Source organism: Nicotiana tabacum, chromosome 3 (assembly GCF_000715075.1).
Source record: "Nicotiana tabacum cultivar K326 chromosome 3, ASM71507v2, whole genome shotgun sequence".
Lineage (NCBI taxonomy): Eukaryota > Viridiplantae > Streptophyta > Magnoliopsida > Solanales > Solanaceae > Nicotiana > Nicotiana tabacum.
Window position 1 is genome coordinate 10800441 of NC_134082.1, and position 72089 is coordinate 10872529.

At 39.9% G+C, this 72089-nt stretch overlaps 2 protein-coding genes across 4 annotated transcripts; both read left to right on the top strand.

Annotated features, from left to right (window-relative positions):
* Positions 1 to 17645: 17645 nt before the first annotated feature.
* Positions 17646 to 23244, top strand: LOC107823993 (uncharacterized). Of its 2 annotated transcripts, XM_075249214.1 has the most exons (5): positions 17805 to 20549; positions 20648 to 20738; positions 20841 to 20945; positions 22278 to 22655; positions 22990 to 23244. In XM_075249214.1, exons 2-4 carry the CDS (start codon positions 20700 to 20702, stop codon positions 22485 to 22487), a joined length of 354 nt encoding a protein of 117 aa, XP_075105315.1. In that variant the 5' UTR covers positions 17805 to 20549; positions 20648 to 20699; the 3' UTR covers positions 22488 to 22655; positions 22990 to 23244. The 2 variants fall into 2 exon arrangements, with proteins under 2 accessions (XP_075105314.1, XP_075105315.1); XM_075249213.1 differs by having other exon boundaries at positions 17646 to 20738.
* A 24310-nt stretch (positions 23245 to 47554) lies between these two features.
* On the top strand, positions 47555 to 52731 carry LOC107823992 (vacuolar cation/proton exchanger 3-like). 2 transcript variants are annotated; one of them, XM_016650707.2, is made up of 11 exons: positions 47555 to 47873; positions 48429 to 48496; positions 48607 to 48635; positions 48746 to 48942; positions 49579 to 49803; positions 50022 to 50144; positions 50296 to 50412; positions 50521 to 50574; positions 51131 to 51247; positions 52023 to 52113; positions 52254 to 52731. In XM_016650707.2, exons 1-11 carry the CDS (start codon positions 47619 to 47621, stop codon positions 52283 to 52285), a joined length of 1308 nt encoding a protein of 435 aa, XP_016506193.1. In that variant the 5' UTR covers positions 47555 to 47618; the 3' UTR covers positions 52286 to 52731. The 2 variants fall into 2 exon arrangements, with proteins under 2 accessions (XP_016506193.1, XP_016506192.1); XM_016650706.2 differs by having other exon boundaries at positions 47556 to 47873; positions 52242 to 52731.
* The last annotated feature ends 19358 nt before the right edge of the window (positions 52732 to 72089 follow it).

Genomic DNA, 72089 nt, shown 5'->3' on the forward strand with positions numbered 1-72089 from the left:
CATACATAGAGTAGAATGGAAATGGGCTGAGTGCCAGATAACAAATCAATACCAATATGGATATCCCTGTCGGGCGACATGCTTGGAAGATCTACTGGAAATATATTGGGATAATCCCTTACTACCGAAACTGACTCAATGGCAGGAGTATCAACACTGGCATCTCTCTCGAAGGCTAGATAAGCATTACATCCCTTCTTAACCATCCTTTGAGCCTTAAGAAATGAGATAACCCTGCTAGGAACGTAATCTAATGCACCACTCCACTCTATCTGTAGTAAACCTGGTATAGCCAGCGTCACAGCCTTGGCATGACAATTGAGAATAGCATGATTGGGTGACAACCAATCCATGCCCAAAATAATATCAAAATATACCATACTGACCAATAGTAGATTGGCTCTAGTCTCAAAACCACCAAGAACAACTTAACACGACCGATACACATGGTCAACAACAATAGAATCTCCCACAGGTGTGGACACATAGATAGGAGAACTCAAAGAACCACGGGATATACCCAAGTATGGATCAAAGTAAGATGATACATAGGAATAAGTGGAGCCTAGATCAAATAAGACTGATGCATCTTGTATGCGGTAAAATCAGGGGGGCCTATTTCTCGTCGTTAAGGTATATTCGGGAAGTCATGTCAGTATCTCGAGGCCGCATGATTACGATCGAGATCCCTCCCTAGAGGTTCGTCCGTGACCCAAAAAAGATTCCGAGGATAGGGAATTTTTCCGCGACCCAACGAAGGTTCCGAGGACGGGGGATTCCCTAGGTGAGCAGCTAGAATCAGTAAATGCTAGTACCATGCCTAGCCATCCCATCCCTGTATTTTTACATACAATGCACTCTATACTATGTGGTATTCCCTCTCCTATATAAGGGGAATCCATGCCACTTTGTAAAAAGATAATGTTGCTCCATTTCTCCATAAGTGCGATAATATCGCTCTTTCTCTCTCTCTCTCTCTCCCTCTCTCTTTCTCTCTCTTTTCTTTCTAACTTGCTCGTTCTCACTGGCCCAAGGCCACTTTAACATTTATCGCTTTCTTGCTTTTTCTTCATTATATTGCTTGGTATTGGCCATAAAGAGCCTTGTTTAATCATATCCTTAACTGTTGTCCTATTCCCGACTTCCCCCGATAGCTCGAGCTCGACCATGGAATCGACCGCGAGGTCCCCCATCGACCAATCCTATATTCGGGTAGCAGACCCCTCAGTTTGATTACTGCCTCGTTTTAGCTTGCATTTAATCATTAAACTCCACATTCTTAGCATCATCTTCTCTAACAAGTAGCATAAAAATAGATCACGTATTTTTAGAATCCCATTTACAAATTTAATTGTTGTTACCATTTTCACGATAAACAGTTTGGCCCCCACCGTGGGGCTAAAAATAATAGTGATTATTTTCTTGCTGGTGTCATTGCACAAACGCGAGTTATCTTTCACACTTTTTCTTGTCCAAAGATCTCTTGATTTCAGGTCAAAATGTCTAGCTCGGTAAACATAGTTGAGAACAACTACCTCAAAAATCACGGTGAAAACGGTGTGGTTGTTCCAGTGGTTGGCGCGATGCCGTAGAACCCTGATAATGCATCTGGGCTGATTCCAACGCACGCGGGTTCGCAAGGCGCGTAGAAGGTCAACGAAGCCCCGCACACCGATTGGAGCATATAGCACATCGATCGATAGGAAGCCTAACAAACCCCGACTTGAGAAACATAGGAAGTTAGTCTTATGATATTTTTAAAATGTTGTCGGCATAACAGTTGGCCACCACTCAGTTGCAAAGCCATCCTAAGACTCCCATCACAGTAACGCCGGAAATAGCCCCCATGCCGAACGAACATCCGAGGGATCAAGCAATAACGGATCAGTAATAGACCCTGCCATAGCAAAGATACTTGGGTATCTCTCCAAGAGGATCGAGTCAGGTTTGTGGAAGTTCATTCAACAGTCATCCCCCGAGGAAGCGGTCCCGGAACCCGTTTCATGGAAGTCCGAAATGCTAGAACTCTCCAAGTACGACAGGACCTCGGATCCTAACGAGCGCACCACCGCTTATACATGCACGGGAAAAGGTAGCAACCTTCAAGATGACGAGTTCGAGCCCGTCTCGTTGAAGAAGTTCGAGGAAACACTCTCAAAAGGAACCATGATGTGGCGCCATAGCCCAGTGCCTAACCTCACAAACTCGCTTACCGTACCAGCAGATTCATCTACAGAGTCACACGTCAATGCCATCGAGGAAGCAACGGGAGAGCCAGACACATCTGAGGCTGAACAAAGGGAGAATGAAATGCCACAAGAAGTCGTGCCTCATTCCCTGACAGAACGAATGAGATCGCCCCCGGTTTCGGATGACTGAGCAACACAGGCCTTCGCCCGAAGCCTAAACAAACCATGCCCAATGACTTCAGGGCAATTCAAATGAAGCTTGATTAGATACCCAGCCGAGATCTAGTCGGATGCTTGTACCTGGCACCAGCCACGAATCAGGGCCGTGGAGGACCATCCGGGAGCCTCCTCGGGTTCGGTATACCCAAGCAGGCTCCCAGAAAAGAAACTAATGTCAAACAGATGGATGTATTATCCATGCACCGCGGATAGGAGGAACACCCCAAGATGCAATCTGCCTTGCAACGATCGGGAAATGGCTCGAGGGCAACATATCAAGGAATCTTCAGCAAAGTTAATTTGATGAGGCATGGCCGGCAGGGGCACCCCACCCAGCAGATTACAATTTCAGCATTGCTATACCAAACATCATGATCACCATAAGCGAAACCATGGACACCAAACGACTCAGACTTATTTGACCAAGTCCCCTTCAAAGGAACCACAACCTGGCGCGGGAACCGCAGGGCGCGAGCGGCCATGGGGTCAAAAATGGCCACCAGCTCAGGAGGACAACAGTCATGCTACTCAATAAAAATTGCCACCAAGTACTGTCGAGCGACCAGGCACGAATCCAGCCCCAAGGGAGGAAGGCAACCAAGAAGAATGAAGCAAACAAGCCGCGAAGAGGACACCGAGACTTTGCCTCGGCCTCACACTGACGCATTGGTAACCCTCTCCCTCATTTGATCTATTTCAAATAAAACATGTGTTCATGAATTCAGGTGGTTTGATCAAGCATACCGACGATGTCGGACCAAAGTCAATGGGGCAGTTCGGGCTAACGAACCAACTCGCTCCTGCACCTCAAATCTTTGACGGATTCCAAACGACGATCACCACAACAAGCAGGAAGACCATTCTCTCGATACAACCTGTCTAAGCTCGAGCTAGGACGCCGAGCTCTATACCATTGAAGAACGTGCAAGGCACGGACGTCATATTCAGACGACCACGAGCACACCGACCGGAGATAGCGTCGGCCCTGTTTCGCCAAAAGAATGAAATCCCACGATAGGGGCGGAATTAAAATAGTCGACAAGGAGGAATACGCGACGAGGGGAAATTCCTCACCATATAGCGCATCGCCGGCAGAAATGCCACCACCCTCGGAAGGATCAAAGGGTAAGCAAACCACATCTTCGGCTAAGAGTGATTGAACACAACGGAGGGCTGTATTAGGGCTCACACCTCGAAAGGGAAGGAACATACCAAAACTCGAAACGTCGCCTACACATCCCGTGGTGAGGAAGAACTGTTCCAATCCTTTGTTATTTTTTCACTAACCTGTATGCAGACAACCGCCAGGGACATTCGGAAATTCTAACTCCACCCAGAAATCCCAAGGCCTTGACAGGGCCCGCCACGCTCTTTTCCCTCGATCGGACTTCCGCCCCAAAAGGGGTCTCGTTGGAAAGATTATTAGCGGAGCAACATACCCCTAGAGGAAGATTTGATAAGATCACAGACCTTCTTCTACAATCAAACAACGAACGATGATCTTCCATTGAGGGCGCCATCCCCTCGGGAGGATCGGGGAATGGTGATCAAGTTTCAATAGGGAATCATGTACCGGACCAAATGGTCTGAGGAGCCGCGCCCACGCTGGCTGAGCTCACAACAATGTAACAATATGTGTTTACACCAAGCAATAAAAGAATATCCTTCAGCATCTCATTCTCCAAACAAGGAAATCGCAATGTACTCTCGGCAGGAACCCTTCCACCGAATGCATCCCGAAATACTCAGAGACTTAGCGTCAACAATTTGGCACCCGCACGACCCAAAGGTTGGAACTCTAGGCTCATGAAGCCCTAGCAAGGCAACTCTGAGCTCACAAATAGCGGCCTTCGAGCCCAAGTAGACTCAATAACTCGGAGACTGTTGCCAATCACCATGCACACGAAAACCTGAAACTGTAAGACCCCGAGCGGGCAATCTCGGTGTAACCAGATCTATTCTACAAAGCAACACAAATTGTAAGACCTCAACAGGCATGAAAATCCCGAAGTTTAGGCTGTGCGTCGCATTTGTAAGAATCCCGAAAAGGCATACCCTCGATGTAGACGCCTAAACTATCACTCGGGATCCAAAAAATGGCTCCGGCCAAACACATATGACTATGGTCAAAATGGCTGATACAGCCAAATTAACACGACTCGGGGACGCTCGACCATCGCTAAACAAAATGGCAAGCCACTACTTCGAATATACTTTGGAAAGAACCAGTCAAAACAGGCTTCCCTCAACAGGCAAAAACGAGCTTTGACCATGTTGTCTCCAAATCACAAGGCTTCGACCTACTCAGCCTACGATCTATGAACCTTCTGAGGTGCTCGAACAACGCCAATAATGACTTGAAATCGAGGTTCTTCCAGAACCGACGGGTCGGGCAAAATTATTTCAAAAGATCTTAACGAGCAAAAAACAAAATTTACAAAAAGCCCACGGGTAAAAGCGTAAAAGCCATTCTCGCCAGCCAAAACGAGCCTCCGGGCCACACACTAAAAGGTCTCAACGACCAAAAAACGTAAGAGCCACTGTCTCCAGCTTGAAAATTGACAACCTGAGGATTAAAATGAGCTCGAATCATAACCCGATTCGAAGACCGAATCTAAAATAGTTAACTACACATGCTTAAGGGCCACATATATAGGTCTCTCCGACACGAGGCGTAAAAGCCACTATCGCCAACCCATATAAATGCAAAACTCGAGGGTAATTAAGCTCGAGTCGGATCCTGACTCGGAGACTGAACCCGAAGACTGTTAAAGCACGCAAGCCTAAGGGCAAGTCTAAGGTCGAATCGACCCAATTGAAACTCCAACAAACAGAAATACAGAAGATACAAATTTCGGGGTTCCCCCCTCTTATTTCTACATATTGACGATGGAGCGCAATCTCAGCGTCCATTATATAATGAAAGCTATATACACAACAAAGAAGGCAGGGAATAGACATTCCTCCTTTTTCCGGTAATTATGGCCCGGCGGTCACCTCCTCATCGTCCTCAGCACTGGATAGTAGGAACTTGGTATTGTACTCCTCTCCTTTGGCTTGCTTGATCTCCCCCGAGAGATCAAAGACCCTAGAGGGAATCTCCTCAAAGATTTCCCTCCAGGATCTGCACCTTACATACTCCTTGCTATTGTTTCCACGATCAAGGGTCTTCTCCAGCTCAGCTTTAGCAGCGGCAGCACTTCTTGAATAAGCCACCATTTTCTGTCCCGCCCTAGTATTATTCATCACAACCTCGGCCTGGACATTCACCACGGGTTTTCGCTCTCGAAAGCTCGGATGTGAGTCTTACGATCTTCTTCGCCCGAGCAGAATCATTCGCACAGGCGGCCTGAATTTGCACCTCATGAGTGGAAACCCCGGCCTGAGCCTTCTCTTTGGCCACAGAATGGGCATTCACATGCGCCTGCAGCTCAGTGAATTCACGTTTGGCTTTGCCAACCTCGCCCCAGAGTTGTTCCAGCTCATTCGCTTTATCCTTTAACTGAAATAGCAAAACATCAAGACGGTGAGATAAAAAGGGAATGCAGGCTAGCGCGAAATGCAGGGTACATGTTTCTCCAAGAGGGCCTCCCGGCCCCAGCCCCAGTCCACCTCACACCGTAAAGAGACGAGCTCGCTTTCCTTTGCCGTACAAAGAAGTTTGAGGGATTTCTCCCTATCTCGAGCCTCCTGCAATGGGTCTCGCAGCGAAGCAGTTCGGCTTTAATCCTATCAAAAACCTGAGAAAGAAAGCCAGATAAATAAAAAAAAGAGGAGCACAAGGCCAGAACATCCTTACAACGGCCAAAACTCACCATAAGGCCAAAACGCTGAGCCTCGCTGAGGGCTGAAGCAACGCATGACGGTACACCAATCCTAGAAGGTTTCCGGTCGGCCGAATTGCTTCCCCTTAATCGCTGCGAAGAAGTCGCCTCACTGCAAACCTTCTCACACCCCGGAGCATCTTTCCTTTTACCGGAGCTCCTTGACCCTAGGGCCAGCAATCTCTCCTCCTCCCTCGTGGAACTCGGCCTCGCTTCGAGAAGATTCTCGGCACCTGCAACAGTTAAATCAGATGAGCCGGCAAGGAGGAATCCATCTCTTCAGAGGAGGAAGAACGCCAGAAACCTACCATGATGCTTCGCCTCCCAGCTCCCTTTTGATAAATCTCGCCATCGGCGCCTATCGTAAATCGAGCAAGCTTCTACCTTACGAGACCATTCGGCTAAATCGGGGACCTCGCCGAGCAACCAATGAGTTGTTGTAAACAAAGAACAGAAAGATGTCATTACAGGGCCAGCCTCATGTTGAGATAAAGGCAATTTAAATAGGGCACTTACGTGTGAAGTTCCATTGCTCAGGAAACGACAAAACTCTCTAGGGAAAACGTCGGTCATCCGGATTCGGACGAACCGATTCATCCATCCACGGTCCTTATCCTTCTCGCTGCTGATTACAGGAGCTCGTGTGGATCTACGATGAAGAGCAATCAGGCCTCGATAACGCAATGGTCGGTATAATCTCATGAGGTGGCTAAGGGTAAATTCTATCTCGGCCTTGTTAGCAAAATGTCTCATCGACTGCACTATTCTCCAAAGAAAGGGATGAACCTGCACCAACGTTACTTGATATCTTCTATAGAAATCAAGCACAACCCGGTTCGGGGAACCCGGCGCAAGAACATGAATACACACTCAAGAATCCCTCACCATATGTCATGACATTCTACTCGGGGGAAGGTGCTTGCAAAATTGCGCCTTCCCCCCATCTGCATTATATTCTGATCATCTCGAGGTTTTCCTCCCTCACCGATGAAATAATCCTTGACACATGCTCTCGATGGCCCGGAACATTGGGAGGCCTCCCTCGTGTAACAACCCTCCTCAAGATAGGGCACCCCGAGCCTTGCTCTCCCACATCGAAGGTGAGCTGCTGGTACTGAGCAAAGGTGGAGCATAAGCGGGACTCCCCTTCATTCGAGGATCAGGTGTCGAAGCTCGGCCATGGCTACGGCAGAATAGGGGAAGAAGATGAGGACCCAAGCAAAAAAAATTCTGAAACAAGAAAGCGAAAGGACTAGCATAAGCGTCAGGCTTTATAGAGGAGATAGGCTTATCAAGAACTGCAAAATTGCCGCTTAAGAGGCAGATAAGCAAATATATAGAGGTAGAGCGACAACTACTCGCTTTCCCAAGAGGTCCAATTAATTTTGATCGTGTTAACGTCACCCTCTCCTAGGGGAGTGTACTGGAAGAATCACTCCGGCTCCCACATGACTCGTAAAACTACGGGACCTTGGGAGATCTCCAATGTCATAAATATCAGTTCGGGAGGAGCCTGTTGATTCAACCTCGGGACGTGGCCAGTCTCGGGGCCCCGGTTTATCCAAAGAAAAGGCCCCAAAGGGCCGATGCTGAGAGGTAAAAGCAAAAAAGCAAGGAGAAGGGCTGACAGAATGAAAGCTACTTTTATACATTGACAAAAGGGAAAAAACATCTTTACACTATTCGTTTCCCTGGGGTGGGAAGCATACGAAGCAAAAAGGGAGGCATACAAAAAGGACTCGGAGACTACTCATCATCACTATCGTCTTCGCCCTTATTAGAGGCAATCAAGAGCGTCAATCTTCCCTCCACTACACGGGCTTCCTTGAGATCAGCTGACAGGTCGATGCCTCTGGCCCCGAGTTCTTCCAGGGTCTCCCTTTTCACCTCCGCTTTGGTATGCTCGATAGCTTGGATTAGTTTCTGCTCAGCTGCCATGGATATGTCACAAACCATTGTATGCGATGTGGCTGCATCCTATTGATAAGTGGAAACATCTCGTTCGGCCTCAGACTTAGCCGTGGCTAAAGCAACAATCTCCCTACGAGTGTCCGTGAGAAGATCCCGGGATGTCACCAATTGCCCGACCACTATCTCATTTCGCTCTCTCATCCCGGAGATCTCCGCTTTCAATGACTAATCTGCGAGCCACTCTGCTCGACCTACGGGAGAAGGGCAAGTAAATGAATATATGAATCCAAAACGTATGTGAATACGGGGTAAAAGGTCGGGTATGAGTAAGGCTAAATACCTGAGCCGCAAGATTGGCCTTCTCCCGGAGTTCCATCTCCAAAGCGACCCGAAGCTCTCCCAGCTCTTTATGTCCCCGGGCAGAGCAAGCCTCCGAATCCTGTAGCTTCAAAGCAATTCTCTTACGCTCCTTTTCGTGGCAAGAAAGTTCCCCACGGAACCGAAGGATGGCATGGTCATACATTTCCTTACACTGCGGCACAACGGAAAGGTTAGAAAGACGATGAATGATGCATGAGAACGAAAGAAATACGCGAGGAATGACTATCTACTACTGCATGGACTTCTCTGCCGCTTTAACGGCGCCAGAAATAGCGAGATCAGCTCTATCGAAAACGCCATCGAAAATGTTGGCAATAAAGTCTCCCCCTTTGGGAGGAGTCCTAGCTGTGGCACCGATCATCCCTTAGACATCCCTCAGTTCCCCTGATAAAATCGGAAAGTTTGAAATAAAGTCATTTAGTTCGCCAATTTCTCCAAGTGGCAACCCATGTTCCTACAAGGCCCCGAGCTCCGATCCCTCAGGATCAATGCCAACGATCCTCTTAGCAGAAGCTATACTGAATCCGGTTGTGCGATTCGAAGCTACATCAACATCCTCTTGAAGGAACCCGGCCTACACGCCCGGCCGGAGCCAGCCGTTCCGGACTCAGCAGCCTCCGATGGGGGCGCCTGCAAGTCTCTTGCACTGGACCTTGTTCTCCTCCTTAATGGACTTCCATTATCTTCTTCCCCTTCGACATCGGGATTCGACCCTGAAGTTAGAGCAGCAGTCCCACCAGTGGCTTGGCACTCGGGCGACCTGGTTTTCTTTGCTGCATGACGGGAAATGGCTGCCCTGCTTTTCCTCTTCTTGTTCGTACCAGGCTCCAAGGACCTTGTTTCACCATCAGGGGGCGGGCTCATCTACATATTCTCGCCAAGACCTGCACTAGCACAATAATCGCGATACACTTTCACTAAGGGCTCAGAAGGAAACACAAAATACGAATCATAGGCGGTAAAGGAACTCACCGTGATTCCTGGCCACCCAATTCTTCTTAGCCAGGACGGTCCAAGACCAAACACGGTACGAGAATTTCTCACTCAACCGCCTGATCCATCCCGACAAATCTAGGACCACCTCTGGATGCCAAGCAGCGGCTACAAAAAGCACAAAGAGATTATTATGACAAACAAAAGAGTAGTCGAAAAGCGGCTAAAGGGAAAATCTCTTACCTCGGGCGTTCCATCGCTCCGAAAAGGGCATTCTCCAGTTCGGGATGATATCCAAGGTCCTCACTCGGATGAACCTGCTCATCCATCCTCGGTCATTCCCCTCGTCAACCCTCGTGAAAAAAGATTTTTTGGACCGATGGTGGAGCTTGATTAAGCCTCAATATAGTCGAGGGCTGTACATTCTGATTAGGTGACTAAGGGTAAAAACCTCGCCTTCAACCCCTTCAGTGAAATGTCGAAGCATCAACACTATCCTCCAAAAAGAAGGTTAGATCTTACCAAGTGTCACCTGGTATCGGTCGCAGAAGTCAAGAATAACTGGGTCGATTTCTAGGGGAGGAGACTCGACGGATTTATTAGGACCCAGGGTGAATGGGTAAGTGTATACATAAAGGAATCCAGCCTTGAAGTCAGTAATATTATCGTTGGGACCAGGAATATCCACCTCCACTGCCTTGCTCCATCGGCAGTCCTCTCTTACCTTGCAAATATCGGTCACAACGCTAACATACCGGGACACGTGCTCACACCTGCCCGGCGTAGATGAGGTAGTCTTAGTATCAAAATCCGTTGACGTATCGAGATCGGGTGGGGTACATTGTTCCAAAGTGGGAATCAGTCTGGCTTCTTCCTTAAGTAATCGGGACGACAATGCAGTGTCGTTCCGTGGGAGAACCATCCTAGAAGTCCTAGCCATGTAAAATGGTAAAATCCCTTCTATGAAAAGAAGAAAGAGTGTCAAATACAAAATTCTGACTCGCAGGCTTATAAGTAGGGTGAAAATGGGAAGTATCTAGCAACCGATACATTTATAGAATCACTGGGGAAGCAGAAGGGACGAGCCGATAGTAGTTCGTGGGTTTCTTGATTACCGCATCTGACGACAGCCTTTCACGGTTCTCTAGGGCATGGAATTTAATGCTCTTATACGGTTGATGTCACGGCAATAACGACCTCAAGACGACAGTTCAATATCATTTCCTATTACTTCATTCTAGGAAACGCGAAGACTATTTGTATGCGGTGAAATCAGGGGGGCCTATTTCTCGCCGTTTAGGTACATTCAGGAAGTTATGTCAGCATCTAAAGGCCACAATATTACGATCGAGCTCCCTCCCTCAAGGTTCGTCTGTGACCCAGTAAAGATTCTGAGGATAGGAAATTTGTCCCCGACTTAGTGAAGGTTCCGAGGATGGGGGATTCCCGAGGCGAGCAGCTAGAATCAGTAAATGCTAGTACCATGCCTAGCCATCCCATCCCCGTATTTTTACATACAATGCACTCTGTACTATGTGTTATTCCCTCTCCTATATAAGGGGAATCCATGCCATTTTGTAAAAGGCTGATTTTGCTCCATTTCTCCACAAGTGCGATAATATCGCTCTCTCTTTCTCTCTTCTTTCTAACTTGCTCGTTCTCACTGGCCCGATGCCACTTTAACATTTATCACTTTCTTGTTTTTTCTTCATTACATTTCTTGGTATTGGCCATAAAGAGCCTTGTTTAATCATATCCTTAACTGTTGTCCCATTCCCGACTGCCCCCGATAGCCCGAGCTCGACCCTGGCATCGACCCTGAGGTCCCTCATCGACCAGTCCTATATCCGGGTAGCAGGCCCCTCGGTTTGATTACTGCCTCATTTTATCTTGCATTTCATCATTAAACTCCACATTCTTAGCATCATCTGCTCTACAACTAGTATAAAAATAGTGCACGTATTTTTAAAATCACATTTATAAATTTAATTGTTGTTACCATTTTCACGGTAAGCACATCTCTATGACAAACTGGAAAAATACTTGTGATAACTAAGTCAGATGCAACTACCTTCGTCCTAGAAGGAAGACCATCATATCTAGCCTGACATTCCCCTCTAGGGCGACCTTTACATGCCCGACCTCCACCTCGAGCTGGCTATACAGATGGAGTGGAAACTGGTGCGGTAACCATGGCCTGAGAAGCCTAAGGACCATGTGGAATACATGAGGCCTGAGTAGTATGTGAAGGTGCACCCCTCCTAAGTCTAAGGCAATCCCTAACCATATGACGAGTGTGACCATACTCAAAACAATCACTCGGAGGACATGTCTACTGGGACTGGCTTGGGCCTGATCGGCTGGACTGACTATTGAAAGTGCCTCATGCAGGAGGTGCTCTAGACAATAGAGGTTCATAATGGGGAACCTATGGCTTGGGAGTAGTCAGATCATCCCTAAAAGTTGAAAGTGTTGAATGAACAGGGTGGCTCATGTAGCCTCTACCATACTGGGCAGCAACTAGGGTGCGGGCACCACTATATGTGCCAGAATATCAAGGCCTCTTGGCCTCCCTTTCTCTCTCTCCTGGGCCCACATACCTTCCAATCTCCTAGCGATCTCCACTACCTACTGGTATACAATGTCCATTTCCAGCTCTCGGGCCATGTTGAATCTAATACATGGGTTAAGCTCCTCGATAAATGGATGAACTCTCTCTCTAACAGTAGAACATAAGGCTGGTGCATGCCTGGAGAAATCACTAAACCAGACTGCATACTCTGATACGGTCATAGAACCCTGGTGCAATTTCTCAAACTCTATGCGCTATGCATCCCTAAGACTCTGGGGTCCCTCAAGAACATATCTAATAACTGAGACCAGGTGAGGGAAGCTGCCTCAGCCGAGATACCCAACTTATACGCCCGCCACCACTGCTAAAAGGTCGTTTTCTTAAGCTGGAACATAGTCAAAGCAACCCCACTCAACTTCACAATTCCCATAGTACGGAGGATATAGTGGCACTTCTCAAGAAAACCCTAGGCATCCTCTGATGCCAAACCGTTAAAAATGAGAGGGTGGTACTTCTTGTACCTCTCGAGCCTGAGCTACTCCCTCTCAGAAGCTGCTTCCCTAACCTCGAGCAGAATTGGGGCGACCCGTTGCACTGGTATGACCTCTGGAACTGGTCAACCTGGACCCGCTGCTTTAGGGTGTAGTCGGTGGGAGTATGTTCTTCTCCCCCGGCCTGATATGTGGCGGGAGCAAGTGGGATCAACCCTGCCTGAGCGAGAGTGCCAAACATGCTCAAAAGTTGGGCGAGGTTATCCTGAAGTGCTGGGGCAATAACAGGCACATCATATGCTTGTCCTCCAACTGGAGTTACTGGTGGCTCCTCTATAGCAGCTCAGGCTGGTGTTTTGGCTGCACCACGTGCCCGTCCTCGCCTCTACCTCGGCCCCGACCTCTTACAGATCTAGTAGGGGGCGCGGGTTTCTGGTCATCCGATCCAGTTGTGCGTGTCCTCACTATGTGTGAGCGAATAGAAAGATAGAAATTTAGAATCCCGAAGACAACAATTTCTTACGATAAGGGATCGAAGAAGTGAAACTTTTCCTAACAGTTCTATAGCCTCTCGAAGATAAGTAAAGACGTCTTCGTACAGATCCACGAGACTCTATTAAACCTGCTTATGACTCGTAAACCTATTAAACTAAAGCTCTGCTACCAACTTGTCACAATCTCAATTTTCCTCCGTAGGATGTCGTGATGGCACCTAGTCTCTAAGACTAGATATGCCTAATAAACTTGTGAAAGTAACTGAAATAATAATTTCAAATTCTCAAAACCCAACAACATATATAAGGAAAAATCTCCATATCTTAGTGTATATACAATAGCCCAAAACCCGGCGAAATACCAGTAACAAGCTCAATGACAATATCGAAGTCATTCCTATACAACTATTTCTAGTAAAGAAGGAAAAATATAAAAATGGATAGAAGGGGATTCTGAGGCCTGCGGATGCGAGCAGGTGTACCTTGAAGTCTCCAAATGCGAACTCAGCTCACTAGTGTTGGGACTGATTGGAGGTTATCTGCACAAAAAGATGTGTAGAAGCATACCACGAGTACACCACAATGGTACCCAATATGTGCCAAGCTGTCCTAACATCGATAAAGTAGTGACGAGGTCAGGTCAAGGCCCTACTAGAAATAATTAAAAACATGTCAAAATATTTAACAATATAATAATAATGACAATGGAAATGAAACAAGTAAGGAGTATACCAAAAGTTAACTACAAAGAATCACGCAAATAATATATCTCAGAAGGAAACAAGGATTTGACATGTTAAGGAAAAAAAATAGCCAAAGACAAGTACAACAAATAGAGAAAGATAAACAAGGGTCACTACCGAGGTACCGCCTCATAGTCTCAAATCACAGGAATAACTCACAATCTTTCTTTATATCATCGCGAGAGCCTTTATATTTAGTTTTGAAAATTATTTTTCCCGAAATAGCATCCTGTGTTTTAGCCCACCTTATCACACTGCATGGAGTCTAGTAGTTCCCTTACTAGCCACGCATATCAAGCCCACCTTATCTCACCGCATGTGTTTCAACCCCCGAACCCTATACCACTGTATGTGTATCAATATCACATCATATCACAAATCGCACCTCAAGTGCCCAATATCACAACTTGCTAGAGAAACCAAATAATAAAAACAAAATCACAATAAAGAGCCCACAGCTCAACCACAATGCACACAAAATCTCAACATTAACAACCGGAAGTGAATAACTCAATAGAATGATATTTCACAACTTAACACCTTGCCTCATTAGGAATCGCAGTCTTTATAAATCAATACCAATTGCAACAACCAAATATTTCCAAGAATGACACTTCAAGTAAAGAGTTCAACAATTAAATAATGAATACGGAATAAAGGAAACAAGAGCTTCAACTAAACATGTAGAGAAAACAACACCTAAGAGATAAGACAAATAAAGCATGTGAAATTATACTAATGATGATGAAGATCACATGTTACGAGCAACTCAATTAAGGCATAAAAGTAATCTACATAATTAAAATCGGCAATTTCAATATATATCACGTGTACACACTCGTCACCTTGAGTACATGAATTTCACACATCACAGTTATCAGAAACAACAACAATCCTAAGGGGTAATTCCCCCATACAAGGTTAGTGTTAGTTTATATGAGTCCACCAAAGAGTAGAGTATCTGGTCCTCTGTGAGGTTATTCTGAGAATGCTAGTAAAACTGTAAGTAAATGAGACACAAGATTTTTGCGTGGAAAATCCCAACTCAAGGGGACAAAACCACGACCTACACCTGTAGGCTTTCAACTTCACTAACTTATAAACACCTATTACAAGCCACTTTGTAATAATTCTATTACAAAGGATTTAACTCAACTAACTTGTGGTACTCTCACCACAAGCCACTTTGTCACTCTCTAGTTATAAAGACTTTAACTAACTTGTGATACTCTCACCATAAGCCATTTTATCACTCTCTAGTAATAAAGACTTTAACTTATGACTAAACCTAGTCACAACATAAACTCAGAGAGTTTACGAATTTTACAAGAGGGTTCCTAATCAACGTTTCTGGCTAAGCAGTTTAGGAGATACAATAAGAACAATCACAAAGTTACAACTCAACTAAGAACAACAAAATACTAACTTTAGGAACTGGTCCGTAGTAGCGTTTAACTTTGTTTTGCAAGCTCGTGAGAATTGATTTCTCTATTTTGCAAAAGGCTTGAATGAGGATCAGAAATGTTCAAGTTCTGTTTTGATATAAACTCATTGTTGATACACCTTGATGACATCACTTGAAATGATATAAGCATTTTAGTTGGTCAAGGAATAAGTGGGCACTGAAAATAGTGCAGTGCAGGCAGAAACGGTGCAGGCGATCACGTCGCTTCTAGCTGTGTCCAATTGACTTTGTACTGCTATGAGGGAACCACAAGGGTATCAGGTCCTTGTTTGGTTTCCTATCTCCTGAAGCTATAGCAGTTCACATTAGCTGGAATCCGTTAAATAGTCCATGTGTTTCAGGTTCCCTATCTAGTTCTTGACAGTAAGTTTGTTAGATCATCAAAACATAAGGCAAAGACATTGAAAACCTATCAATTTCCCCCTTTTTGACGATGATAAAGTTAACATTGATAATCGTGGATTTAGAGCAAGGAGAACTAGATTAAGTAACAGGAGAACACAAGTTTTCACAAGTTCTCCCTGACTTTATGCCTTCCTTATTTCTCATTATCTACACTAATTATTTATTCCCCCTTTTGGCATTATTAAAAAGACACAAACAGATAAACGGTATAAAGAAGTCTAGCCAAACTAACTAATGCCACATATGTGCACAAAACATGATAGAGAAGAGAAACATAGATTTAAGCAATGAGATAATAAAAGAGGATAGCTTTTATATTAATAAAATTTAATATGCCTTTGCTTAAAAAGCAAAGGCAACATTGGATTGTTAAGACGGGAGTAGTACTATTTCATCCCAACCACATCAAAAAAAAAAGAAAACAAAACATTTGCCAAACAAAACAAAAAAATCTTAAAAGAACATTTCCAGAAACCGGTCACTGAAGGGGTACTTAGGGGGCACTAGGAGTAGAGGGCTTGGAAGCTGCAGCAAGTGTTTGGAGAACAAAATCTATTCGAGCATTGGCCAAATTTTGCTCATTGAGCAGTTCTGCTTTCAGGTTCTCTACTTGCGCCCTGAGATCAGCATTCTCTTTTGTCAAACAAGCCACTTCATCATTTGACGACGGAACCCCTTGGGCTTGCTGACCATCCAGGATAGCATTCCTAGCCTTCAATCGATGAATTTCCTCAGTTGCACTATTCTGAGCATTAATGAGCTGTGAGACGATTGATGTACTCCCTACCCCTACCCCCCTCATTCTTTTCTATGCACTCGCATTCTTCCAATGTTGTCTGTGAGAAAGTCTGCTTCTTAGTCCCCAACATGGCTTGCCCCAGTGGCACCTCAAAGAACTTAAACACTCGTGTAAGCAAAAACCCGTAGGGAAGGCCATGATTACCATCTTTGAAGGTGGTTGCCTTTTGCATGTGTTAAATCATAATAGTAGGCAGGCTCACAGGAGTAAATCTATCCAGTTGCTCCATCAAGAACATGTCAGACTTGGAACTCACTAACCTCCTCTCAGCTCGAGGCAATAGAACTTTGTTTACCAATTCAAAAAAAAGCTGATAGACAGGGAGCGATGCCTTCTTATGAATCTGGTCCCCCTTTTGGTTTGCATTGTCTTTTACCATGGCATTTCTGAAGTTAAACTGACACACATCCTTTACACTGGATATACCAACTGAAGGAATTTTAAGAATTTTTCCAAGCAACTTAACATCGAACACGATATCTACTCCATTCACCGAAGCACAGATATGATCGGTCTCAATGGGAAAGAGGCCAGCAAAGAAGCTTTGTACCTTATCCTCATAGTCTTAGGTGCATCTATTTGGAATAGGTGTCCCCATCGTTGAAACTCAACCATTTCAAGAATTTGTCGCATACCAGCCATCTCAGAGATTGATGGGTCAAACGTACGACCCAGCAGAACCTTTTGGTGCCTCGGGCTCTCTGAACCAAGGCTGACTTCACTTCTCATCCTCTTCATAGAACCAGGTTCCTGAACAATTTTAGACTTTTGTTTGCTGGACTTCCCACCACTTGATTTCTCTTATCCCTTGTATTTGATTAACACATCCTCATCAGACATCGACAACTCACTCATAATATCCTTCAACTTGGAACTAGGGGTTGAAACTCACTACAATATTTTATGCCTACAACCACACTAATTTAGGCAACACTTAAAAAGTGTTGTCAAAAGTATTTGTAGGAATACTTTTTAGGCGTGGCCTTTGAGTATAGTCTTCGGCCACGGATTTTAAGTTAATACTTATAAAGTGTTCTTTTTAAATATAAAGACAACATTTTTTAAGTGTTGCCTAAATATAAAACTTTTGGCGACGCTTCTTAGGTCTATTGATATGATTTTGAAGAGTTGTTATATGGTCATATTAAATGCAACTCTTTACAAGCGTACCCTAAAAATTCCTTATAAAATATTTCCCCAAAAGTTTCCCACCAAAATTGCACTTAATAAAATATTTCCCCCAATTCTTATAAGGCAACCGTTCAGTTACGGAAAAAGTCAAAAAATTTCTTATATAAAATTTCACTCTAAATTTCCCCCCAAATATTAGAATTAATGAAAATATTTCCCCCCAATACAATAAGACAATGAAATTATCGTCCTTTCCCCAATTCTTTTCTCTCACTGCAACTTCACCTTAATTGCCTCCTTAACCTAATTCATTCCTTTCAACTCTCTGCTACATGTGTTTTCAGATTACGCTCACCCATATATTGCAAATCTCCATCCCTTTCTCTATTGATAAGTATTTCTTTGCTCAAAACTTTTCTGTTTTTTTCAACTTTTTGTTTTGTTCTTATAATTTAAGATTCAATTTTTCTAGTTTCTTATTAATGGGGATGAAAAATAATCTTTTATTGTGTACAATATCTGGGTATCTCGGTACAATCTTTGTTTTATACTCAAATTTTGAACTCTTTATAATTTTAGATTCTTGGGCTAAAAAGAAGTAATTTTGTTTTGTTTAATTTTTGGATATGCTTCGTTAATTAGGGGTTTCGTTTACATTAATTTGGCTTCTGCGTAACTAAAGATTTATTGATATGTACTGTTTTGGACCTTTATTTGTTTGCTTACATTGTGTTATTTTTCTTGGGTTAAATAGACTAATTTGGGTTCTGGGTAAGTGTATTTCATTGGTTTTCTTGTGATTAACTGTTTGTGGGTTCTTTAGGATAGACTTTTTATTGATGGCATATTTTTTTCTTTAGATTTGTAGACATTTAAGTACTCTTTTGGACCTCTATTTTGTCTGGTTCATTTGTATTTTTCTGTTAATTATTTGTGGGGTTTTAGTTTAGGCTTGGAATCCCAACTAAATTGTTCTATGAAGCATTATGTCGAACACTCAATTCCTTAGAAGAAAACATACCGCCTTGCTTGTTGTTGTCTGTAGTAGCTGGAATTATTTGTTGCAACAGTTTAGGATCATTTAGAGTTGATGAGTTCATATCAACACTCTCATCATCTGCTAGGATTTCAAATCCGTTTGGACTGACGATAGTTTAGCATAATAGTGCAACTAAGAGTGTGGGGCTTGGGGTACAAATAGGGTGTGGAAGCTAAATACAAGATGAAAGGGATTACCAGTTACAGCATATAGTGCACATAATGTATGAAAGTCAAAAGATCGATCCTGCATTGAAAAAACAGTATAACCATATTTCAGACTTGGTATAAAATTCAGGAACAATGAATTTAGGGAAAAAAGACTAACCAGATGATGAATATGCACTGCAGTCAAAGATTCAATCGGCCATTGTTGGTCTTTAAATATCTGCATTTGTCTGGAAGAAACTGCGACTAGTTGTGGATTCTGTTGCTTGACCAAAAGTCCTTCGAATCAAGGGAAGTGTTAGTGATACTCTTTTCTGGGTTGACTGTGATGTCCCCTCCGGGGTTGCACTTAAGCAATTAGCCTTTGTTTTTAAATGTTTTGAATATTTTTGTTTCTTAACTTCTTTACCCTTCTGAAACTTTTTTAAGTTTTTAGAATGTTGAAATAAAATGCTACCTAAACCACCCAACTGAGATTTAAAGGACTAACTGTGTGCATTCCTTTTCAAGCAGTTTGAGAGTTTTTTTTGTTGACAAAAGTTTAGAGAAATATGGTGTTAGATAAGTGCTCATTGTTGTTTCTCAATTGAAGATGTATTACTTCATAAGAGATGCTTCACGATATTAAATTAGGGACAACTGAATGTATTATCTATGTGATTAATCATAATTCGAAGAGTTTTCTATTACAAACAAATTTAAGTTTGATTAGAACTTTCAACTGATGATTCTTTTGACTGTGTGGAAATTGGGCGGAGGGGGTTGAGTTGGAGCATCACAATGTAACTCATGCTATTGTGTTACTCCTTAAAATTCTATATATTATGATTTTTTTCTCTTTTAATACCTATTTTTCCCTGTTGTGTCCAATAATACATGAGTTTTATTTGTATTTTTATACATGGTTTGAGAATATCTTTGTGCAGACTAATTGTTGAGATTCTGTATATTGAAGGCATATATGACTCTTAAACTTAAAGAATGTGCTTGTGCAAAAACCTTATGGGTTTAAGCTTAGATAAGACAGCAAATTGGCTATTCAAGATCAATAGTTACCTTTAAAGTTTTTTTTCAATTTATATTGGGGTAAAAAATATCTCAGGTTTTTTCCCTTGTACATAGATGCAAGCTTTTCCTATTTTTTCCTACTTCATGTAGCTTTGTTTGACTAATTTGAATTAAACATGGGAAGTTAAAACTGAGGTCTTCTACTCTTCCTTTTCGTTTCAAGTCTGTTGAAGCATCTAATAAACTGGAACAACTGTGAGTATTTATTAAGTGTTAATTCTTCCAATATTGAACCTTACTCTGTCACACAACTTTGTTATAATGGAACTTCTTTCAGGCTACTTACTACAAACTGAATTATCTATAAAAATTATGAAGTTCCATACTTGCAGTTAGAAGATTGGGTCATGTACTTAATAAAATATTTTAATAACAATACCTACACACACACACATATATATATATATAGTCCATCTTTAGTGGCTTTTGCTTTTCTTTTACTTTGTTCTTCCAGTTATATATCCTTTCATTCTTTAGTCTTTACTTAAAATAAGTAAATGTGTTTGGAAAAGTAAAAAATCTGCTATATTTGTACCCAACCTATCTGGGAGGAAGCAATGATAATAGAAGTATTTCAAAATTCTAATTTCAATGTCAAAGTAGAATCCTAATACTTAATGGAACGAGACTTAAGGAAAAAAGTGTATATCGTCCCAATGAGATACCTGAAGTTCAATTCTATCAATTGATTGAGTATTGGGATGACGAAGATGTCCAAGTAAGATTAAACCGTGCATTTTTGCATTTTCTACCTATTGTTGCAATATATGTTTTTTCCTTTTGATTTATTAATTAATATGCTTCTTTTGTTGTTAGTATATGTGCCAATTAAATTCTGAAAACAGGAAAAAAAAAGTGGAGGCATCAAATGGGACCTATTAATTTTGCAAGAGTGCGTGTGGCATTGGTAATATTTAGTTGACACTTTGTAATCTGACTTTCATTTCTTTTTATACTTTGTCGAAACATAATGATATTTTTTTTATATCTTCTTTGATGTAATTTGTAGGGCGTAACCAAAGAGAACAACGAGGAATCATCAAAGTCTGAAATGTTTATTACAACTCGTACAAAAAAAAGGAAGGAAGTTCATACGGATACTCAAGTTGCTATAGTAAGTCATGCTGCAAGTTAAGTCTTGTGTGTATTTCTCTCTTTAACTGAATTCGTTTAAGAGAAGTTTAACAAGAAGTTTAGCCAAAACCCATTTCTACACGTAATCTCTGCTTAGAATGTAAGAACTTTCTGTTTTTTAGCAAGTTTTTAGGGCATTATGAAAGGAAGAACCCTTATTCTTTTTATATCAATTTGACCTGAGTATGTCAAGAAGATTTCATGTGATATAGTTGGAAATTTATTTCCCTAATGGTATTCTTTTGTATCTTTCACCTTTTCTTTTTTGGAGTTTGAATCACGTCTAGGTATCTCTTAAGAATAGACATTTGGATTTGGACATTCACGTGATTACCAGAATACTATTGCAGCATTTCATAAAAAGATGTAATATGACTGTAGAAGTTACTATAAATGGTATATATTTAATGGCGGATGGTGCTTAATTTTGCCAAGGAATTATTCCCCAAATCACACCCCAAAAAAAAAGAAGCCCCAATGTTCATGAGTGAATTGAAGGCCTAAGTAATCAGTACTCTAGATATAGACTCTTGTCGAAGTGTCACATTATTCATGATGTTAGTGAATAAGATAAGTCATATGTTTAGTCCACATTGCTTAGTTTTCAAAGCCAATGATTCCAAGTGCATGTCAATGCGCCTTTGGTGAACTTCATCTACAATAGCACCTAAAAGGAGCAACATTGATGTTATTGAAAGATTGACAGCCTTGAGAAGATATTAGCAATATTTTCTTGAAAATATTTGTTTCCTTTTAACAGAATGTTATTCCTTACATTTTTCCTACAAGTACTTAAAAAGGAAAATTGTACAGTAGCATATTTCTGTCCCCTTGCATTTCTGGTTCATAGGCATAATAACCTCCTTTATAAAATGCTACCCACACTTGCATTTAAAGAAGAAAACTAGCTTACCATATCTCATTTTTATACTCAGTTTACACCAGCAATATGTTGCAAAGGAGTCGAACTCTTCCTACTAGAATATATAATGGCGAAGTGAGTAATTACAATACAATTAAGAATTTTACCGGTTCACTTCAGTTTCAAACTTCAGTTCAGTTTGAAACTTCTTGGCTAAATCTTGGCACCAGTTTCAAGGGAAAAAAATCAATTCAGTTTGTTTGAAACTTCATATTAAAATGGCTACAATCCTTGTCGCTGAAAAATCTATTAACATTCTTGGCTAAATTTTGAAGTCTGTTAAACTTTTCTTTAGTCTAACTTGACTGGTTGAAACTTATTTTAGTGTTCGATTTATCTTGACTTGTAAGTGATGGGCAATAATATTTTTTTTGACTGTCTGAATTTCAGAATTATCAAAGTTCCGGAGAAACAGCAGATGATGCATTTAGGGCTATTGAAAAGGAGCAGCCTGGTCAGGTTAGATGCTATGATAGATCGGTGACGACAAGCTCTATGAAAAAAGATGAAGAAATCACCAAGCTTAAACAACAGCATGCCAACGAAATAACTTCTCTAGAGGAAAAAATGAAGGAAATGATGAGAGAAGAAATGCTATGATTTTTTAGTCAATTGGTGGAAAAAAAACCTAGACTGGATTTTTATGATATACAAGGGTGTGTTGGATCTAATATTCCTTCACCGGTTGATGCAAGTAGTGCATGAGCTATGAGAGGCCATAATCTACCACATTCTTCTGGCTCAACTCATGCCCCAAGTCTTGAAAAGGTATTTATATTTTACCAAGTAGTATAATGGCAGGGGTAAATTTGACAGTATAGTATAATGAAGATAAAATATAAACAATATTTAAAAGTAGAGGGTATATTTGGCCCTTTTCTCTTCTTATTAAATTAAGTGATTGTTGCGATTATAGAAGGAGATAGGTAAAATGTATGTTAATTCACATTTTTGCTTCTCTTTCACTTGTATATCTTTTCTGTGTTTGATATTGTTATGATATATTAGTGAAATAAAATCTCATTAGCTCTTAGTAAGATATAACCAGTGCTTACTATATATTTGTTTCTTTCTAATTTTTAATTTTATTTTGAATGTGTAGGAAAATACCGGTGATGCAATTGGAAATGATGGCCACAAATCAATTTGATTCATTAAAGTGAATGGTGAACACCTTTTGAACAATTGTGATGTTTATTTTTATTTTATATTGATACTATAAATATGAATACATTTGATTTTGTAGAGGTCTTTGCTAGTGAACTTCTTAAACCAACAGTACTTTATTACTATAGATAGTACGCAAAGTATGTTTCTAATTTGTTGAAGTTTATTCCAAGTATACGCATTTGAATTATTTTTATTCTATATATATATATATATATATATATATATATATATATATATATATATATATATATATATATATATATATATATATATATATATATATATATATATATATATATATATATATATATATATATATATATATATATATATATATATATATATATATATATATAATTTTTTAACCACAAAATTATGGCTAATATAAATATTTAAAAAATTACTTCATAGTGTAGACAAAATTTCCACGCTTAGAAAGTGTGGCCATAGGAATTATTAATCTAGTGTTAATGATAAACGTTTCTCTAGAAGCCACACTTTAAAAGTGTAGTCTATAACGTGACAAAGATCACGCTTCACATGTGTGGCCTTATGCCATAAAAGCGTGGCTATATGAGAAAATATAAGCATGGACTTTGTACTATATAGGCCACATTTTTAAAGCATTGCTTCTAAGACAACACCTACAAAGCGTGGCCAATAGTCAAAGGTTACGGTACTTTAGGTCACCCCCCAACCCCAAAAATCGTTGCCTAAAGCCATAAAGTGTTGCCTTTGACCAAATGCTACACTTCTTAGCATTTTAGGCCACACTTCTCAAGAGTGGTTGTAGGACTAAAATGATGTAGTGACTCTTTCTACTAAAGCAGGCTTCTTCTTCTTCTGGGACCGTCTCACCAATGAACCAAGTTCATCTGGGGTTTCCTCCTCCACCTCTACCACAGGGATCGCCTTATCACTTACGGGCACACCATCTTTCACCAGCTTCCTCCTTTGCTTCTTACTACTTTTTCTGCTCTTTTGAAGGGCAGAGTCGTAGGCCACCTTAGCTTGCAACCTGGTAGTGGGTCGCTTGGGGGAAGACTCAGGAGTGGATACCACCCTTCGCTTAACTATGAAGTCATCATGAGCTAGGTCGTCTAAATCCTCCTCATCACTGGACCTCATCTCAGGTACCTGTATGTCTAAAGGCACAACAATGAATGTAGGAATAGAACTATCCTGGGAATGAGAACCCTGACCTGGGTCCTCCGGAGAGGGATCAGGTTCCTCATGTGAGGGCATAGTAGCTTCTGCTAGTGCAGCGCCTTCAACAGTTACAATGTCCCCTTCGTTCCCACCTGCACTGCATTTTTCTGAGAGATGATCTCATGCAGTATACCATTAGCAGACACCACAAAGATGGTTACAAACTTTTCTTCCTCAATCGGCACTACTGCCACCACAAAATATGTATCAATAATGGCGGAACTCTCTGTGACCTCAGGGTTATGACCTTGTTCTCCACTTGTTCTTTGATTAGTGGGAACATCAGAAGATAGAGAAGATAGATCAATAATTTTAGGGGCTTTTGAAATGGAGAGAGACGGGGAATCTGGGTGAGGTGTGATTTTAGTGGGAAGGGTAAGAGTGGTTAAAGAGGGCTCAGTAGGGGTGGAGGACTCCATAGGGTTTTTAATAACAGGTATGACTGAGGCAGGGAGGTTGGAGTTTGTATCAGCCATTAGAAAGATGGAGCGAAGGTGCTTTGGGAAGTTCTAAAAGAGGACTTATGGTCTGTGGAGAATAGAGGGGGGTTTTATTAATAATGGATAATTATGAAGAGAGAGATAGGCACCGGTTCTGAAACAGCAGTTGGGCGTGGAGAAATACAACGTTTCAGAGGGAGATGGAATGATTTGAAGTGAAGAGATGTGACAGCAGAGTGTGAAAAGTTGGATAACATGGCAGTTGTGTTTTGTACCCTTTTAAGACGTGTATTAAATAATGCACAAGACTACTAACCTTTGGTACAATAACTAGGTTCTTGACCTGTTATTTGAAAGTATCAATCCTCTTTTATCATCCATGCACTACATCTGCAGCTTCTATACTCATCATGCATGTTTACCTGCAACGGTATTGAAGTGAGTTAGACATGGCCAGAAAATACTTTTAGCTAGTTTTTTTAAGGTGATTTTCATAGCTAAATAATGAGGAATCAAGTTATCAATTGGGCTTTAAAAGCCTCAACTTCACTCTGTTTCTTTCAAAATATTCCCTACTTAATGCCTTGGTGAAGATGTCTGCAATTTGTTCTTCTATGCTACAGAACTTCATACATATCAACCCTTTCTCCACATTGTCCCTCAGAAAGTGATGCCGAACATCAATATGCTTGGTCCTTTTGTGTTGAAATGGATTCTTGGCCATGTCGAGTGCACTGGTGTTATCACATAGAAGGGGCACACTCTAAGTGAGTAACCCAAAGTCCTCCGGTTGCTGCTTGATCCATAAAAGTTGTGTATAGCAGGATGTCGCGGCTACATATTCTGCTTTAGCTTTTGAAAGAGCCACTGAGTTTTGCTTCCTTGTGCCCCAAGAGATGAGACATGAACTTAAGAAGTGAGCCATTCCAGAAGTGTTTTCCCTGTCCACAAGATAACCTGCATAGTCTGCATCAGCATATCCAATGAGATTAAAGCTGTCACCTGAGGGATAATAAAGGACCAAGTTCGGTGTTCCTTTAAGATATCTCAGAATTTTTTTGGCTGCCTTCAAATGAGATTCCTTGGGATTTGATTGAAATCTTGTATATAGCCCCACACTGAAGACAATATCAGGTCTACTGGCAGTAAGATAGAGAAGAGACCCAATAAATGCCTCTATACATGGTTTGATTCACAGGAGTCCCAGCTTCATCCATGTCCAGTCGAGTGGCCGCAACAATGGGAGTGCCTATCACCTTTGATGGTTCCATGTCAAACCTCATCAAGAGCTTCCTGATGTATTTTTGCTAACAAATAAATGTACCCTTTGGGGACTGTTTTACTTGAAGACCGAAGTGGAAGTTTAGTTCCCCCATCATACTCATTTCAAACTCACTTCCCATGAGTTTTGCAAATTCTTCACACAAAGAATCAGTTGTTGCTCAAAAAATGATATCATCAACATAGACCTGAACAATGAGCAGGTTTCCTCCCCGTTTCTTTAGGAACATGGTGTTGTCAATTTTCCCCTTTTTAAAGCCATTTTCCAAGAGGAATTTTGACAGTCTTTCATACCAAGCTCAAGGGGTCTGATTCAGCCTATATAGTGTTTTGTCCAATTTAAACATATATTCAGGGTGTTCATTACATTTAAACCCTGGAGGTTGCTTCACATAGACTTCTTCCTTAAGAAGTCCATTCAGAAATGCACTTTTGACATCCATACGAAACAAGGTTTCATCATAGTCAATCCCTTCCTCCTGATTGTAGCCTTGAACCACTAGCCTGGCCTTGTTCCTTGTGGTATTCCCATGTTCATCAATCTTGTTCCTGAATACCCACCAGGTTCCTATAATGGTTCAATCTGAGGGTCTGGGTACCAGGTGCCAGACATTGTTCCTTTCAAACTGATGTAACTTGTCTTGTATGGTTGTAATCCAATCTGCATCTTTTAAGGCTTCCTTGATATTCTTGGGTTCTATTTGGAAGAGAAAGGCTGAGAAGGCAAGTGAATTTCTGGATTTTGACATGTTTTGTACTCCGAAATCTAGAGGGGTAATTATGTTGTCAAGAGGATGAGAGCTTTTGTGCCTCCAGTTAGATGTCTGAGGTTCATTTAGAGAGAATGTGGGCACATTTGACTGATTTTCCTGAGTTCTTCTCTCAGGTGCTAGGGGAGTACTCTGAACTACATCAACTACTCTTTCTTCAGCTTCAGTGGTTGTAATTGAAGTACTTGGTTCCATTGAAGATGAGACAGTATTGTCTTCACTCAACTCTTTAACTTGACTCATCATATCTGCCTTTCCATTTGTCATGTCAATGACTTTATCAGGGCCTAGTAAGGTTTCTCCATCTTGATCTTCTTCAGCATTCTTCTCACATGATGGATAAAACTCATAAAAAATAACATGAGAACTTTCCTCAACACATAAGTCCACTTATTATATATATTGTACGCTTTTCTTTGAGAAGTGTAACCCAGAAATATTCCTTCATCACTCTTGGCATCGAATTTACCAAGCTGATCCTTTCCATTATTGAGAACATAGCATTTGCACCCAAATGTTCATAAGTGAGTCAGCTTGGGTTTTCTTCCATTCAGTAGCTCATATGGGGTTTTGTTCGGGAAGGATCTGATCATGTACCTATTCACCAAGTAGCAAGCAGTGTTAACCGCTTCAACCTAGAAGTTCTTTGCAATTCCACTGTCGATTAGCATTGTTCTTGCCATCTCTTCTAGAGTTATGTTCTTCCTTTCTACTACTCCATTTTGTTGAGGAGTTCTGGGAGCTGAGAAGTTGTGGGTGATGCCATTTTCATTGCAGAGCTCATCAAATTTGGCATTGTCAAATTCTGTTCCATGATCTGACCCAATGCATGCGACTCTAGACTCCATCTTCACCTAGATTTTCTTCACAAAGGCCACAAATACCTCAAAGGTTTCATCTTTAGTTCTAAGAAATAGAGTCCATGTGAATATGGAGTAGTCATCCACTATCACAAAAATGTATCTTTTTCTTTCTTTGTTTTTCACTCTCATAGGACCACATAGGTCCATATGCAAAAGCTCTAGTGGCTTTGAGGTACTCACATCCCTTTTTGACTTAAAAGAGGACTTCACATGTTTTCCTCTAGCACAGGCATCACAGATTTTTTGCACATTGAACTTTGTCATGTGCAGACCATAGACTAGGTCCTTCTGAATTAGTTTGTTCAGAAGAGAAAAGCTTGCGTGCCCCAGTCTTCTGTGCCACAGTTCAGCATCATCATCAACAACTTTCAGACAACTTAGATCACCACTTTGTAAGGACTCGAAATCAGCAACATAGATGTTCTTGTATCTTTTGGCCACAAGTACCACTTCACCAGTTACCAGATCAGTAACTGTACATATCTTGGACAAGAATTCCACCTTGTTTCCTTCATCATAGATCTGAGAGACACTTAAGAGACTGTACTTAAGTCCATTGACATAGTACACATTTTCAATAAAATAAGTGAGTGAATTCCCGACTTTTCCAACTCCAAGAATGTACCCTTTTTTCCCATTTCCAAAGGATACACTCCTTTCTTGTAGGGCTTTTTGAAAGAAAGTCCATGGTGTTCCCAGTCATGTGCTTTGAACACCCATTATCCATGATCCATTGTTGACCGCTTCCTTTGTCTATTCCATGCACAAGAAGATCAAGAGTTCTTTTTAGGAACCCAAGCAAGTTTGGGTCCCTTGTAGTAGGCAAGAGGATGAATAAGAGCTCTCTTAGTCTATGGAGGTAATGTGCATTTTTTGTGAGTGGAACCTGGTCCCTCTTTTGTAGTCACTTTTTCAATAAACACTTTGTTTTTCTGAACAGATTGAACCCTGGCCTGGCAATTTTCTTTGAAGTGTCCATTGTTCCCACAGTGGTTACAAAGCTAGTTATAATAAATAGTGACGTACTTTATGTGAGGGTTGTAAGGAGTTTTCTCCCTTTGGAACCCTATTCCATGCCTGTTTCCACCATTATTAGTGTACATTGTAGTGATAGCTTCTGAGGACCAGGTCCACTTTAGGAACTTTTCAAGATCATTTTTTACTCTTTCTAGATCAGTTTGGAGGTGCTTGTTTTTCTCAGTTTCAACACACATCCTAGTTCTCACAGCTTTCAACTCATTTTCAAGCCTAATATGTTCCTTACTGGCCATCTCTTTTCCTTTTCCAGAATTTCCAGGTTTTGAATTAGTCTCTAGTCTCTCTATTGTTTCCCTTAGGTCTGCAATTACTGCCAAGATATCATTTCTTTCTTCTTTGAAGTTTTCAATGGTTTCTTTATGGTCAATAACTACAACTACTAAGTCATCTCTAGTTTGTTCAGCTTCTCCTAGTTCTAAGGTCAAGGAATCCCTATCCTCCACAAGACTATGATAGGCATCAATCAATAAACTAGCTAAAGACATGAGTTTCTTAGGAGAGTAGGATTTCAGATTTTTCTGGACATCCCTGAAATTTACCTTCTTGTTATCATCGTCTTCATCATCATCTGATTGGGCCATCAAAGGAAAAATTGAGGCATATTCATTTTCCTCGCCTTTAACTGCCATCATTGAACTATCACCAGCATCAATTTCTTCTTCAGACTCACCAGAGGAATCTCCCCATACTGCAAGAGCATGTTTCATCACATGGTCAGCAGATCTCTTTCTTTTGAAGTCCTTGAAAGGAACTGAGTTCCTCTTAGCTGCTTTTTCAGGGTTGTTCTAGGAGAATTCTTGCTTCAAGAGAGGACAGTCTTTGATGAAGTGTCCAGGCTTTCCACACTTATGACAGAGATCATAGTTTTTTGGTTTGCTAGAGCTGCCCCTTTTTAGTATTTCTCCATTTCTTCTAACCATCTTCTGAAATCTTTTGGTTAAGTAAGCCATGTCATTGTCTTCCTCACTTGAGTCATTGCTATCAGCTTTGAGTACCAGGTTCTTTTCTTTCACTGTTTATCTTCCTCTTCATCTCGTAGGTCTTCAGATTTCCAACCAGCTCTTCTACAGTCAGCTCCTACAAGTCCTTTGATTCAGTAATAGCATTCACCTTGCTTTCCTAAGGGCTAGGCAGAATACTGAGGATTTTCCTCACTAGCTTGTTTCTAGGAATGGTTTCACCTAGTGAGTGTAACTCATTTATGATGGAAGTGGATCTTGTGTACATATCTTGAATAGATTCATCGTCTTTCATCCTGAAGAGTTCATACTCAGTCGTGAGCATATCGCTCTTAGACTGTTTTACTTGGGTGGTTCCCTCATGAGTTGTTTGCAAAGCGTCCCATATCTCCTTAGCAGTGTCACAAGCGGATATTCTATTATATTCTTCAGGTCCTATTCCACATATTAGAATTTTTTTGGCACGAAAATTCTTCTCCAAGATTTCCTGTCTGCGTCGGTGTATTCTTTACTCTGGTTTTTGACATTGAAAATGGAAGTTCTTCTAGTACCTTTGTTGGAACATAAGGACCATCACATATGATATCCCAAAACTCAGAATCCTCATCCATGATAAAATCATGCATTCTTGTTTTCCAGCACCCATAATATTGTCCATTGAACCTGGGTGGTCGGTATGTAGATTGACCTTCTTCAAAATTTGTAGAGCAGCCATAAGAATCCTTCCTTAGTGTTAGCCTGATAGGAGGAACCCGCTCGGATACCAATTGTTAGTTTATATAAGTCCACCAAATAGTAGAGTTCATGGTCCTCTGTGAGGTTATGCTGAGAATGCTAGTAAAAGTGTAAGAAAATGAGACACAGGATTTTTACATGGAAAAATCCCAACTCAAGGGGACAAAAATCACGACCTACACCTGTAGGAAACTTCACTAACTTGTAAACACCTATTACAAGTCACTTTGTAATAATTCTATTACAAAGGATTTAACTCAACTAACTTGTGGTACTCTCACCACAAGCCACATTTTCACTTTCTAGTTACAAAGACTTTAACTAACTTGTGATACTCTCACCATAAGCCACTTTGTCACTCTCTAGTAACAAAGACTTTAACTTATGACTAAACCTAGTCACAACATAAACTCAGAGAGTTTACGGATTTTACAAGAGGGTTCCTAATCAACGTTTCTGGCTAAGCAGTTTAGGAGATACAATAAGAATAATCACAAAGTTACAACTCAACTAAGGACAACAAAATACTAACTTTAGGAACTAGTCCGTAGTAGCATTTAACTTTGTTCTTCAAACTCGTGAGAATTGATTTCTCTGTTTTGCAAAAGGCTTGAATGAGGATCAGAAATGTGCAAGTGATGTTTTGATATAAACTCATTGTTGATACACCTTGATGATATCACTTGAAATGATGTAAGCACTTTAGTTGGTCAAGGAATAAGTGGGCACTAAAAATAGTGCAATGCAGGTAGAAACAGTGCAGGCGGTCATGTCGCTTCCTGCTATGTCCAATTGACTTTGTACTGCTATGAGGGAAACACAAGGGTATCAGGTCCTTGTTTGGTTTCCTGTCTCCTAAAGTTATAGCAGTTCACATTTAGCTGGAATCCGTTAAATAATCCATGTGTGTCAAGTTCCCTATCTGGTTCTTGACAGTAAGTTTGTTAGATCATCAAAACATAAGGCAAAGACATTGAAAACCTATCAGTTAGGCAAGTCACTTACCTCAAATCACGCTAAATCAATCCAATAGTAGGCATTTCCCTCGATTATCCAACTCTGAACAGCTCGAATCTAGCCAAAACAATTCCATACTATAAATATAACTATAGGAAACTAATTCAAAAATGAAATTACAATCTTTGCAAAGATTGAAAAGTCAACCCAGGCCCGCGCGTAGGAACCCGACCAAAATTACAAAATCCAAATACATATTCAATAACAAATCCACCCAAATAAGAACTACTCAAATCAGACCTCAAATCGCTTTCAAAACTCAAAAATTAGTCTAGGAAGTGTCTGCCATTTTCCCCCAATTTCCAACTCCAAATACCAATTAAATGATGAAATTAACAATAGATTCTTGTAAATTAACCAAAATTGAGTTAAGATTCCTTACTTCAAAGTTTTCCTAGAAAATCCCTCGAAACATCGCCTTCCACCAAGCTCTCTAAGTCCACAAATGGATTATGAATCAAACCCTCAAAAATTCCTCTTTTCTGCCCAGCAAATCCGTTTATTGAGCCTTTTTGTTGCTTCTGCGACACCGCACCTACAGAAAACCATCGTAGGTGCGGATTCCACTTAAATCCAAAAGTTCCGCTTCTACGGACCATGGCTCGCAACTGCGGTCCTGCTTAAGGCCCCCTCCTCCAATTCCGCTTCTACACAAGCTGGTCCACACCTGCGTAGGTGCACCTACGAGCCCAGCCCTGGGCTGTCTTTTTTACTTCTGCGCTTCACCTTCCACACTCGTGATTCTGCACCTTCGATAAATGCCTCTGCAGGTGCGATGACACTAGCAAGCCCGGGACTTCAACAATGAAGCTAAGTCCAAAATTGGTCCAACTTTGACCCGAACCACACCCGGGGCCCCCAGGACCCTGTCCGAATATACCAGCAGGCTTCAAAACATATAACGAACCTACTCGAGGTCAAAAATCACGTAAAACAACATCGATTCTACGAATTGCAACCCAAATTCAAGCCTATGCAACTATGAACTTTCGAAACCAATGCCGATTCATACCAAAACGACTCCGATTGACTCCAAATTTTAGAGACAAGTCATAAATGACATTACGAACCTATTCCAACTTTTGGAATCAGGATCCGACTCCAATCTCAATAAATTCAACTCCCGATCAAGCTTTCCAAATCTTCCATTTTCCAATTTTTACTAATTCATGCCGAAATGACCTATGGACCTCCAAATCAATATCCGGACACGCTCATAAGTCCAAAATCACCATAAGGAGCTATTAGAACCATCAAAACTCTATTCTAGAGTTGTCTACATAAAAGTCAAATAGGTCAACTCTTTCAATTTAAACCTCCAACCTCGGGACTATATGTCCCATTTCACTCCAAAACTCACCCGGAACCAAACCCAAACATACCGGCAAGTTACATAACCACAATATAACAGAGAGGAGTCAATAAATAGGGTATCGAAGCTAAAGTACTCAAAACGATCGGCAGGGTCATTACAAGAGGTTGTTTCTGGGAGACCCTTGAATCAGAGACAATAGATCTGTAACAACAATAGAAACCGAAAAAATAATATCAGCACCGTAAGAGAGAGAAAATAAATGGAAAGGCAATAATAATGATAATAATAATAATGATAATAATAATAATAATAATAATAATAATAATTTTTAAAAAAAGTATGAAACACAACAAAAGCCACTAGCAGTCTAAGACAAGATACTATCAGACTAGCCGGTACAATAAAGAAAAATGCTCGACTATCCCCTAACCTACAACCCTAATGCTCGACCTTCACACCTTCCTATCAAGGTCCATGTCCTCGGAAATCTAAAGTCATGCCATGTCCTGCCTGATCACCTCACCCCAATACTTCTTAGGTCGCCCTCTACCTCTTCTCGCACCTACCAAAGCCAACCACTCACACCTCCTAACCGGGGTATCTAGGCTCCTCCTTCGCACATGCCCAAACCATCTAAGACTCGCTTCCCACATCTTATCGTCCATGGGAGCCACGCCCACCCTCTCCAGAATATCTTCATTCCAAATCTTATCCAGACTAGTGTGCTCGTATATCTATCTCAACATCCTCATTTATGTTACTTTCATCTTCTGAATATATGAATTCTTGACTGGCCAACACTCAGCCTCATACAACATGGCTAGTATAACTGCCACTTTATAGAACTTATCTTTAAATTTAGGTGGCATATTCTTGTCACGCAGGACTCCAGACGCTAACCACCCCCAATACGATGCGTGATATCCCCATCGATCTCCCCGTCTCCTTGGATAATTGACCCTAGTTACTTTCCACTCTGATTTTTGGTTGATACCGGTTATACACGTCGGCCTAAGTAACAGCCGGATATTCTATCAGAATTTGTGTTACGTCCCGCAATATTATGTCAATATTATGTCTTGCAATATTAAGTTACGACAGTGTTGTACTCGACAGTATTACATTACGATGATATTAAGCTTTACAGTAATAAGTTACGACAATGTTGCACCCTGTAGTATTTTATGTGGAATTTGTCGTAAGGTAATTGACATTAGTCAAAGGAAAAGATTATTTGGGGATTATAAGGATTATGCTATTTCACAAGTGATTAGTAAATTCATGAAGGTGAAAGTGGGAGCAAGTCTAAGAAAAATAAATTTTTGTCAAAGTTTGGAATTTTGGGATAAAATATGGCCCAAGCTAAAATACCTGGTATTTATGGACTAGTGTCATAGGAGGTACCACATGACCATACTAGTAAGGTGTATAAGGTATGTGAAAAGTGAGTAATATTTTAAGTAAAGTGGGAATAATTCTTAATTTTTTCGGTAATTGATTAATTACCGGGTAGCGGAATAATACCTAGTTAATTATTACAGTGTGGAAATGAGACGTGGCAGCACTAGCTAACAACATGGAATGACTAAGTAATTAAATGTCCTAAGTGGCAACATACCTTATTAATTTCAAGATACTTCACTTATTCTATATGTTGTATTCAAACACTACAACCAAACCTTAGCCATTCTTACCATCAAATACGTTAGCCAACCTTTACACCCGAAACATTTTTCAACCAAAGTTCTGTTTCTTCCTAAAATCTTATTCAAAGACTTGCTTATAATTAAGCATTATCCTTAAGTCAATCCTTCAAAAAACATTCTATCTTTGAACAAAGACATTAGAGTCGGAAGTGATTTCATTCAAAATTTCAACAAATTCAAAGCAAAATTCGTTCATAAATTTCAAAAGAAGCAGGAACGAATTTCACTCAAGGATTTCAAAAAGCAGAAGCTTAATCCGATTTTTAGGGTTCTGAGTTCAATCCACTAAGGTTTCCAACGGAATATTATACAGAGTTTTCCCTACTCCAGGTATGTTAAGGCTATCCCTTCCATTCTTTTGGCATGATCCATACGATACGAACGAAACGTACAAATGCACAAATTCCATAAATGACTCTATTCATAGAAGTATTAGAGATATCTATGTTCTTGAATTTCCATGTGTCATAATATATTATCTTCTGTTCATGGGTCTCAGAATAATACATAGTTGACAAAGTTTATCAGGAAGAAATATTGGGATTATTACGTATTTTTCATGTATTTCACTCATTTATACATGTGCATTGACCCATTACCAAATGGCGTTATACACGCGTATATATGTAAATATATATATATGGTATATGGGAAAAGGTTACGGCGTTATATACGTACCACCACCTGATCAGCTAGTATATGATGATGATGTTGCCCACAATGGTTGAAATATGATTCAAACGGCGTTATATACGTGTATATATGTAAATATGATTCAAACGGCGTTATATATGCGTATATATATATATGCGTATAGGATGTGGGAAAGGTTATGGCATTATATACGCACCACCACCTGATTAGCTGGTATACGATGATGATTTTGCCCACAGCAGCCGATATGATATGATGGGATGCCCGCAGAGGCTGATGATATTATGAAACATGTACCTATGCACGACATGACATTCATACGCATATGCATGACGTTAAAAGTAATTTATGATTTACAAAGTTATTCAAACTTACAGGTTGAGTCATGTACTCTATATGTCTTCCATGTCTCTTATGTATTTATTTATGTGCCTTACATACTCGGTACATATTCGTACTGACGTCCCTTTTGCCTGGGGACGCTGTGTTTCATGCCCGCAGGTCCCGATACACAGGTCGAGAGACCTCCAAGTAGGCTATCAGCTCAGCGAAAGATGTTGGTGCTCTCTATTTGCTTTGGAGTTGCTCGTTTGGTTAGTATGCTTTAGATGTGTATTGTTTGGTAAGGCGGGACCCTGCCCCGACCTTTATGACATTTATGTACTCTTAGAGGCTTGTAGACATATGTCATGTACGTGAAAGATTGTACGGCCTTGTTGGCCTATGTTTTGAGTTTATAAATGATTATGTTGGCCTATTAGGCCCCGTTATGTCATGTGTATATAATGATGTAATAACAAAGATACGTTACATTGGTACTTGGTCGAGTAAGATACCGGGTGCCCGTCGCGGCCTATCGGTTTGGGTCGTGATAAAAGTGGTACAGAGTAGTTCTATCCTAGGGAGTCTACAAGCCGTGTCTAGTAGAGTCTTGTTTATGGGTGTATCGTGCACCACACTTATAAGTAGGAGGCTACAGGGCATTTAAGACTGTCACTCTTTCTTTTTACTCTAGATCGTGTGGTAGAGCTCACTTATAAGAATTAAAGTCCCGAACTTCTATTTTTATTCGTAATAAGACGATGCCTACGTTCAGAAAGATGATCGATAAGAGATATAGCTGTGGAAGTGTTGAATTAGAGGAACTCGACTTTGTATCATGCTTATGATAAGTAAATATGAGGTCTTCAGCAGATCATGTGCGTACTGAAAGGTGTAAGCCTCTTGATAAGGAGCCTTAAGGTAAGAATACCTATCCACCTTTATGGTGAAAGATAATGAGAGATTAAGAAGATAAATACAAGTTTCAACAAGCAAAAGAAGCAAGATGAAGAAGGGTACGAGGCGCCCAATTAATAAAGGTTAACAGTGTTTATAATTGAGGTAGAGGAACATAAGCTTTTTAAGTTATATTCAACAGTAACAAAGGTATGTACAATTGGTCACACCCATTTCAGTTATGCCCTGTGGGGGCTAACATGTATAGTTAAGAGAAGGATGGGATATCAAGATTCGGCCGGGGTTAGAGTAACCCAAATCAGTAAATAGATTACTTTCATTTGTTGGCATTTTTTGAAGTGTATTACAAACATGCCAATAGATCTTCTTGTGAGACATCCATATGGTGCACCCTAGAATAGTACAATTAGATATGAATACTAGCATTCAGAAGATAGGCATTGAAAGCCTAGATGGGATAAATATTACCTTAATTATGGCTCTCATCCCTAGTAGAGCGAGGGTGTTGAACAACCCAAAGAGACATTAGATGGAGCAAACGTAAGCTAAAAGCAAAAGAATGTCGTATTGAAGTTTTCACAAGAAAAGGGATATGCAGAAATATTAGCAGAGTAAGGAGAAGAGAGATAAAGAAGCATTATGAATAAGGTGTGATACGTGGATGAAAACGGTAGAGTGTTACGGAACCTATAGTCAAATGAAGGAAGAGACGAAAGGTGATGAGCCTTAAGACAACGAAAGAGTATAGGCCATAAGGTTATATTCTCATTTCAAGAAATAAGTTCGTGACTCCAACGCGACTACCAGAGGATCCCTAGAGTAATAAAAATCAGTATGGACTGGTAAAAAAAAAAAGATAAACTAAATATGAATTAGGGAGTAAATGATTGGAAAATACTCGGCATCATGGGAATTTCAAATTTCGTTCTGTCGATAATAAAATGGACCACAGAAGAAGATTCATGATGAATTCAGAGAATAATCATTCAGGGAGACGCTTCCCTAGAGCAAGCAATGTGAGCAAAGTTAAGCTTAAGAGAATGTATGTGCCAGTTACGCTAAGTGTCACCCTCGCGAGTAAGGGAAATTGTCATCCTTGGTACAGAAGGATTGCCGCAAGGCGAGTAAGGATCATTGATGTTGAGAAAACGACACCAAAAATGAAGAGGTAAAACATCTATAGGTAGATCCTCGTGGCTTCAGCTTTTAGTACACCCCTAAAAGGGGAAATATGGAGTGATGTGGCATTAAGTCAGAATTAAGTGGTTCTAGTGACTATGGAATGGTAAAGGAAGAATGCGATAAATAAAAGAGGAATGAGATGGCACTTATCCAAAATCTTACAGATACGCTACGATTTAAAAATATTGTGCAAGCACGATGCCAAGGAGAGGAAGTAAAGGTTCCAGCCCGAGCTATTATTAATAAATAAGGAGAGAGTGCGAGATGTAAGTTAAGACAAAGGAAATAACCCAAGAAAGATTACGAGGAATATTAATATGAGAATGGGCCAATGTGTAGTTAGTAATTGGTCAGGAAGATCCCAGTTATGGCAAAATAAGAGGTTACAGAGGAGTCATCAGATCGTGTAAAGTAAACATAGTAGAACCCAACATGGAGAATTCAGCCTCAAAAAATATCATTATAAAACTTGAGATATATTCAAACAAGAGTCGGGGTAGTTAAAGGTACTGTATGAGTGTTACGGGGATAAAAGAAAGTGTCATTGGGAAGGCAGTCAAAATATCAGTTCAAAAGCAACCATACAAGCACAAGGGCATGGAAGTAAGCAACTATGGATGATTATAGGCAAGTAAAGACATCAAAAAGGTTCGTAATAAGCTCACAGCTTTACGAGAGTCAAGGGTTCTCCCTAAGTACTACAACGAAAGACTAGCTGAGGAGATAAGAAAGAAGGCTTCAACCTAAGCACAATGACCTAAAGAGGAAATGGTCGTATAACAACAATCTCACAACAACATTGTAAGCACTCCAAAGGAAAGTGGCACCTACTGTGGCTAATGAACGGAAAGTAAGAATTAAAAGTAATATCCGAGATCATATGAGTTGTATGAAAACTCTGGCAAGTGTGCGCACGAAGATAATCTAAGTATGGATGCAACAAGGGGCAAAAAGACCAGGAAAAGTAATAGCTTACGTTGAAAGAAGGCTAAGATGGAATGAAAGAGTTATTTGATCAATTATCCAGAGTTAGTACGTTATAGATACACTCAAGATTTTGGAGCATTATCCAGGCAGCATATTTGTTGACAATCATACAGCCATAAAAGACTCCGGTATAAGTTAAAAGAAAGAATTAAGCCCAGGTCATAGATGAAGGATTGATTTGTTAAAGGATTTTATCATGAATATCCCTCAGCGCCTATGAAAGGCTAAAGTAAATACTAATACCAGGAGCCGCAGGTCGGAAGATATCTTAATCCTACATAGAGTCTAATCAAAAAGAAGATGAGACTAAAGAATTACATCACCAAAGTAAATCAGGAGTCTGATTATTAGACCAAGAAATATTATAAGAGTTGTGCTGGAGAACATGACATAATCACTCTTAGTATCAGATGTTCAAGAGAAATAACACAACAACCATAATCTATAATGGCTCTACAAGGAAGCCAGTTAGAAGAAGTATCAGCCTCATAAGAAGTCAGTACGAAGCTCCCACCGGATTGTGTATGTACCAAAGGTGTGAGTATTATAATAGAGCGTCAAGTTGTGGACGTAAATTACACCTAAGTTGAAGGGAGGTTATGAAAGAGATAGATGATATGATACGAGATTTTAAGTAAGGTAAAAGTGAACAGCGTACGAGATACTCAAATGTAGAAAGTTATGAATAGTCCATACTTCGGATAGAAGGTTATAAGCACGGGGATTCAATATCCAGGAATGATAGCGGCATCGTTAATGGCATATCTTTTAGCCTATGGTTTCTTCGTATCGAGAGGTGTAGTTAAAAGAGTATAGAAGAGTTAGAGACAATGTGATGTCTTGCTTGATGTTCCGGAATAACAAAAGGAAATCTATGATGCAAGCAAGTTGAAAGGTTACAAATAATATAAATGGAGTTGTGTAGGTTGCAAGTTATTATATGGTGAAGCGACAAGGATCTAGAAGACAGGAGTAAGGATAAGAACAGGCGAGTTAAAAGGTAACAAAAATGGATAAGTCCTCAGGATTAAGCTCGTAAAAACAAGAAGAGCTGATGGTTTCTCTAAATTATACAAAGCTCAATATAGCCTGAATGAACTCAAAGGAGTCTAAGACTAATAGCATTTAGAAGGAATGAAATGTTGACCTGGTAATAAAATGAAGGTATAATTGTGACAGATACAGGATGACGTTTGGGCCTTCGTTTGAATAATTATTTGAAAAAAAAACAAAAAAAAAATATTACATAAAAGGTTAAGTTATCAGGGGTGGATTATGGATCAAAATTGAGGTGAATCAACAATGGATTGATAAAAGTTATAAAGTATGAGAAGAGATTAGGCCGTCATTCTTAAGATGAACAGTAATGTGGAAGCATTAGAGGACATAGATTTATACCTAAAGGATAGGCAACAAAAGTAACTGGGAACTTGGTAAGCATACCTCAGTAAAGGCTGATTGAAGCAAAAATTATGGTATAGTATAACCCATGTAAATACAGTAAAGTCATGTGAATGGGTAACCAGATCTATGAAATAAGATATGGCCATATTCGCAAATTCAACAAAGTATCGAGCAAAGGACTTCAATATACCTAAAAAGGCCTAGAGAGGCATCCTATTAAGCCTTGTATATACAAAGTAAGCCCTACAGATTGACTAAAAAATAAAAGGAAAAAGGAAAGATGAATAGCATAAGTGCACTTACAAAGCCAGGGTCCTACAGGCTCCATGACAGGAGGTAACAACAGTTGCGAGATTAGGAAAATTTCAACCACAGGTCATGATAAGAGCAAAAAGACTAAAGGGGGGAATACCCTAGACTTTGGATTTATTCATAGAGCAACCTGTTAAATGGCAATAAGAGTATTAAGGTAATCACAAGAATTATAAGTTACGAAAATGATAAGAGCATCAGTCAACATTCGAGGACGAATGTTCCAAAGGGGGAATGATGTTACACCCCGCAATATTACATCCTGCAGTATTATATTACGATGATGTTATGTTTTGTAGTATTAAGTTATGATGGTGTTGTATCCGACAGTATTACATTACGGTGATGTTACACTTTGCAGTAATAAGTTACGACAATGTTGCACCATGTAGTATTTCACGTGGAATTTGCCATAAGGTAATGGACATCAGTCCAAGGAAAAGATTATTTGGGGATTATAAGGGTTATGCTATTTTACAAGTGATTAGTAAATTCATGAAGGTGAAAGGAGGAGCAAGTCTAAGAAAAACGAATTTTGTCAAAGTTTGGCATTTTGGGATAAAATACGGCCCAAGATAAAATACCCGATATTTATGGACTAGTGTCATATGAGGTACCACATGACCATACTATTAAGGTATATAAGGTATGTGAAAAGTGAGTAATATTTTAAGTAAAGTGGAAATAATTCTTAATTTTGCCGGTAATTGATTAATTACCGGAGTAGCAGAACATTACCTAGTTAATTATTACAATGTAGAAATGAGACGTGGTAGCACTAGCTAACAACATGGAACGACTAAGTAATTAAATGTCCTAAGTGGCAACATACCTTATTAATTTCAAGACACTTCACTTATTCTATATGTTGTATTCAAACACTACAACCAAACCTTAGCCATTCTTACCATCAAATACGTTAGCCAACCTTTACACCCAAAATATTTTTCAACCAAAGTTTTGTTTCTTCCTAAAATCTTATTCAAAGACTTGCTTATAATTAAGCATTATCCTTAAGTCAATCCTTCAAAAATCATTCTATCTTTGAACAAAGACATTAGAGTCAGAAGTGATTTCATTCCAAATTTCAACAAATTCAAAGCAAAATTCGTTCATAAATTTCAAAAGAAGCAGGAACAAATTTCACTCAAGGATTTCAAAAAGCAGAAGCTTAATCCGATTTTTAGGGTTCTAAGTTCAATCCACTAAGGTTTCCAATGGAATATTATACAGAGTTTTCCCTACTCCAGGTATGTTAAGGTTATCCCTTCCATTCTTTTGGCATGATCCATACGATACGAACGAAACGTGCAAATGCACAAATTCCATAAATGACTCTATTCATAGAAGTATTAGAGATATCTATGTTCTTGAATTTCCATGTGTCATAATATATTATCTTCTGTTCATGGGTCTCAGAATAATACATAGTTGACAAAGTTTATCAGGAAGAAATATTGGGATTATTACGTATTTTTCATGCATTTCACTCATTTATACATGTGCATTGACCCATTACCAAATGGCGTTATATACGCGTATATATGTAAATATATGTATATGGTATATGGGAAAAGGTTACGGCGTTATATACGCACCACCACCTGATCAGCTGGTATATGATGATGATGTTTCCCACAGTGGCTGAAATATGATTCAAACGGAGTTATATACGCGTATATATTTATGTATATGTATATGGGATATGGGAAGAGGTTATGGCATTATATATGCACCACCACCTGATTAGGCATTATATACGCACCACCACCTTATCAGCTGGTATACGATGAATGATTTTGCCCAAAGCGGCCGATATGATATGATGGGATGCCCTCAGAGGCTGATGATGTTATGAAACATGTACCTATGCACGACATAACATTCATACGCATATGCATGATGTTAAAAGTAATTTATGATTTACAAAGTTATTCAGACTTACAAGTTGAGTCATGTACTCTATATGTCTCTTATGTATTTATTTATGTGCTTTACATACTCGGTACATTATTCATACTGACGTCCCTTTTGCCTGGGGACGCTGTGTTTCATGCCCACAGGTCCCGATAGATAGGTTAAGAGCCCTCCAAGTAGGCTATCAGCTCAGCGGAAGATGTTGGTGCGCTCCATTTGTTTCGGAGTTGCTCGTTTGGTTAGTAAGCTTTAGACGTGTATTGTTTGGTAAGGCGGGACCCTGTCCCGACCTTTATGACATTTATGTACTCTTAGAGGCTTGTAGACATATGTCATGTATGTGAAAGATTGTACGGCCTTGTTGGCCTATGTTTTGAGTTTATAAATGATTATGTTGGCCTATTAGGCCGGTATGTCATGTGTACATAATGATGTAATAAGAAAGATACATTACATTGGTACTTGGTCGAGTAAGATATCAGGTGCCCGTCGCGGCCCATCGGTTTAGGTCGTGACACTCTTCCTCTGACACGTCGCTGAACTTGCGCTCCAAATATTCCTCCTTGGTCCTACTCAACTTGAAACCTTTAAACTCCAGGGCCTGCCTCCATACCTCCAGTCTCTTATTAATGTCGCCTCGAGTCTCATCAATCAGAACTATATCATCAGCGAACAACATAGACCATGGCACCTCCTCTTGAATATGGTGTGTCAGTGCGTCTATCGCCGGTGCAAATAAGAACAGGCTGAGCGCAGATCCTTGATTTAACCCCATAACCACCGGAAAAGGCCCTGAGTAACCTGCCACAGTACTAATCTGAATCTTAGCTCCATCATACATATCTTTTATTTCCCTAATATAAGCTACCAACACATCGTTCACCTCAAGGCATCTCCAAAGAACGTCCTTAGGGACCTTGTCATACGCATTCTCTATGTTAATAAACACCATATGCAAATCCCTCTTCCTATTTCTATACTGTTCCACCAACCTCCTGATAAGGTGGATAGCTTCTGTAGTAGAACGACCCAGCATGAACCCGAGCTGTTTTGCTGATATAGACACCGCCCTCCTTACCCTCCCTTCCACCACTCTCTTCCAAACTTTTATAGTATGACTTAGTAACTTGATACCTATATAGTTGTTAAAATTCTGGATATCACATTTGTTCTTGTACAACGGAATCATCATACTCCACCTCCATTCATCTGGCATCCTCTTCGTCATGAAAATAACATTAAACAGCTCAGCCAGTTACTCTAAGCCTTCTCTACCTACATACCTCCAAAATTCTACTAGAATCTTGTCTGATCTAATCGCTTTGCCCCGACTCATCTTATGCATCGCTCCCACGACCTCCTCAACCATAATACGCCTACAGTACCTAAAGTCTTGGTGACTCTCGGAGTGCCCCAATTCCCTTAACACGATCTTTTCGTCCCCATCTTCATTCAGAAGTTTATAAAAGTACCACGACATTTATGCTTAATCTAGGCCTCTTCCATCAATACACGACCTTCCCCGTCTTTGATGCACCTCACTTGATCCAGGTCACGAGCCTTCTCCTCTCTCGCTTTGGTCGGCCAAAATAACTTCTTGTTCCCACCTTTACCCCTCAGTTCCTCATAAGCCGACCAAATGCAACAGTCTTAGCCTCTGTGACCACTAATTTCGCATCCCTCCTAGCTTCCTTGTATCTTTCTCTGTTCTCTATCCTCTACTCCTCGTCGGTGCTCTCCACTAACTTAGGTAAGCCGCTTTCTTTGCTTCCACTTTACTCTGGACCACTTTATTCCTCCACCAGTCACCTCGGTGCCCGCCAGAGTAACTCTTCGAGACCCCTAACACCTCTCTCGCCGCCTCCCTTGTATAGTCAGTCCACATAACGCTAGTATCTCCGCCACTCTTCCAGGCTCCACTAGCCTTCAACCATCCCTCCAATTCTTGCGCATTATCCTTAGGTAAGACTCCCCACTTGATCCTCGGTTGAACTCGTACATGCCTCTTCTTCCTCTTTATCAAGATAAAGAATAAATAAGGAACAAATAATTTATTTGATTACTATATGATGTGTATTTTTTTATTTTGTATAGATTTTGTTATATTTCTGCACATTACATTAAAATAAAAAATAACAACGTAATATTTATTAAAATAATATGATATATTAGATTATAACTTTATAAAATTAATATTCTATCAAATTATACGCATATTGTGCGGGTTCTAATACTAGTAACTAAATAAAAAGAAGAAAAGGAAAAAAGTGACAGTTATCTAAGTTCTAGTATGATATATAGAGATAGTTTCAGCACAATATAAGCAGTAAGTCACCATCAAAGGGAAGCTTTCTAAGATAAGAGTACCCATATTTCAGTTGAAACAGAATATGTTATTGCCATTTTGTTAAGAAATTACCAGCAAACGAAACTTCCTCTATCAATGGCAGAATTGGATCATAATCCAAAATGAAAGCTTAATTGGTACTTGTAATGTGATTTCTCTTCTTTTAATGTTAGAAGTTAGAGCAAGAAAGTACTGAAGATCTGATTCTCTCTTAACAGTCATATATGAAAATTCAAGGAAACTTCTATTTACTTCTTCCTATACTCCAAACTATGCTACGAATCATTTTGGTAGATCATTTCCTACTCTTTGTAAGTTAGTGGCGGAGACACCCCTTAGTAAAGCGTATCATCTGACCCAGTAGCGTACGCAGGATTTTACATAAACAATATCATAATTTAAAAAAATAAATAAATAAATAAATCACTATAATGGCAAGTGATGTTATTTTCTATATATCCCCAAGATTTTTAATTTCCTTATAAATATTTTGTTTGGTGTCCCGTAACATCGCATGGTATAAGACTTCAAAAAGAAAATAAAGAATTGGGATCCAGCCATTACACGATAGACAAAAAGTAATTGGAGCCCTGTATGTAATTAATCATAAAAATAGTAACCGAAAAAACAAATTAATCTTCTAAAACAAATTAAATTACTTAATATAAAAGTTTCATAGTGAATATAAGATAAATTCAATTGAAAAATGCTTCCCCGTGTACGTAAACACATTGTATATCAAGTTCCACCACCTGTTGGACTAATGGGTAAAATGAAAAAGAAAAAGTTCCTTCACTAAGGATGTGTTTGGTATAACGGAAAATGTTTTCCGTGGAAAATATTTTCCAAGAAAACATTTTCTTGGAAAATATTTTCCAAGAAAACATTTTCTTGGAAAATATTTTCCAAGAAAACATTTTCTTGGAAAATATTTAGTAATCTTATTCATTTCCCGGTATTTGGTACGCAAATTAAGGAAAATGACTTTTCAAGAGTATTCATAAATCATTTAGATATAATAAACATGAAGCCATAAACTTTCAAACCAACAACCTTCCGGACCCACAAATTTCATAAACTTTCGAACCACTAAACTTTCAAAACCGCGGAATTTCGAACCCGTAAACTTCCAAACACATAAACCTCCAAACTCATAATTTTGGAACTTGTAAAATTTTGAGCATTTAAACCAATAAATAATAAAGTTAAAACTGAAAAATATATTTAAAATTTTTTCGGGGGGGTGGGGGGGCAGGGGTGGGCGGCGGGGCTTTGGGGGCAGTAAAATGAAAAAAAACGTGTTATGCTAGTATGGGGGTGTCTATTGTAAGTTATCAGATGCTTTATTCCTTAGCTTTGATCCAAATGGGGGAGTCTGCTATCGACGGGTTGATTGCACGATTATGTGTTGTATTGGTTTCAGTTTGAGGTATACTAGTGAATCAATTATGTCTTACAGAGGTTGAGATCGAGAAATTTAAATTACAAAAAAAAAAGTAAAAAAAATTGTGCGGAGAGAGGGGGGAGGGAGGTGGGGTTGGGATGGGTGGTGAAGAAAAATGAAATTGCAAAAAAAAAAAAAAAAAAGAAATTAAGGTAAAAAAAAATATTTTTTTTGCAGGGGGAGTGGAGAGATAGTAGGGTGGGTGATAACGGAAAAATTGAAATTTGAAACCCCCCCCCCCTCTTTTTTGGAGAGGGGGTGGGGTGGGTTGGCGAGGATGGGGAAGGTTGAGAAGGAGCTTTGGAAAATGTTTTCCCTTCTCTTAATAAGGAAAACATTTTAAAATGAATTGATAAGGAAAATATTTTCCAAAACATTTAAGTCAACCAACATAGAAAAATTGAAAAATATTTTCCGGAAAATATTTTCCTTCATACCAAACACACCCTAAAGTTTTGTCATATATAGTATCCTCGGACTTCAGCATTGTCTCACAAAATGCTAAACTCTATTTGGATCGAAATAACATGGTTAATGCTGAAGCTAATATAGAGAACTTTGATGATAATAAATCAGGCATATTAAAAGAGATTATCATTTAAAGTGATTTGGTCACTTGACCAATATTTCTAAGAGAAAAGATCAAAAGCTAATACTTATAATATAAAAGAAAATACTAAAATATATATCTTCCGTTAAACATAATTCTCTTCATGACTATATATTGTGAATTATTGTATTGTTGTTGTGAGAAGTAGAAGTCATCCTCAATTTATAAATATTCAAAATTTTCCTCCAAGAAAAGTTTCCTTTTAAAAAAATAATTGGATTAGGCTATATTCAATGCAAATATATAGTTGCTGAGGTGAGAGTAAGATATACACTTGAATTCTTACCTTAAAAATTTTCCACACGAAACAACTATTGAGCTATCAATGCAATATAATTAACGTACCAAATACCACTCAACCTCATTTTTCAGTACCATAAATTTTACAGTACATGTCATGAGCACTCCATATATAACACATGTTGTTCATTCTTTTTATCTTTACTTTTTATTTTATTTTAATGATATTCACATAGTGTTTTTTTTTGTTTTTCATCTAGTGTTCGGTATAGTGTCATCGGCAGAATTTTTTATCAGCGGTGTCAAATGTTTGAAGAAATAAACAAAAGAATAAATCGCTATAATGATAAGCGTTGTCATTTTCTATATTTATACCCAATATTTTTTCCTTCTATATGTATATATTTAGTAAATACTGGATTAAGCGGTGTCACGTGATACTGCTTGGAAAATGGTGCGTCCGCCCCTAATTCGGTATCCACATTCCAGATTTACATAAAAAAAAAAGTCCTAATAATATACTTTTTAATAAAGACGACTTTATATTTAGAACTCAAACTCGAAATCTCCGATTAAGAATAAAGAGCTACTTTGAGTATACTCTGTAGAGTTCGTATACCCATTTTCAGGAAAGGGAACAAGTGAAAATATTTCTCTTTTTAGGGTTTCAGCACCTGTTTCCTTCCCATAAAACTACGTGGAGTTCATGCAAACTTATAGAAAACAAAACAAACTCAGCGAAAATTCTAGGAAGCTTCAAATTCCAACTCCCATTTCTTGTCCTCTATAAACTCAAGAAATACAAGTATAAACTATAAAGATGCATACAATTTCCCCTTTTTCTTACAACAAATTCTATTCATCTTAATTATTTTTTTTCATTTTTTGTATTATGGGTTCTCTAAGTGATTTGGAGAATGGAGAAATTAATAAAAAAGAGCAAGAATTCATCAAAAAGAATGCACAAAATTTGTCAAATTCAATGATGAGGAAAAAATCGGATCCAGAACTTGTATCAAAAATTCGTTTTAAGAAGCTCAGAGAAATCTTGGGTAATCTTCAAGAGGTTATATTAGGAACAAAGCTTTGTTTGCTCTTTCCAGTTATCCCTTTGGCAATGCTAGCTCAATACTATCATTTTGCAAGAGTAAGCATTTTCTTAATTTTCTCCTCATTTAATTTGTTATATACATTTGTCTTTCAAGACTATGATTTTAACTGTTATACATTGACAGTATAAATAAATTTTTTACGCTATCAGACTACTTAAATGATGAACTGCATGTAATTGTTCGTAATGGATAGTATAAAGAATTTTTACATTATCAGTATATTGTAACTTTTCTTATTTTTCAAGTTCCTAATCCTATTTTTATGAATGGTTAACCGTTACATGTAGTCAAACGAAAGAAAAGAAAAGAAAAATAGGTCAACAACATCAATATATGTATATTTGAGAGATTATCTTCGGGTTGAGGAGCGCCCATATGAGTTCGTTGAGATATTTACATAGGCCTATCTTTTAGATGACCTGATATATAGCGCTGGTGTAAAAAATTTACTCGATCATATCACGTAAAAAAAATTTCTTTACAATATCGATGTATATAAATTAATTTTGAACTAAGATAAATAGATTAGAGAATTTGTGGAAAAGCTTCAAACTATGAAGGATCATGTTTATATTTATGTTTTTGAGCAGCCCTGGATTTTTGCGTTTAGTTTACTTGGACTTGCACCGCTTGCTGAACGTGTCAGCTTCTTGACTGAGTAAGTTGTTTCTTTTTTTAATTCTTTTTAACTCCTATTTTTAATCTAATGACAAAATTCCTAACACAATTATTCTTTTTTTTTCTCCCTTCTACCTGAAATTAAAAAAGACAAATTGCTTACTTCACTGGTCCAACAGGTATGCATTTTGTTCTTATACCTCCCAGAAAAAAAAGTGTATATATTTATTTATTTACTTAAGTTGAAAAATTAATAATGATGCATGGTTATTTTTATGATTTAATGCAGTTGGGGGTCTATTAAATGCAACATGTGGAAATGCAACAGAGATGATAATAGCATTACTTGCTCTTTACCAAAGGAAAATACATGTTCTAAAGTATTCTCTATTGGGATCTATTCTTTCCAATCTTCTTCTTGTTCTTGGAAGCTCTCTTCTTTGTGGAGGATTGACCAACCTTAAAAAGGAACAAAGATTTGACAGGGTAAGTTCACATCAATATATAGGATTTAAATTAGGTACATTGACAATGTATATATATTTATTTTAATCTAAACAACGTAGTTTAATTTATTATAGCATGTTAATTACCATTTGTATTAGGTTGCCGATTAATACTTATCGTAAAAATTTACCTACAAACGATCGGACTGTATAAAGATTTCTTACACAGTCAGTGCACAAATTCTTGTAACTTCTATATACTGATCGTGTAAAGAATTTTTAAGCTATCAAGTAACCTAAAGGTACGTGCAGAGTAACCATCCATAATAAGTGAAAGTAGTTATTTAGAAAGTAGTTGGCCCACCTGCTATAAAACATTAAGTTACACTAGTAGCTATCTTTATATTATCTAAATTATCATGTATATGTAAGTAAAATCCATACTAAATTTGCTAATCCGTGGCGGAGCCACCTTTTACCAAAGGATATCTTGACACTCCTTCGCTAAAAAATTACACAGTACAAATATTCATTTTTGACTTCTTTCGTGTGTTTAGTTTTTTATATTTTAACTTTCCTTAATAAATTTTCTAGCTTCGCCACGGTGTGTTAGTACTGCTTCAATGCATCTTTTTTTTTTTTTTGCTTTGACATTTATCTTTCAATTTTGGGACAGGGACAAGCTGATGTAAACTCAGTTCTCCTTTTACTGGGATTGCTTTGCCACATGTTGCCACTGATGTATAGATTGTCTGTGGAGCCAGCACTAATTAACAATAATGTAACAACTTCAATATTGGGGTTGTCTAGAGTTAGCAGCATTTGTATGCTTGTAGCATATGCAGCTTATCTCTTCTTTCAACTGCGAACACACAGACAAATGTTTGAATCGTCCGAGGAGGTAATGTTTTTCTATTTTTAGAATAATATATATTGTCATATTTTGAACCACTCATCCGGCACCCACCTATATTGCTCGGACTCTTTAAAAATGCCAATGGTGCATGTCAGATCCTCCAAAATAGTGTATTTTTTGGGAGACCAGATACGAGTGTGACAACATTTTTAGATAGTTAGTATACTAAAATCAAAACTTTTATTTTGATGACAAATGAGTAGGAGGAAGAAGATAAAGTTGCGGGAGATGAGGCGGTGATTGGTTTTTGGAGTTCATTTGCTTGGTTGATTGGCATGACAATTACTATTGCTATATTATCAGAGTACGTCGTGGGTACAATTGAGGTAAGCTTTGATAATAAATGTACGGATTTAATTGTTATACACTGACAGTATAAACTATTTCAACCTCCTTGTAGCAGGTAACTTGTTTTATTTCTAAGGCTCTAATTTCATTTTTTTATGGACGGTTTAATTACTGTAATTTCAATCTCAGGATGCATCAGATTCTTGGGGCATTTCAGTGAGTTTCATAAGTTTAATATTGTTGCCAATAGTTGGAAATGCAGCAGAACATGCTGGATCCATCATATTTGCTTTAAAAAACAAGTTGGTAAGATATACAATCTTATACTACAAACTCCTTAATTACATTATTCAATTTCAGAAGAGAATATATAATTAGTATTCTAAATAACTCTATATATATATACCAATGCAGGATATATCTCTAGGTGTTGCCTTGGGATCAGCTTCTCAGATTTCCATGTTTGTGGTGAGAACTTGGCAATATTTGTTTCTTTATGTATATATTTCCCAATTTCTTTAATTTTTGGCTATTTTTGTCTAGAGCTTAATTTTTACACACGTATATTGTAAAATATTTTATACGATCGGTTCACCTAAAAGATAATTTGAAATAACCGTTCATAAAATTAAAATGGGATTAGTAACTTGAAAAATAAGGTAGGTTACATACTGCAACAAGCAATAATATAATATAAAAAAAGTTTAATTTACATCGTCAGTGTTATAAAGGGCAGCCTGGTGCACTAAGCTCTCGCTATGTGCGGAGTCCCGGGAAGACCCAGACCATAAGGGTAGATCGTACGCAACCTTACTCTGCATTTATGCAAGATGCTGTTTCCACGGCTCGAACTCGTGACCTCCAGATCACATGTAGGTAGCTTTACCAGTTACGTCAAGGTTCTCCTCACATCGTCAGTGTTGTATATAAGTTAAATCGGTTTGTCTATATGTCACTTAGGGGGTGGTTGTTTCAGTTATTGTTTTCAGAGAAAGAATAAAGCTAACTTCTTTATTATTTTCAGGTACCTTTATGTGTCATTGTGGGATGGATAATTGGTGTGGATATGGATTTGGACTTCAGCCTGCTTGAAACTGGTTCCCTTGCTTTCTCAATTCTTCTCATTGCCTTCACCTTGCAGGTCCTTTTATCATTTGACAAACACTTTTTGCTGACTAATTCTTCGATAGCAGCCCTTTACCCTGTATAAACTATACAAAAGTATGAGTTTTAAGTTAATATTAATATAATTAGGTCATATTTATACAATTACGTCACTTATTAGGTATTTACAGTCCGCTAAATCTCTTGATAAACATTGATGATCAGTAATATAATAATAATGCTAACTAATAATAGGCTTAAAACTCAATAAAGAACAGCCCGGGGCACTAAGCTCCTGCTATGCTAAGGGTCCGGGGAAGGGCGGACTACAAGGATCTATTGTAATTTGTACGTAGTCTTACCCTACATTTCTGCAAGAGGTTGTTTCCACGGCTCGAACCCGTATAGCTTTACCGATTACGCTAAGGCTCCCCTTCAACGGTTAAAATTTAATGACAATATAAAATTGTTTTACATAGTCTGCATATAATATAACTTAAACTGAAAAATTATAATACTGCAAAATGAACCAAAAAATTTATAGAGAACAAAACTTTACCAAAAATAGAAATATTGGGGTCCATGCTGATCCAAAACAAAAAGAAAATGCTCTGTCAATTTTGTCCGAACGTGGAGAATATGAATGGCATGATATATTTGGATTATTCTACAAGACAAAAATTGAGGATATCATGTTCAAATTATATAAGGAACTTAGCTATTTCTCTCTTCAGTTCAACTTCTATATATATATATATATAACATATTTTGAAGCAAAAAAGGAAACTTCAATGTTTTTGCAATTATTGCAGGATGGAACCTCACATTACATGAAAGGAGTGGTTCTATGTCTTGCCTATTGTGCCATTGCTGCCTGTTTCTTTTTCCATAAGCTTCCCATCAGTAAGTCCTTTTAAATATGTTATACAAAAACCCCTGTAATAATTTTTATGCTATTAGTGCAATTTTACTATTTATTATTATGGATAGTAGTTACCTTTAATTTCTTGGTGTATTTGGGTGATTTTAAGATAATCATATAGGGAACAATTCATCTGGGAGCTCGGCCGCTTAACCACATGAATTCGTTCATCAACGTGATCCATCAGAAAGAAATCGATAGGTATCTGATGGAGTCTACACCATACGTCGTCATCAACCAGATGTAATACTTCATTGCATCAATTTACATTTTTTCAATCAAGGTGGAGCTTTTCTTGACCTTTTGCGCGCGATCGAATCTGGATTACTATCCCATTTCATGTTTCATTAATTGGAGGCCTTTGTCAAAAACTAGAAGATTAATGAATGAAGCCTTTGTGGGGAAAGGACTTTATTTAAGCAAAGTTGTATGTAAATATTTTCTCGTGTTCTTACTGGTTTTTTGCATAAAAAAGTGGTGATTTTTGAGGAGAGAATAAGGAAATGTCACCCTTTCATTATGGTGTTATATGTATTGCAATTAAGTGCTACGTACTTTTGCTGGGGGAATAAAATTTATGTTTGCATTAAAAGTTCAAACTAACTTTCTATATCCCTTTTCATTTGTAACTCTTTTATCAATTATTAGGAGGATTGATTCTTCAAAGAGTTTAATTTATATATACTGTTTGCGTAAAGGAATTTGTACGTTCCTTTTTTGCTTTTCAGTGGGTAAGCAACGCGAATCTATGTGTTTTTATCTTTCATGGTGATATACTGATTATTTGTGAAATAGCCGTGTGAGACATCCAGTTTCATGGCACTGAATTTGCAGTTACGTCAAAGTTAAAACATACTACCGTCGGTTTATATTATGGATTAATTTCACGTATGGTCATATAACTATGATCTTTTTCAGTAAATCATATAACTTTATTTTCTCATACAAAAGTCATATAACTATAACCATTTTTTCACTAAAGTCATATAATTTTGTTTTCACACACAAAAGTCATATAACTATGATTTTTTCTTTTTACCAAAATCATATAATTATGTTTTCTCACACAAAAATCATAAAAATTTTGCTAACTCAGACAAAAATCATAGTGATCAGAAAATATACATTTTCACTAGTATTTTCTTATTTTGTAAATTTTTATTTTCTTATTGGCGAAATGGCTTCTTGACCACTTAAACATGTAGGGCTTTTGAAAGCCGATACATGAATTTTGGATTTTCCCATTTGAACACCTCTACTTGAGAAAATGTCTACTAATAAATACCTTTGACTGTTGACTATGCTTATGTGGCAATATTATAGCTGATGTGGCCAATTGTGTGTTAATCACAGGTTTTAAGCGCGTGAATATGATAAATAATTTTTTAAAAAAAGATAAATAATTAATTGGAAAAAATAGAAAAGTTCATTGGGTCAGATTTAGAGAAAAGCCACCCCCTCCATTTATCTTCTTCCTTTCCCGTCTTTTGCCTTTTATTCTTAATTAAAGTCATAACCAAATTTTTGATAAATCAAACTCAAAAGCTTCATATTTAACCCACATATCTGACTATTCTTGAATTTTTAACCATCAGTCACACTTAAAAACTCCATATTAGGAAAAGTCAACATCCACTATCATAAAATAAATTCCTCGAATCAAGGAAGATGGAAGGGATCGGGACAAATTTTTGGAGTAAGAATGGGTAATAAGAAATTGAAAAGCAACAGTATTCGTTGCTTTTTGATTTGTTGAAATTTTTTGCTGATTTGCTAGAAAAAGTCGTGTTAGATTTCAATTTGGGAATATTTTTCTGACGGGTTCTAATTTGGGAATGGAAGTCCTAAGCAACTGCAATATTTCACAAAGGCAAGTACGTGTACAATGGTGGAAGCTCAGGAGGTGGTTTTATGGCTTTCGCTTTTACGATGAATTACACACATGTACTGTCTCTTTAGAAGATCTTGCAACAGGGAAGGAGGAAGCAGTTCTTGGGGTACAAGGGTTTTATTCAAAAAAAATTATTTTTATAAAAAAAAAAGTGGGACCTTGAACATACAGGTGGCCACAAATGTGAATGAATGGACAATGTGGCTATACACAATATTAAATTAAATCCATGTCAGCAGCTATTGAACAACACACACCATGAAAAGTGTTTATTAGTAGACATTTTCTCAAGTAGAGGTGTTCAAATGGGGAAATCCAAAGTTCATGTATCGGCTTTCAAAAGCCCTACAAGTTTAAGTGGCCAGGAAGCCATTACGCCTTTCTTATTTTCAGTCTAATAAATAATAATCCAATTAAAATAGGAATGACTCAACTCGACCTGACCCCCCGACCCAATACTCATATATATAAATTAAAAATTGGGTCATTCCTATTTACTAAAAGTGAATTCTTTCCCCATAAAAAATTCAATTCAGAATACATGATATTCTGACAGAAAATAAAGAATTAAAAGGTATAATTAGAGAGAAATTGAAATAAAAATGCTATAAATTTGAATAAAAATTTCGAAAAGAAAAATAAACAATAGAATTATTATGTTTTTGAAGGATTTACTACTCACTTTGACTATTATTTTAATTTATATATATGATGAATAATGGGTCGGGTGGGCCAGGTCGGGTTGAGTCATTCCTATTTTAATTGGATTATTATTTATTAGGCCAAAATTAAGAAAATAAAAATCTACAAAATAAGAAAATACTAGTGAAAAATTACATTTTCGATCACTATGATTTTTGTGTGAGTTAGTAAAAGTTTTATGATTTTTGTGTGAGAAAACATAATTATATGATTTTGGTAAAAAAAAAATCATAGTTATATGATTTTTGTGTGAAAAGACAAAGTTATATGAAAAAGTCATAGTTATCTGACTTTTGTATGAGAAAACAAAGTTATATGATTTTAATAGAAAAATAAGTCATAGTTATATGACTGTCACGACCCGGACTTCCCACCCTCGGGAATCATGATGGCGCCTACTCGTGAAAGCTAAGCAAGCCGAGCGTTATAGATTTTTATTATCTTTTTTCTTAACCTTTTAATAATTTTTAAGACAACATGCGATCAACAGCAGAATAAAGATAATAATAATAAAAGAAATGTGGAAGACGAAGTCTAACAGTTTAACCAAATACTAATGCGAAAAAATTCAAAATACAACTCTACCCAGAACTGGTGTCACAATATCACGGACCATCTACGAATATTACAAACAGTTGTCTAAAAGGAAGATAAAATATATCTCTAAAGTAAATGAAAATAGAATATAACAGATAGAAGGGGACGCCAAGGCCTACAGACATCTGCAGGACTACCTTGGGTCTCCGCTGGACTGAAGGCAGCAACCACTCTAAGGTCCAAAAGCTCCGGTTCTGAGATCTGCATACAGTGCAGAGTGTAGTATCAGCACAACCGATCCCATGTGTTGGTAAGTGTCGAGCCTAACCTCGGCGAAGTAGTGACGAGGTTAGGACAAGACTACCAAATTAACCTGTGTAGTTAAAGCATATGCGGCAAGTAATAATAATGGGAGCTAGCAGTTAAAGATAGGAAAGGGGAACTTGCTGTGGGGAATATCAAGTACCAACAGAATCTCAGGAGAAAAGCATATAGAACACCTTAAATTTCACATCAGCAAGAATAAAGAAACTGTAATGAATCAATGTCCACTTTTATTCTTTATTGTTGCGGCACGCAACCCGATCCAATTCATATAACAATATTGCGGCGTGCAACCCAATCCAAATCATAGAATACTGTTGCGGCGTGAAACCTGACCCAACTCATATATCACTGTTGCGGCGTGCAAGCCGACCCCTCCTGTCGTCCCTTATCGCTCCTTGTTGTGGCGTGCAACCCGATCCCATATGATATTGTTGCGGTGTGCAACCCAATCCAAATATACAAATCAACACCAATCACCAAAGAATCCCAGCAAGGGAACAATAAGGGAACAACAATATCCCGACAAGGGAATTAACAACAAGAATAAACACATCCCAGCAGGGGAACCAACAGTAAGAATTAAATATGTCCCGGCAAGGGAATCAGCTATAACCAAACTTGTGCCAACAATTAACTTCACAAATGAAACCTCAACTGGAGCCAATGCTCAACGATAAACAAATACCACGAAAATAATCATAATTCTTGTACCACAGTTTCTAACCATCAAGTTAAGCATGATCAATATATAGTAAAATTACAACAAATTCGAATATAAGACTCACAGGCATGCTTGACACCAACGTATAGATACTCGTCACCTCACCTATACATCGTACTCGACACCAACACATAGCAAATAAGACACAACACCTATTCCCTCAAGCTAAGGTTAGGCCAAACACTTACCTCAAACTTTCACGGCCAACCAAGCCTCAAACACCGCTTTTCCTTTAGAATTCGCCTCCAAGTTACTTGTATCTAGCCCAAATTAATTTAACAACATCAATAAATGCTAAAGAATTCATACCTAATGCTTAATTATAGGTTTTCTATCATTTTTCCCAAAAAGTCAAAAATCGACTCCGGGCCCGCTTGGTCAAAACTCGAGGTTCGGACCAAAACTCGATCATCTATTCACCCACAAGCCCAAATATGCAATAAGTTTTGAAATCCGACCCCAAAACGAGGTCTAAATTTCAATTATTCAAAAAGCCCTAACTCTACCCAAATTCCCAATTTCTACCATGAAAATTCTTGATTTTTGATTAAAAAGTGATGAAAAACATTGTGTAATTGAAAGAGTAAAGTTTAGAATTGATTACCAACACTTTGGGGATGAATTTGTGTGAAGAAAATCGCCTCTAGGCCTTGGTAGTTCGAAAATATGATAAAAATGAGTTCTGCCCGTTTTTGGTTTTGTTTTAAAAGACTGGGCAGGCCTTCATCACATTCGCGATGGGCCTGCTGAGTTCGTGATGGGTCAGGCACAAATGGATTCGCGTTGGGTGGCCTGCATTCGCGGTTAAAGGGCCGCGTTCACGTAGAGCAAATTGAAATCCCTCCCTCAGGCCCACTAACCTTATGCGTTCGCATGAGCCTGAACGCGTTCGCGTCCTGAGATCCGCGTTCGCAAAGACCAAACTGACACCTGAGGAAAATTGCCTTACGCGATCGCGAATGAAGCCATGCAAACGCGAAGAACAAAATCATTGTGCACATGAACATCAAAACCTACAACGTTTCTAAGTGTAAGAACATCCCAAAATCTATCTGAAATTCGCCCGAGCCCTTGGGGCCCCAAACCAAACATGCATACTAACTCAAAAACATCATATGGACTTACTCAAGCGATCAAATCGCCAAATTAACATCTTTAACAACGAATTTAGCATCAAAATCAAAGAAAAATCTCAAGAACTCTTAAGTTCAAATTTTAACAACCGAGGGTCCGATTCACGTCATAACAAGTTCGTTTCTTACCAAATTTTACAGGCTCAACTTAAATACATATAAGACCTATACCGGTTTCCGGAACCAAAATACGGGCCCGATACCATCAAATTCAAACACATTTAAATTTTCAAAGACTCTTATAATTTTAGTTAAATAATTTTCTTCAAAAATTCATTTCTCGGGCTTGGGACCTCGAAATTCAATTCCGGGCACACTCCCAAGTCCCATATTTTTCTACGAACCCTTCGGGACCGTTAAATTATGGGTACGGGTCTGTTTTACCCAAAATGTTGACCGAAATCAACTTATATTCAATTTTAAAGGCCAAATTAGCATTTTCATCAAATTTTCACATAAAAGCGTTCCGGATATACGCCCGAACCGCACATGCAAATTGAGATGAGATAAAAGGAGGTTTTTAAGGCCTCGAAAAATAGAATTTAATTGTAAATCAAGGGGTCATCACATCCTCCACCTCTAAAACAACTGTTCGTCCTCGAACGGACATAGAAAAGAAGTACCTAAGTCGGGGAAAAGATGGGGATATCGGCTCCGCATATCGGACTCGGACTCCCAGGTAGCTGCCTCGGCAGGCTAACTCTCCACTAAACATGAACAGAAAGGTAACTCTTCGATCTCAACTAACGAACCTGCCGGTCCAGAATGGCCACCGGCTCCTCGTCATAGGTCAGATCCTTGTCCAACTGGACAATGCTAAAGTCTAACACGTGGGATGGATCGCCGTAATACTTCTGAAGTATGAACACATGAAACACTGGGTGCACAACTGATAAACTCGGTGGCAATGCAAGTCTATAAGCCACCTCTCCCACTCGATCAAGAATCTCAAAAGGACCAACGAACCTAGGGCTTATCTTGCCCTTCTTCCCAAATCTCATCACGCCTTCATGGGCGACACCCGGAGCAACACCCGCTCTCCGACCATAAATGCCACATCACGAATCTTGCAGTCGGCATAACTCTTCTGCCTAGACTGAGTTGTACGAAGCCTATCCTGAATATTCTTTACCTTATCCAAGGCATCCTGGACTAAATTTGTACCCAACAACCGAGCCTCTCCCAGCTCAAACCATCCAACTGATGACCGACACTGCCTATCATATAATGCCTCATAGGGAGCCATCTGAATGCTCGACTGGTAGCTGTTGTTGTAGGAAAATTTTGCTAAAGGCAAGAACTGATCCAACGAACCTCTAAAGCCCATAACACAAGCTCAGAGCATATCCTCCAAAATCCAAATAGTACACTCAGACTGTCCGTCAGTCTAGGGATGAAATGTTGTGCTCAACTCGACCCATGTGCCCAACTCACGCTGAACTACCCTCCAAAAATGTGAGGTAAACTGTGTATCTTGGTCAGAAATGATAGACACGGGCACACCATGAAGAAGAACAATCTCCCAGATATAGATCTCAGCCAATCGCTCCGAGGAATAGGAAACTGCCACCTAAATGAAATGCGCTGACTTGGTCAGCCTATCAACAATAACCCATATTGCATCGAACTTCCTCTAAGCCCGTGGGAGTCCAACAACGAAGTCCATAGTGATTTGCTCCCACTTCCACTTAGGAATCTCAATCTTCTTAAACAAACCACCAGGTCTCTGATGCTTGTACTTTAAATGCTTGCAATTCAAACATCGAGCTACATAGGCAACAATGTCCTTCTTTATCGTTCTCCACCAATAATGTTGCTACAAATCCTGATATATCTTAGCAGTGCCCGTATGGATAGAATACCGAGAACTATGGGCCTCCTCTAGAATCAACTCACGAAGCCCATCCATATTAGGCACACAAATACGACCATGCATCCTCAAAACTCCATCATCTCCAACTGTAACCTACTTGGCACCTCTGTGCCGCACCGTGTCTCTAAGGACAAGCAAATGAGGATCATCATACTGCCTATCTCGGATACGCTCTAATAACGAAGAACGAGCGACTTTGAAAGCTAGCACACAGCTGGGCTCAGAAACATCCAACCTCACGAACTGATTGGCCAATGCCTGAACATCCAAAGCAAGTGGTCTCTCACCGACTGGAATATACGCAAGGCTGCCCATACTGGATGACTTCCTACTCAATGTATCGGCCACTACATTGGCCTTTCCCGGATGATATAAGATGGTGATATTATAATCTTTCAACAGCTCCAACCACCTCCTCTGCCTCAAATTTAGCTCCTTCTACTTGAACAAGTATTGCACACACTTGTGATCCGTGAATACTTCACATGACACGCCCTACAAATAATGCCTCCAAATCTTCAGCGCGCGAACAATGGCTGCTAACTCCAAATCATGAAATGTATAATTCTTCTCGTGGATCTTCAACCGTCGCGAGGCATATGCAATAACCTTGCCATTCTGCATCAACACCACGCCAAGTCCAATACGTGATGCATCACAATACACTTTATATGGTCCTGAACCTGGGGGCAAAACCAACACTGGCACCATAGTCAAAGCTGTCTTGAGCCTCTGAAAGCTCGCCTCACACTCGTCCAACTACCTGAACTGGGCACCCTTTTGGGTCAACCTAGTCATTGGGGCTGCAATAGATGAAAACCCCTCCACAAACCGACGGTAATAGTCCGCCAAACCCAAGAAACTCTGGATCTCTGTAGTTGATGCGGGTCTAGGCTAGTCCTTGACTGCATCTATATTCTTCGGATCCACCTGAATACCCTTTGCTGATATAACGTGATCCAAGAAGGCAACTGATCCTAACCAGAACTCACACTTCGAAAACTTAGCATACAACTGACTATCTCTCAGAGTCCGAAGAACAACTCTTAGATGCTGCTCATGCTCTTTCCGACTGCGGGAATAGATCAAAATATCATGAATGAAGACTATCACGAAGGAATCCAAGTAAGGCTTGAATACTCGGTTCATCAAATCCATGAAATTTGCTAGGTCATTTATCAACCCGTATGACATCACCAAGAACTCATAATGCTTATACTGAGTGCAAAAATATGTCTTAGGGACATCAGATGCCCTAATCCTCAAAAACACCTTAGCACCCTGAAGTTAATCAAACAAATCATCAATCCTTGGCAATGGATACTTATTCTTGATTGTGACCTTGTTCAACTACCCATAATCTATACACATCCTCATCGATCCGTCATTCTTCTTAACAAACAACATCGGCGAACCCCATGGAGATACACTAGGTCTAATGAAGCCCTTATCAAGCAAGTCTTGCAATTGTTCTTTCAATTCTTTCAACTCTGGCGGGGCCATACGATACGGCGGAATAGAAATAGGCTGAGTGCCCGGAGCCAAATCAATACAAAAGTCAATATCCCTGTCGGGCGGCACACCCGGCAGGTCTATAGGAAAGACCTTTGGAAACTCACGAACAACATGCACAGAATCCATGAAAGGAACCTCGGCACTAGAATCACGAGCATACGCTAGATATGCCAAACACCCATTCTCAACCATACGTCGAGCCTTCATATATGAGATAACCCTACGGGTGGAATAACCAGGAGTCTCGCTCCACTCTAAATGAGGTAGACCCAGCAATGCTAAGGTCACAGTCTTGGCATGATAGTCCAAGATCGCGTGGTAGGGTGATATCCAGTCCATCCCCAATATGACATGAAAAGTAACAGATCTACTCGGGTCTCAAAACCCCCAATCACAACTATACATGAACGATGGACACGATCCACCATAATAGAATCACCTACCTATGTAGACACATATACAGGAGCACTCAAAGAATCACTAGGCATGACCAGATACGGGGCAAAATAAGATGACACATAGAAGTATGTAGACCATGGATCAAATAGAACTGAAGCATCTCTACTATAGACCAGAACGGTACCTGTGATAACTGCAGTGGAGGCCTCAACCTCGGGCCTGGCTGGAAGAGCATAATATCGGGGTTTGGCCCTACCACTCTGAGCTACGTCCCTGGGATAGCCTCTTGCTTGCTGGCCTCCACCTCTAGCAGCCTGACCTCCACCTCTAATACCTCTACCTCCACCTCTAGCACCTCTACCCCCACCCCTAGCTGGATGAGCGGGCGGTGCCTGAACCATAACATGGGAACCCTACTGTTGTGACTGAACACCTACTAATCTCGGACAAGCCCTCCGGATATGACCATACTCACCACACTCAAAGCATCCACCTGAGTACTACGACTGAGGGAACTGAGACTACCCCTGGCGGGCCGGCTGACCATGAGAATAGCTCTGAAGAGGAGGTGCTCTGATAGGAGCTGATGGTGCACGGTAGGACTGCTGATCAGAATACTGCACATGAGAACCACAACCACCTGGAGCACCATGAGAAGTCTGAAGTGCTGAATGAAATGGCCTGGGAGGATGGCCCCTACCAAAGGAATCCCTGCCTCCAGATGAGTCACCACTGAACCTGCCTGAATGACGGGGCCTGACACCACTCCTATGCGATAGAACCATCTCAACTCTCCTGGCCACATTGGCCCCATCTTGAAAAGAAATCTCGCTCCCAGTCACCTTAGCCATCTACAATTGAATCAGCTAAACGAGTCCCTCAATGAAACTCCTCAACCTCTCTCTCTTGATGGGAAGTATAATCAGAGCATGACGGGCCAAAGCAATGAATCTGGTCTCGTACTGAGTGACGGTCATAGAACCCTGCTGGAGACGCTCAAACTACCTCCAATAGTCCTCCCTCTGAGTGATAGGAAGAAACTTCTCCAGAAATAGCTGAGAGAACTGATCCCAAGTCAAGGCAGGTGACCCAGCTAGCCTAGCCAAATAATAATTTCTCCACCAAGTTTTGCCAAAACCTGACAGGCAAAAAGTGACAAAGTCGACCCCATTGGTCTCCACTATCCCCATGTCCCTAAGAACCTCATGACAGTTGTCTAAGTAATCCTGGGGATCCTCTAAAGATGTACCACCATAAGTAGTAGTGAACAACTTGGTGAACCTGTCCAACCTCCACAAAGCATCGGCAGACATAGCTACTCCATCACCGATCTGAGCTACCATACCTGGTTGAACTGCTCTAACTGGCTGAGTTACTGGAGTCTGAAACTGGGGAGCCATCTGCTCCGGAGTGCGGGTAGCAGGAGTCTATGCTCCTCCCCCAGCCTGAGAGATGGCTAGTGCTACCGGAAGTAAGCCTGCCCGAGGGACACTCTCTATAAGATCCACTAGACGGGTCAGAGCATCTTGGAGTACTGGGGTAGCAATGAACCCCTCTAGGACCTGAGCTGGGCTGAGCTCGGCCTCGTCCTCTGCCCCTCGTGGGAACTGCTACTGGGGGCTCAGGCTGCTAATCAATGGACAGAGTAGAAATTCAATTAGCATTAAGAAATCAAACCGCATGACAGAGATGAATAGAGTGGAATTGTTCCTAACTCTGCAGCCTTTGGGGGATAAGCACAAACGTCTCCGTACCGATCCGTCAGACTCTACCAAGCTTGTTCATGAATTGTGAGACCTAAACAACCTAGAGCTCTGATACCAACTAGTCACGACCCGTACTTCCCACCCTCGGGAGTCGTGATGGCGCCTACTCGTGAAAGCTAGGCAAGCCGAGCATTATAGATTTTTATTATCCTTTTTCTTAACCGTTTAACAATTTTTAAGGCAACTTGCGATCAACAGCGGAATAATAATAATAATAAAAAAATGCGGAAGACGAAGTGTGATAGTTTAACCAAATACTAGTGCGAAAAAATTCAAAATACAACTTTACCCAGAACTGGTGTCACAATATCACAGACTATCTACGAATACCTCAAACAGTTGTCTGAAAATGTCAAGACCCGGATTTTCCATCATCGGGAGTCGTGATGGTGCCTACTGGTGAAAGTTAGGCAAGCCGACCATTTGAATTATTTACCTTTTTCCCATTTTAATCCTTTAACAGTTAATAACCAACTTAGATAAATAGCGGAATTTAATAAGCGGAAGACCGAAATGTAATATTTTAATCAAGATGTCAATACCAATCCATACATAAACTACCCAGAACTAGTGTCATAAGTCCACTGACCGTCTAGGAATACTACAAATAAAGGTCCACCATAAAATCAATATAAATGGCACGACATCACCCTTCGTGCTTTTACCTCAAGAAATCATGGCACGGAATGATCCTTCATGCATTATCACTCATATAAAGGCACGGAATGGTACATCGTGTGACACGGCATCACCCTCCGTGCATTAACACTCTCTCACAAAAACTATACACGGCATCACCCTTCGTACTTTAACACTCTCTCACCAATACAATACACAGCATCACCCTTCATGCTTTAACACTCTTCCTCACCCAAACAACAATCACAAGAAATAAGGGCAAGGAAATAAATAAAATCACAATAAAATTCCGGCAAGGTAATAATAGTATAACAATCAAATCCCGGCAAGGAAACAATATCAAAAGCATCAACATCCCGGCAAGGGAGATAGCATTACAAGCAACAACATCCCGGCAAGGGAGACAATATAATAATCCTCTTCTCTTTTTCATATTTACTTCACAACTCAATTCACAACTTGAGACAACGCTCTATAATGTTCAATTTCCAACAATAATTCCACAAGTCATTTCACAATTTGAGCCAACGCTCTTCAATGTTCAATTACCAAAATTTCTTCCACAAGCCTTGTTCAACAATAGAAATATCACATAAGGCATGAACAATACAAAATGGAGTCATATTAATCATAGCATAAGACTCACGGACATGCTTGACACCAACATATAGATACTCATCACCATGCCTATACGTCGTACTCAATAATTAACACATAGCAAATAGGACACAACTCCTAATCCCTCAAGATAAGGTTAGACCAAACACTTACCTCGATGCCACGAACACAATTCAAGCCTCAACTACCGCTTTACCTCTTGATTCCACCACCAATTCGCTCGTATCTAGCCACAAATTACTTAACTATATCAATAAATGCTAAATGAATCAATTCTAATGCATGAAAATAGATTTTCTAAAGTTTTTCCCAAAAAGTCAAAAATCAACCCCAGGCCCACATGGTCAAAACCCGAGGTTCGAACCAAAACCCGATTACCCATTCACCCACAACCCAAATATATAATTTGTTTTGAAGTTGAACCTCAAATCGAGGTCCAAATCCCCAAAATTTGAATAAACTAGGTTCTACCCAAAACACCCAATTTCCCCCATGAAAACCCTTGATTTTGAGTTGAAATCATGTGAAAAGATGATAAAGATTGATGAAAACGAGTTAGAAATGACTTACAATCGATTTGGAGAAGAAATTTTCTTTGGAAAATCTCCCAAGAGAGTTTATGTTTTGAAAGAGTTTGAAAAATGAAAGATTTTCGGCTAAGTTATGAATTTGCAGGTCGTAGATATCGCAATTGTGAACCCCTTCAAAACCTGCTATCATCGCATTTGTGATCACTTTTCGCAATTGCGAACTTGCATTTGCGATGGGATAGTCGCATTTGTGACAATGGGGATTTCTGGGATTTTTCTCATTTGCGAAGAAATGCTCGCAATTCCGAGCAAGGCTGGCCAGGGCATACTTCGCAATTGCGAAGAGCCCCTCGAAATTCCCAAGCATGATAGGCTTGCAATTGTGACACTGGCCTCGCAATTGCGAGACCAGAATCTGCAACACATACTAGCTGAAACCTGCAACTTCCTAAGTTCAATTCCACTTTGTGGCCTATCCAAAACTCACCCGAGCCCTCGGGGCTCCAAACCAAACATGCACACCAACTTAAATATATCATACAGACTTGCTCGTGCAATAAAATCATCAAAATAACATCAACAACTATGAATTTAGCATCAAAATCAGAGAAAATCTCAAGAACTTTCAAAGTTTCAAATTTTACAACTAAGGTTCCGAAACACGTCATATTACCTCCGTTTCTTACCAAATTTTACATGCTCAACTTAAATCACATATAAGACTAGTACCGGGCTCCGGAACCAAAATACGGGCCCGATACCATCAAATTCAAATATATTTCACTTCCAAAAACTCATATATATTCCAGAAAATAATTTTCTTTACAAATTCATTTCTCGGGCTTGGGACCTCAGAATTCGATTTCGGGCATACGCTCAAGTCCCATATTTTCCTACGGACCCTCCGAGACCATCAAATTATGGGTCCGGGTCCGTTTACCTAAAATGTTGACCGAAGTCAACTTAAATTCATTTTAAAAGCAAAATTTATCATTTTTCATAGATTTTTACATAATGACTTTTCGGATACGTGCTCGGACTGTGCACACAAATCGAGGTGAGATAGAAAGAGGTTTTTAAGGCCTCGAAACACAGAATTTATTTTTAAAACAAGTGATGACCTTTTGGGTCATCACATTCCCACCTCTAAAACAGTCGTTCTACCTCGAACGAACATAAGAAGGAAGTACCTGAGTCAGAAAAAAACATGGGGATAACGGCTCTGCATATTGGAATTGGACTCCTAGGTTGATGCCTCAACAGGCTGACCTCTCCACTAAACATGAACAGAAGGGAAACTCTTCGATCTCAACTGACGAACCTGTCGGTCTAGAATAGTTACTGGCTCTTCCTCATAGGACAAGCCCTTGTCCAACTGGATAGTGCTGAAGTCTAACACGTGGGATAGATCGCCGTGATACTTCCGAAACATGGACACATGAATCACTAGATGCACAGTTGATAAACTTGGCGGCAACGCAAGTCTGTATGCCACCTCTCCCGCTCGATCAAGAATCTCAAACGGGCCAATCAACCTAGGGCTAAGCTTTCCCCTCTTCCCAAATCTCATCACACCCTTTATAGGAAAAACCCGAAGCAACACCTGCTCACCGACCATGAATGCCAAATCACGAACCTTACAGTCGGCATAACTCTTTTGCCTGGACTGAGCTGTACAAAACCTATCCTGAATAATCCTGACCTTGTCCAAGGCATCCTGTACTAGATTCGTATCCAACAATAGAGCCTCTCCCGGCTCAAACCATCCAACCGGCGACCGACACCGCCTACCATATAAAGCCTCATACGGAGCCATCTAGATGCTCGACTGGTAGTTGTTGTTGTAGGCAAACTCTACTAAAGGTAAAAACTAATCCCAGAGCCTCCAAAATCAATGACACAAGCTCGGAGCATATCCTCCAAAATCTAAATAGTATGCTCGGACTGCCCATTCGTCTGAGGATGAAATGTTGTGCTCAACTCGACCCGTGTGCCCAACTCACGCTGAACTGCTCTCCAGAAATGTGAGGTAAACTGTGTACCTTGGTCCGAAATGATAGTCATGGGCATACCATGAAGACGAACAATCTCCCGGATATAGATCTCAGCTAACCTCTCGGAAGAATATGAGACTGCCACAGGAATGAAATATGCTGACTTGGTCAGCCTATCAACAATAACCTACACTACATCGAACTTCCTCTGAGTCCGTGGGAGTCTAACAACGAAGTCCATAGTGATACGCTCCCACTTCCACTCAGGAATCTCAATCTTCTGGAACAAACCACCAGGCCTGATGCTCGTACTTTACCTGCTGACAATTCAAATACCGAGCCACATATGCAATAATATCCTTCTTCATCCTCCTCCACCAATAATGTTGCCGCAAATCCTAATACATCTTACCGGCGCTCGGATGAATGGAGTACCGGGAACTGTGGGCCTCCTCTAGAATCAACTCTCGGAGCCCATCCACATTAGGCACACAAACTCGACCCTGCAGCCTCAAAACTCCATCATCACCTAATGTAACCTTCTTGGCACCACTATGCAGCACCGTGTCCCTAAGGACACACAAATGAGGATCATCATAGTGCCGATCTCGGATACGCACTAATAGAGAAGAACGAGCGACTGTGCAAGCCAACACACAGCTAGGCTCAAAAACATCCAACCTCACGAACTGATTGGCCACAACCTGAACATCCAAAGCAAGCGGTCTCTCACCGACCGGAATATATGCAAAGACTGCCCACACTGGCTGACTTCCTACTCAAAGCATTGGTCACCATATTGGCCTTTCCCGAATGATATAAGATGATGATATCATAGTCCTTTAATAGCTCCAACCACCTTCTCTACCTCAAATTTAGCTCCTTTTGCTTGAACAAGTACTGCAGAGTCTTGTGATCTGTGAACACCTCACATGACACGCCATACAAATAATGCCTCCAAATCTTCAATGCGTGAACAATGGATGCTAACTCCAAATCATGAACCGGATAATTCTTCTCATGAGTCTTCAACTGCCGCAAAGAATAAGCAATGACCTTGACATCCTGCATCAACACCGTACCAATTCCAATACGAGATGCATCACAATAAAATGTGTATGGCCTTGAACATGTGGGCAAAACCAACACCGGTGTCATGGTCAAAGCTGTCTTGAGCTTCTGAAAGCTTGCCTAACACTCGTCCGACCACCTGAATTGGGCACCCTTTTGGGTCAACCTGGTCATCGGGGCTGCAATAGATGGAAACCCCTCCACAAACCGATGATAATAGCCAGCCAAACCCAAGAAACTCCGGATCTCTGTAGCTGATGCTGGTCTAGGCCAGTTCTTGACTGCCTCTATATTCTTCGGATCTACCTGAATACCCTTTTCTAATATAACGTAACCCAAAAATGCAACGGAACTCAACTAGAACTCACACTTTGAAAACTTAGCATACAATTGACTATATCTCAAAGTCTGAAGAACCACTCTTAGATGTTACTCATGCTCCTCCCGGCTACGGGAATAGATCAAAATATCATAAATTAAGACTATCATGAAGGAATCCAAGTAAGGCTTGAACACTCGGTTCATCAAATCCATAACAGCTGCTGGGGCATTTGTCAACCTAAATGACATCACCAAGAACTCATAATGCCCGTACCGAGTGCGGAAAGCTGTCTCAGGGACATCAGATGCCCTAATCCTCAACTGATGGTAGCCAAATCTCAAGTCAATCTTCGAAAATACCTTGGCACCCTGAAGTTGACCAAACAAATCATCAATCCTCAGCAATGGATACTTATTCTTGATTGTAACCTTGTTCAACTGTCGGTAATCTATACACATTCTCATTGATCTGTCCTTCTTCTTAACAAACAACATCGGCGCACCCCAAGGCGAGACACTAGGTCTAATAAAGCCCTTATCAAGCAAGTCTTGCAACTGCTCCTTCAACTCTTTCAACTCAGGCGGGGCCATATGATACGGCAGAATAGAAATGGGCTGAGTGCCCGGAGCCAAATTAATGCAGAAGTCAATATCCCTGTCGGGTGGCATACCCGGCAGGTCTGAAGGAAAAGCCTCAGGAAACTCACGAACAACAGGCACAAAATCCATAGAAGGAACCTCAGCACTAGAATCATGAACATAAGCCAAATAGGCCAAACACCCCTTCTCGACCATACACCAAGCCTTCATATATGAGATAACACTATGGGTAGAATGGCCAGAAGTCCCTCTCCACTCTAAATGAGGCAACCCTGGCAAGCCTAAGGTCACAGTCTTAGCATGACAGTCCAAGATATAGTGGTAAGGTGATAACTAGTCCATCCCCAATATGACATCCAAATCAACCATATCCAAAAGTAACAAATCTACACGAGTCTCAAGACCCCCAATCACAACTATACATGAACGATGGATACAATCTACCACAATAGAATCACCCACCTGTGTAGACACATATAAAGAAGCACTCAAAGAATGACTAGGCATGACCAGATACGGTGCAAATTAAGATGACATATAGGAGTACGTAGATCCTAGATCAAATAGAACTGAAGCATCTCTACTACAAACCAGAACAATACCTATGATAACTGCATCGGAAGCCTCAGCCTTAGGCCTGGCTGGAAGAGCATAACATTGGGGCTAGGCCCCACCACTTTGAACTACATCTTTGGGATGGCCTGCTGTAGGCTGGCCTCCACCTCTAGCGGCCTGACCTTCACCTCTAGTACCTCTACCTCAACCTCTAGCACCTCTACCTCCACCTCTAGCTGGCGAGTGGCTGTGGAACGCTCGATGCCTGAACCATGGCACGGGAACCCTGATGCTGAGAGTTGCTCGATGCTCGAGGGCAAAATCTAGAAATATGCCCCATATCACCACAAGTATAACAAGCTCTCGGCTGCTGAGGCTACTAACCCTGACGACCTGAATGACCACCCCAAAAACTCTGGAGCAGCAGTGCACTGAGAGAAGCTGGTGGTGCACTGTAGGACTGCTGATCAGAATACTGCATATGAGAACCACGACCACCTGAAGCACTGTGAGAAACCTGAAGTGCTGACTGAAAAGGCCTAGGAGGATGACCTCTACCATACGAATCCCTGCCTCCAGATGAGGCACCACTGAATTTGCTTGAATGACGAGGCCTCTTGTCATACCCCTGACCACCCACCTGTGATAGAACCATCTCAACCCTCCTGGCCACATTGGCCGCATCCTGAAAGGAAATCTCGCTCCCCGTCTCCTTGGCCATCTGAAGTTGAATAGGCTGAACGAGTCCCTCAATAAACCTCCTCACTCTCTCTCTCTCTCTCTCTCTCTCTCTCTCTCTCTCAGTGGGAAGTATAAGAAGCGCATGTCGGGCCAAATCAATATATCTGGTCTCATACTGAGTACTAGTCATAGAACCCTACTGGAGATGCTTAAACTACCTCTGATAGATATTTCTCTGAGTGAACGGAAGAAACTTCTCCAGAAATAGTTGAGAAAACTGATCCCAAGTCAAAGCTGGTGACCCAACTGGTCTAGCCAAATAATAATCTCTCCACCAAGTCTTGGGATCCAAATAAGTGAAAAGTAGCAAAGTCGACCCCATTGGTCTCCAGTATCCCCATGTTCCTGAGAACCTCATGACAGCTGTCTAAATAATCCTGGGGATCCTCAGAATATGCACCGCTGAAAGTGGTAGTGAAGAGTTTGGTGAACCTGTCCAATCTCCACAAGGCATCAACAGACATAGCTGCTCCATCACCCGTCTGAGCTACCATACCCGGCTTAACTGCTCTAACTGGATAAACTGTCGGAGTCTGAAACTAGGGAGCCATCTGCTCCGGAGTGCGGGTAGCAGGAGTTTGGGATGATCCTCCAGCCTGAGAGACGTCTAGTGCTATAGGAAGCAAGCTTGCCCGAGTGATACTCTCCATAAGGCCCACTAGATGGACCAGAGCATCCTGGAGTACTGGGGTAGCAATGAACCCCTCTGGGACCTGATCTGGGCCCCCCAGAACTGCCTGGGCTAGAACCTCATCATCAAACTCAACTTGAGGCTCCGCCGCTGGTGCTGCTGCTCTAGGCTAAGCTCTACCCTACCTCAGCTTTTAGCGCGGCCTCGCCCTCTACCGTCGTAGGAACTATTGTTGGGGGCTCGTGTTGCTGATCAAAGGATGAGGAAGCGCGAGTTCTCACCATCTGCGAGAGAACAGAGTAAAAATTTAATTAGCATTGAGAAACCAAATCGCACGACAGGAAAGAATAGATGTGAAGTTTTTTCTAACTCTGTAGCCTCTGGGGATAAATACAGACGTCTCTGTACCGATCCCTCAGACTCTACTAAGCTTGCCCGTGAATTGTGAGACCTATGTAACCTAGAGCTCTAATACCAACTTGTCACGACCCGAATTTTCCACCCTCGGGAGTCGTGATGGTGCCTACTAGTGAAAGCTAGGCAAGCCGACCATTTGAATTATTTACCTTTTTCCCATTTTAATCCTTTAACAATTAATAACCAACATTAGATAAACAGCGGAATTTAATTAGCAAAAGACTAAAATGTAATATTTTAATAAAGATGTCAATACCAATCCATACATAAACTACCTAGAACTGGTGTCACAATTCCATAGACCGTCTAGGAATACTACAAATAAAGGTCTGAAAGATTTATTACAACATTGTCTCTAAAATATATAAAAGAAATAGAATAAAAGGATAGTAGGAGACACCAAGGCCTCCGGACGCTTGCAGGACTACCTCGGATCTCCAAATGGACTGAAGGCAGCAATCCAATGCTACGGTCCATATGCTCCAATACCAGGATCTCACACAGTACAGAATGTAGTATCAGCACAACCGACCCCATGTGCTGGTAAGTGCCTCGCCTAACCTCGGCGAAGTAGTGACGAGGCTAGGACTAGACTACCAAATAAACATGTGCAGTTTAATCATATACAACGGAAAATAAAAGCAAAACTTTACAATTAAAGATAGGAAGGGGAAATCATGCTGCGGGGGACAACAAATAGCAACAGAAACCAACAATTAAATGTAAAGAACAATGTAACTCAATTATCAATAGAAATCAGGAAAATCAAAGACAAGTGCACAGCATCACCCTTCGTGCTTTTACTCTCGTTCTCACCATAAAATCAATATAAATGGCACGACATCACCCTTCGTGCTTTTACCTCACAATATCATAGCACGGAATGATCCTTTGTGCATTATCACTCATATAAGGGCACGGAATGGCACATCGTGTGGTACGACATCACCCTTCGTGCATTAACACTCTCTCATAA

Coding starts and splice junctions, on each gene's coding strand:
- LOC107823993 (XM_075249213.1), top strand. CDS start 20,700: ATGGGACCTATTAATTTTGCAAGAGTGCGTGTGGCATTG. Junction 20,739..20,840: donor CAAGAGTGCGTGTGGCATTG/GTAATATTTAGT, acceptor TGTAATTTGTAG/GGCGTAACCAAAGAGAACAA. Junction 20,946..22,277: donor CGGATACTCAAGTTGCTATA/GTAAGTCATGCT, acceptor TCTGAATTTCAG/AATTATCAAAGTTCCGGAGA.
- LOC107823992 (XM_016650706.2), top strand. CDS start 47,619: ATGGGTTCTCTAAGTGATTTGGAGAATGGAGAAATTAATAAAAAAGAG. Junction 47,874..48,428: donor AATACTATCATTTTGCAAGA/GTAAGCATTTTC, acceptor GTTTTTGAGCAG/CCCTGGATTTTTGCGTTTAG. Junction 49,804..50,021: donor TGTTTGAATCGTCCGAGGAG/GTAATGTTTTTC, acceptor ACAAATGAGTAG/GAGGAAGAAGATAAAGTTGC.